This window comes from Pangasianodon hypophthalmus, chromosome 29 (genome assembly GCF_027358585.1).
Source record: "Pangasianodon hypophthalmus isolate fPanHyp1 chromosome 29, fPanHyp1.pri, whole genome shotgun sequence".
NCBI classification, from domain to species: domain Eukaryota; kingdom Metazoa; phylum Chordata; class Actinopteri; order Siluriformes; family Pangasiidae; genus Pangasianodon; species Pangasianodon hypophthalmus.
Genome location: NC_069738.1, coordinates 9,994,029 through 10,066,117, shown reverse-complemented (window position 1 = coordinate 10,066,117; position 72,089 = coordinate 9,994,029). Strand labels below are relative to the sequence as shown.

General features: G+C 38.4%; 2 protein-coding genes across 3 annotated transcripts; both read right to left on the bottom strand.

Annotated features, from left to right (window-relative positions):
* Nucleotides 1-22,374: 22,374 nt before the first annotated feature.
* On the bottom strand, nucleotides 22,375-29,918 carry trib1 (tribbles pseudokinase 1). Of its 2 annotated transcripts, none has more exons than XM_026942214.3 (3): nucleotides 28,873-29,918; nucleotides 27,506-27,798; nucleotides 22,375-24,408 (listed from the first exon to the last, which is right to left on the bottom strand). In XM_026942214.3, the coding sequence occupies exons 1-3, from the start codon at nucleotides 29,167-29,169 to the stop codon at nucleotides 23,946-23,948; spliced, it is 1,053 nt and encodes a 350-aa protein (XP_026798015.3). In that variant the 5' UTR covers nucleotides 29,170-29,918; the 3' UTR covers nucleotides 22,375-23,945. The 2 variants fall into 2 exon arrangements, with proteins under 2 accessions (XP_026798015.3, XP_053087474.1); XM_053231499.1 differs by lacking the exon at nucleotides 28,873-29,918 and adding an exon at nucleotides 28,466-28,848.
* A 19,552-nt stretch (nucleotides 29,919-49,470) lies between these two features.
* cibar1 (CBY1 interacting BAR domain containing 1) lies at nucleotides 49,471-64,233 on the bottom strand. The gene is made up of 9 exons (XM_026942215.3): nucleotides 64,015-64,233; nucleotides 63,129-63,363; nucleotides 62,198-62,266; nucleotides 57,790-57,891; nucleotides 56,668-56,673; nucleotides 56,379-56,483; nucleotides 54,420-54,533; nucleotides 51,346-51,465; nucleotides 49,471-49,942 (listed from the first exon to the last, which is right to left on the bottom strand). Exons 1-9 carry the CDS (start codon nucleotides 64,041-64,043, stop codon nucleotides 49,811-49,813), a joined length of 912 nt encoding a protein of 303 aa, XP_026798016.3. The 5' UTR covers nucleotides 64,044-64,233; the 3' UTR covers nucleotides 49,471-49,810.
* Nucleotides 64,234-72,089: the final 7,856 nt, after the last annotated feature.

The window sequence follows — 72,089 nt, the reverse complement described above, 5'->3', positions numbered from 1 at the left end:
TATCAGATATTACGTACCCCTGAAAGTAATATCAGTTTCGCCACTAGTTTTTCTTTTTTACAGTGTAATATTTTTGTAAGGGCGGCATGGTGGTATAGCAAGTAGCGTTGCTGGCTCACAGCTCAAGGGCTCCTGAGCTTAGGTTACTGTCTGTGTGGAGTTTCGCATCTTCTCCCTGTGTCTGTGGGTTTTCTCCTGGGTTCTCCAGTTTCCTCCCACTTCCCAAAAACATGCTGGTAGTGCATGAACGCTAACCCAGTGAGCAAAAGCTGACCTAGTGAATGAAAGCTAAACTAGCAATTGAAAGCTAACCTAGTGAGTGAAAGCTAAACTAGCATGTGAAAGCTAACCTAGTGAGTGAAAGCTAACCTAGTGAGTGAAAGCTAAACTAGTGAGTGAAAGCTAACCTAGTGAGTGAAATATAACCTAGTAAGTGAAGGCTAACCTAGTGAGTGAAAGCTAAATTAGTGAGTGAAAGCTAACCTAGTGAGTGAAGGCTAACCTACTAAGTGAAAATGGATGTAGAGAAAGCTAACATAGTGAGAGGAAACTGACCTAAAAAATAACTTAGTGATAGAAAGCCAACCTAGCGAGTGAGAGCTGACATAGTAGAAAAAAAGTAACCTAGCGATTAAACCAGACCTAGCAAATGAAATTTAACCTAGCGAGCGAAAGCTAACTTAGCACAAGAAAACTAAACTAGCAAGTGAAAATTGACCTAGCAAGAGAAAACTAACCTAGCATGTAAAAGCTAACCTAGCAAGTAAAAGGTAACCTAGCGAGAGAAAGCTATCTTACTGAGAGAAAACTAATCTAGAAAGTGAAGACTAATCCCATGAGCAATTACCTAACCCTGTGGATGGAAGCTGACCTAACAAGGGAAAGCTAAGCAAACCTGAACAGGACAGAACGCTCGCTGAAGATGAATGAATGAATGAACAAATTAATATAATGTTACTGTAGCAGACTAGCATATAATTTAATACTTGCACTATTCATTTATTTAATGTTGTCTCTAATTTTACCATTCTTAATTTTTGCTAATCTGAATGTGTTAATGTGAACATCATTGTTAGCTTAATAAAATCAATTTTGATTATTTATAACAGTTTGCTATAGTATCCAAGGGCTATTTTAAGCCCAGTATCCAACACTCTCTTTTGTAGAGCAAAGGCTATAGATAAAGCTGTCATTGAAGTGCTAACTAGTTTGTCAACATCGAACATCATGAACTAGCCTTGATAGATGAAAAAAGCTATCATCCATAACACCTATAGGATTACTGTCAGTCTTAAAATGCACCTGATACACAATATGAACTACAAGCAATCAAATAGTGGAAGGGATGAGAGTTTTATTTACAAGTGTTTTTTTTTTTTTTTATGTGTATGCTAGCGTCTCCAAGCAGCACAGCAATGCCATCCTGCAGAGTGCAGACATATAAAAGAGCAGAGGAGGGCTTGAGCACAACGATAATCATGCGAGCAAAGAAGTGTGCACTCTGCATGACAATATTGTGAGATATCATATTCATTGAGATACATTATATATATATATATATATATATATATATATATATATATATATATATATATATATATATATATAAAGTAGACTAGATAAGCAGTGATAGTGAACAAACAAGATAATGTTTTGTGAAACATTGCATTTACGTGTGTACTCCAGCTCACTTATACATGGTCCTGAGCCTTGTTTACTGTTTGTGTGGAGTTTCACGTTATCACCGTGTCAGCATGGGTTTTCTTTGGCTTTCATCTCACCTCTCAAAAACATGCCAGTAGGTGGATTGGCTACTCTAAATTGCCCCTAGGTATGTGTGTGTCTCTGTGTGTGTGTGTGTGTGAGAGAGAGAGATAAGGAGAGAGAGAGAGATGGATGCCCTGTGATGGGGTGCTTTACTGCTTTATATGCAGTGGTCCTAGAATACGCTTCAGATTAACCACAAACCTGACCAGAATAAAGTGCTTACAGAAGAGGAATGAATGATGAAAAATCAAACTCTTTACGCCACAGCGCTATTCAGTGCTTGTGGCTCTGACAATAGTTCCATCTCCATATATTAACACACTCATTCTAATTTGTTATTGGAATATACCAAATAGCTGTTATAGCTGTTATAACAGTTTATAAGTGACAACTTGTCTTGTGGCCGTTCCATAACATTAAATGTAACTACAAACTGAGAAAATGTACACTGGCAAATTGCTCTAGTACAAGAGGAATAAAACACTCCGGGACAGGCCGTTATTGGAAAATAATCACAACACGCTGGCATTGATTATTTTCCTATAACAGCACACCCCATTGTGTTTTATTCCTCACTTAATTGTTTTACAATATTACCAGATTAATTCAATCCATCAATCTCAAATTCAAGAGTAGATAGTTTGAAGTAAAAGACTAATGGCAAGTATTAATAGGCAACATTGGAAAATGAATGTATTTATTTTAAGTCAAATTGCACATTAGTTTTAGATTTAGATGACATGAATTTAACGTAATTAAATCAGTAATTCCTGCTACCCCTGCATATTACCTTGGCACTGGAACAGACAGGTCTTTCCTAGTTTTTCCATTCTATCTTCATATTATTCAGGCAGTCATGTTAGAATTCAGTGTGAAGTATTTTGGACCTCCTGCAGTCCAGTTCCCCCCTGAGACCCAGAGCTCGTCTCAAACGCAAGAGCAGCGCTGTCGAATACCAAGCACTGAATCATACTGGTTCCAATTATACCAAACAAAAATCACTGCCTCCCTGCAGAAACCTGGCCCATTATGCTCACTACAGGCACCGCAAGGAAGACTTTGCACGTCACTCCAGCCCTGGATGAGATGAATGATTCATTTGTGATGTTTCGACGCTGCCCGGCAGTGATTGCCTCAGCTGAATTTTGAGTCATGAGTACTTGAAGATTCAATCCCAAGGTCAGAATATTCCTAGTTGTGCTCAGTGCTATCAGTGGCTGTCCATGGTGGGAAAGCTAGGTACCTCAATGTTCAATAACAGTCAACTGTATGATGGTCCTTGACTAATAAACATGTTCTTAACAGTCTCACATGATTGCATTATGTATTATGGTTACTAGGCTGTAGTTGTAAGTCCAAAAAGAGACAATTAAAAAAATTAAACATAAAAAGACTAACTATATGAATGAGAAGATGGCAAGCATTGAAATAAACATCTAATAGGAGTCTTGTATATTGCCCATAGGTTGCTGTATTGTCTTAGCTGTATTGTCTTAGCTGTAATTATCACATTAATCACTGCAAAATTACATTTTTAAGGTTTAATTTAACAATATGGCTTCCACCTTCATTTTTCCACAGCTTATAAAATAGCACTTGATTCAGCACATTATATTATTTTGCATTTTATTATTATTTTTTTTTATAATCATGCTCTGACAGATACTTGTGTGCACATAAGGAAGCAACTAGATAAGTCAAGGTCATGAAAGTATGCCTGGAATGTAGGCTATCATGCTTTTAATTTGCTGTTTTGAGTAGTCGAATTAATAAAATGATGCCAATGTTTTTATTAATTCAATATGCTCTTCTGCATAGAAAACATGCTTATGGTTTGAAGGATAAGCTGACTGAGCACTCATCTGCTGCACTTACAACTCACTCATAATTGTATTAAAAAAAATAAAAATCAGTCCTTCACATAATCAAGGTCTCGGATGAAAATGATGTCTCCTCCAATGTCCTCTGTGTGAAAAAATAAATAAGTAAAATTTTGTGGGGTACAGTGCTAATGATTAATTACTAGTGTTATATTTATATGTTTAAAATTCACAGCCTAAAACATAAATTTCAGCGTGACATATTGTAGTCACATCAAACTGTCAAACAGTAGTGCTGGACTTAGTACTGTTTCTAGCACAAGCTAGAATGATATTGCACAAAACAATCAGTTTAAATTAAAGAACATTATCACGTGGAACTAAGACACACCACTGCTTTCAGCAAACTCCAGCCTGCGTGTGTAACTCCTTATGTAACATCTGAATAGTGCTTACGTCTGGGGTTACGTCTGAGGGCTGAATACCGATGTGCTCAATTCCTGTATTAAATCATCAATCAAATCTTTACTCCATCTCTATTTCTGTGATTAAATTGAGTAGTAAAAGCTATTTTAGCTTGACATGCATGCTGTGGTCTCTACTAGCAATGCACCATTCCATACATTATTCTACAGAATGTTATTTGAACTAGATGAAAAAAAAATTCTCTTGTTTTTGTGCATCATAGGGCCTTTTATATTTATGGCTTCTGAAAGCCAGAGAAATGCGGCGGATCTACTCAAAGCTGTGTAGTTGTTTGAAATCCTGCGGTCAGCCAGGGGGGAAATGACCTTCATCCTGAACAGGTGAAGGGCACTGTGGGAGGCTGGTGTTGGTCAGACATAAGTGAACACCTGCTGTTTGCTTCAGCTGAAAGTCAGTGTGTGTTCTGCACAAAAACTAGAAAAAAATGCTTTGATATTCGTTCAGCAGTAAGGAAGAATATTTTGTAGTTACTATACATGTTTTCACTGGTGAAATAATATATAACACTTAAAAATAATGCCACTGTTGACCCATGTTTTGGCAGACAAAACATTTTTTTCATATCTGGATTTTTCATGAAATTTTCATTAACATTGAAGTTTGTCACTGTGGGCATGTACTGACTACTACTATTGTTGCATGTCCAGTGTTTTTATAGCTATATGTGGCTTCTAAAGCTAACTAGTTAACCCTTTCTTGATTGGTCAGGATACTGTTGGGTTTCTGTGTGTAGAGTATTGTGACTCTATGTATAGCTGCTGGTGAGCAGGGTGATGGGAAAGGAGAGGGGTGTAAACCCTGTGCTGGGCAAACAATCCACGTCTCCACAATAACATTGACACAGAGAAAAAACGGACAGCACAACTAAAGCTTTTTGACAGTAAAACACTGTATACAACTGCCACAATAAATGTATAACATTTAAACCTAGTGGGCTAGGTAAAAAAAGAAATACTTATGAAAAACTGCATATTCTTAAAGCCCTGACTGTCTACTTTCATGTGAGCCATTAACTACTACTCTGGAGTGTGACATTACAAACAAATTCATGCTGAACACAGCAGCCCCCAAAGCAGGTGGAAATTCCATTTTTTGGCCTCAGGTTGAAAGGGTTAATCACAAATTAAATCACTTAATGGTTGTTTGATTTACATGTTACATGCTAGGCTTCAAACTAGTTTGCTGGCAGATTAGTAAAGCAAGCTAACTGTACTAGCTACGTACATTCTCCAACGATCTCTACTACTTCCTTCCAAGCTTTATTTTCCTCCTTAAGTGTCTCTATACACACTTAATGAGAGGTTGTTTATGACAAGATAAGATGAAACCACAGTTACACACTGCCCGGCCAAAAAAAAGGTCGCTGTTTGGGTTTAAATAAGCAAATACTTAAGAGCCTATGATTGGATCATTACTGCAGTGATGAATATGTTTCAGATGGCAACAGTTCTTTTAACCTTAACTGATGCAGTGTGTAGCTTCTCATTTCTTAAACAGCCATGGCAGATTACGTATCCCGTGGTCGTGGAAAAGATGTTACTGAAGGGGAAAATTGTTGGCCTGCATCAAACAAAGAAAACAACTAAGGAGATTGCTGAAATCACTGGAACTGGGTTATGAAATGTCCAGTGCATTATTAAAGCCTGGAAGGATATTGGTGAACCTTCAACTTTACAGCAGAAATGTATTCGGAAAAAAATCTTGAATGACCGTGATCGGAGAGCTTTAAAACGCTTGGTGATGTCACATCATAAAAAAATCGACAGGAGAACTCACGGCTATGTTTAATAGTGAAAGTAAGAGCATTTCCACATGCACAATGTGATGAGAACTTACAGGATTTGGACTAAACAGCTGTGTGGCCACAAGAAAGCCATTTGTTAGTGAGGCTAATCGGAAAAAATGACTTCAATTTGCTAGGGAGCATAAAGGCTGGACTGTGGAGCAACGGAAAAAGGTCATGTGGTCTGATAAAATCAGATTTACCCTATTCCAAAGCAATGGGCGTGTCAGGGTAAGAAGGGAAATGCATGAAGTGATTCACCCATCATGCATAGTGCCTACTGTACAAGCCTCTGGAGGCAGTGTTATGATCTGGGGTTGCATCAGCTGGTCAGGTCGAGGCTCTGCCTCATTGTGCGGCAATAAAATGAAGTCAGCTGAGGACCTGAATGTACTGAATGACCAGGTTATCCCGTCAATGGACTTTTTTTTCCCTGATGGCACAGGCATATTCCAGGATGAAAATGCTATGATTCATCAGGCTTAACTTGTGAAAGAGTCGTTCAGGGAGCCTGAGGAATCATTTTCACATATGAATTGGCCACCACAGAGTCCTGACCTCAACCCCATTGAAAGTCTTTGGGATGTGCTGGAGAAGACTTTATGGAGTGGTTAGACTCTCCTGTCCTCAATGCAAGATCTCAGCCAAAACTTAATGCAACTCTGGATGGAAATAAATGTTGTGAAGTTGCATAAGGTTGTTGAAACAATGCCAGGACGAATGCGTGCTGTAATCAAAGCTAAATGCAGTGCAACAAAATATTAGATTGTGCGACTTTTTTTTTGGCCAGGCAGTGTATGTTTTTCTTCCACTTTTGTGTGTCAAATAGTAAATGGGAACTAATTCTAGGTAGGAACAACAGTTGTGAGTGAAGAACTGAAGAAACATCAGACCACATGCACCATAAAATTGGACCGAGGAATCATTTGTGCCAGTTGTTTGGATTTGTCATGTTACTGATCATACCTAATTTGCACAGAATTGAGAAAATCTCAATTCAAATGATGCTTGTGGTGCTGTCACTATGTTTTTATGATTGACTGAATGATTGAAAGTAAACAAATATCATATGCATGGTTATGGTTCATATTCTTTTGGACTATTTCATGGCAAGTTGTCCAGGGGCTCTTGGGAAGATGGCATTTTTGCCCAAAACCTATTGCCTCTGCCAGGAGGTTAAGCCTTGTCCCCCAAAAATACACCCAAGTAGATGTAGAAATGTCAGCAGGAACACTCAATCAGTGTTTTCCAATGAGGGTCTCAGGCTCTGGATTTGAACCTGCAGTCTGAATTGAAGAATGCTGTCCATATGCACAAACTTAAGAATATGAAGGGACTTGAAATTTCCAAGAATCCTCTACAATCATGTTAGATGGAACAGGAAGAGGCTCAGTGCTGTTACTCTCTCCGTGGAAAGCTTCCATATAAAAGAACAAATGCAACACGTCACGTCTTTTTGTCTCGCAATGACATAAAACCAATACAATGATACCATTCCTAATAAAGGTACTGGATGTGGCTGATTTTTCATAACCATGCTCAAGGAATGCAGAAACATTTATGTTATCAAAGATCACATACAATTTTCATAAAGGAACCGCATTCAGACTTTAAATTTCAGTAATGACACGCTTTTTAACAACATTCGTGGAAAGTACAGACGTACTCAGCCCAAAGCCACTAAAAGTTAAATTGCCCTCTTAAATGAATATAATTACAATGCAACAGCAGAAGTCTAATAATCAGCCAGTGATGATCAGAGCCATGGGCTTGGCATCTCAAAAAGTGCAGTGATGAAATGCAATTAAATCTGTCCCACTTTGACTGAAGGTCCGCATACACTTCTCTCTCTTTATCTGACCTGTCCACAATCAAGCCACATTCATCCTCTCTGTGTGGCCATTTCACTTCCTGCCTAGTTCATTTCCACCACTCTTTCACATTTCAAACACAATCTAACTTTTTATACAGTACCACCACATTTATGAAGTGACTTCTAGTAATGGGATGATGGAGGAGTGAGCTAAGTACAGAATGAGCAAAGCACTCACCATGCAGCTAGCTTTTACTTGTTAAAACCCACGAGGCATGAGGCAATCAGCAGTTCTATGCAGTCATCTACAAAGTAGTGTGGTTTAAGGCTTTGCAATTGAGTAGTGGTGAACTAACACGAACTGAGGATTTCAGATATTCAATGCGATCAATGAGACGACTCTTGCAAAAAGTTGCGAGTGGTTACATTTAGAGTGAAATGTTAACTTACACAGTTTTTCTTATGAGTTAATTCCTATGAAATCACAAAGCATCAATCTCCTAGGAATTGAATGAGACAGGAACATTATACAGGTTTCCTAAACAAAAACAACAAATGGAGCTTTACAGGCAAACTATGAACAAAAAGGCTTTACATGGGGAATGTTACTTGTATTACACAACTGCTTAAGTCTATTTTCGTAGCTCTCCATTCAGATTATGCAAATCACCTGCATGCAGTTCATGACTCAATACAATTTAAAATAAAAGCAAAAAAAGACATTTAAAAAATAAACAAATAAAAAGAAAGACTAATACAATGATATATGAAGGAGAAGATGGCAAGCATTGAAATAAATAGGAGTCTTGTATTGCCAAAATACTGTATTTGTCATGTCCAATTCCCTGCCAGACCACCAGAAGGCACCCTTTCATGTATTTTTGAATTTCTTCTTCGGCTGTTCCACTGGTTTCCTGTGTTTGTGCACACCTGTCCTGTGTTCCCCCTGATTAGTTCCCATTTATAAGTTCTGTGTTAGCTGCTTAGCTAGCTGCTAGCTGCTTAGCATTTGTTATTGGGCATAGACTGTGTTACCGTTGAGGGCTTCTCGTATTCAAGTCTTATGATTGTTGTCCTACCTTTGTTGGTTTTGTTCGTGTTTTGTTTAATGAAGATTGCCTGCATTTGTGTTCACCCCCTGGTCCATTACAATATTGATGAATAGATGAATAGTTGCCTTAGTTGTCATTATTAATTAGTTCTAAGAACATTAAACATTGCAAGTCTGGTTTAATTTAACAATATAACTTACGCTCTCATTCTTCTGCAGATTATAAAATAGCACTTGATCCAGCACGTCCTATTATATTGCATTTTATTTTACCACATTTTTGTTTTTTTTACTGTGCACTGGGAGTTATTTGTGCTTAATCGAGGTCACGAAATTGTAAAATGTGCACAGGATGTAGGCACATTTTTAAGTCTCTACTTTGAATTATCAAATTAATAAAATGATGCCATTGTTTTGGTTAATTCATAGCACTCTTGTGTAAGGAAAATGTGGCCATAGTTTGAAGGTCACCAAGTGCTCATCTGTTACAGCTTACTGTTGGTCATAATTTTAACAGTAGAAGGTCCTCAAGATAAGCAATGTCTCTGATTAAGATGTCCTCCATATAAAAAAAAAAACTTTTCATGCACTTTAAGGGGACCATACTGTAACTGTTAATTAATTCACAATGCCTATTTATGCATTTAATATTGGTCTAAAATGGCATTCCATAGTTTTTAGGGTGTATTTACAGCCTCAAATATACATTTCAGCGTGGCATATTGTTGTTACATCGAACTGACATCTGAAAACCAAATTGCACAATTTCAGTATTGACTCCTATGTGAACTCTGAATATTTTCCCATATGTAACCTGCTTTAGAGAATTTTCATAGAAAAGACGACATAGAAAACAGTAAAGTACAATGCTGAATGATCATGAGAAGATGATGTTAATGAACACTTCAATAACAATGACCCACAGGGGATGTGGAGAGGTATTCAACATGTCACTGACTACAGGCAGAAAAACCAACTCGAATGACGAATGACATCTCTCTATCAGACACGCTGAATGAATTCTATGCACGATTAGATGCAACTAACTCCAGGAAGGTGGTCAAGTCTACCCCTCCACCAAGTGACCAAGAGCTGTCTGTTTCTACGAGCAATGTTATTAGGACCCTCCTCAGGATGAACCCCCACAAAGCCGGCGGACCAGATGGTATCCCAAGCCTCATACTCAAGGAATGTGCCCACCAACTAGCAAATGTTTTTACTGACATCTTCAGGATTTTCCTTGAGCACGTGGTCATCCCTGTGTGCTCCAAATCCACCTCCATCACCCCGGTGCCTAAGAAATCTACAGTGTCATGCCTCAATGACTACAGCCCTTTCGCACTCACCCCTGTGATCATGAAGTGTTTTGAAAGACTCATGACTCACCTCAAAGCACTCATCCCACCCACACTGGACACTCAACAATATGCATACAGATATAACCGCTCCACAGATGATGCTGTCACATTCACAATCCATCTGGCCCTCTCACACTTGGAAAACAAAGATTCATATGTTAGAATGCTGTTCATTGACTTCAGCTCAGCATTCAATACAATCATCCCACAAACGCTAATTGAAAAACTGTCAGCACTTGGACTAAGCACACCAATGTGCAGTTGGATACCTGACTTCCTGAGCAACAGACCACATGTTATCAGAGTCAACACACAGACCTCCCAACCCAGCACTGGTGCACCACAGAGCTGTGTACTGAGTCCACTGTTACACATCCTGCTGACTCATGATTGCATTGCAAAACACCAATGAAGTAGCATCATAAAGTTTGCAGATGACACCACTGTTGTGGGGCTTATCAGCAACGATGATGAGACAGCATACAGGGACAAGGTGAACCAACTCATAGCCTGGTGTGATTCCAACAATCTCTCCCTGAATGTCAACAACACAAAGGAGATGATTGTTGACTTCAGATGCACCAAAGCTCCTCATCAGCCACTATTCATCAACAGCACAGAAGTTGAAACAATGTAGAACTTCAAATTCTTGGGCCTGCACATTTCCAATGACCTAAAATGGTCACTGAACACCTCCTCCTTAGTAAACAAGGCCCAATAGCACCTGTATTTTTCAGCTGGTATGGCCCCTCCATCCTCACTGGTTTCTACAGATGTGTCATTGAGAGTGTACTCACCAGCTGTATCACTGTCTGGTATGGAAACTGCTCAGCATCTGACAGGAAAGCCCTGCAGTGGGTAGCGAAGACGGCACAGCGCATCACTGGTACCAATCTTCCTGGCATTAAGGACATTTACACCACAAGTAGTAAGTGGGAGGCAACCTCCATCAGAAGGACCCCTCTCACCCATCCTACAACTGGTTTAAGCCCCTCCCATCTGGGAAGAGGCTAAGAAGTAGCAGTTAGACTTCTGAACAGCCATGTCTAACTGTGAACACCCCCTCCACTTGTTTAATTTTGTGTGATTCTGTGTACCTTATGGTAGTATTGTCTGTATTTGTTGTCTGTATTTATTGCTGTCTTTTAGTCCTCGTCAATGTCTATTACATGTTGTACGGTAGTTTGCTGAAGGAACTGTGTTTTGTTTTTATCCATTGCCATGCGATGTGCTAAAAATGCCAATAAAGCTGACTTGAAGCTCCTGAGAAATTTTGAAGGTGTTGGGGAGACTAAGTGAGAAATACACAATTTATGCAACAACTTTAATATTCCATTACACCCTCTTTAAATTCATATTTAAATTACTCTTGGCCATCTGCTAGGCATGTATCTATTATATTTGGAATAGCAACAGCAATGTATATTTGAACTGATGACTTGCAGGTGTTATTGGTGTTCTCCATGAGTAATTACTCTATCAACACTAGTTTGAAGGAGATTGAAGGTTGCAATATTTAGTGATGTAATAAAACACTAAGTGATTTAGTATGTTCTGTGATCATCCTGCCTAATCACAGATGCCTTAAAGCAGGACATTTACAAGAACTGAGAAATGGATATAATTTCATCATAAATGGCACACATCAGTCTTTATCCATGTCACATCATGGATTCATTGGTGTGTTTGAAGAGATCGCAAGGCACTGTCATCGCATTATGTAGCAGCATATTCACATGTAAATATTATGCATGCCGTGCCGCACTTATCCATGGTTCAGATGCTCATAAAGTGAAATGGTCTGAAAAATATCACTCTTGGTGAAAATAAATTTGGAGCCAACTGAAAGTGGTTAAGCTATACATCTGTACAAAACAAGTATCAAACAACCGATCAGATGGTCTTTCAGCAATTTGTCATTGTGGTTGCATGTTGACTTGTTCATGCTTAGACATGGACACTATTGATTCATAACATGTCTCGTTCTTAACATATGTCTAAAAATTGGTGACTCATAGCATAAAAAATAAAACAGTCTAGACTCAGTGGAAGGTACTGGTAAAAGCTCTTTGCGCCTTGATTATAATTACAATTCAACAGCGCACAAAGGTCTAATTATGTCACTGATGATTAGGACTTTGGCCCATGACTTAAAAGCAGGCCTACTAATACTGTGCCCATGAATTCACTTGAGAGCTATGATTAGTTTTGGATGTTGACAGATTTCCTTTAGAAACAAGAAGTCAACGTGTCAAAGGGCTTGAATTCCACATCAGCCAATGGTGTTCGAGATATGCAACACTTCTCGGCGAATCTAAAGAAACATGGCTAGCAAACTGGCTAAATAATGTGTGTGAGTTCTGTGTAGGATTTCTCACTGTCAATTTGCCCATTGCTATTTTGTCGTGTTCTGTATCCTCAGAAGAGTCTCGGATTGGTATTTCTCTTTTATTCCTTTTATAGCCCAGCAGTTTGACAACAAATTTTGATTACAAATTTTAATTGCTTAAAGAATGATGTCATATGTTTTAATCATTTATAGTTTAATGCAGTTTAAAGTACACAAAACCATTAAAATGCTGTCATCACTTACGTTATAGACGCTATAAACATAATGGATTATGGTCATTCCATCACCAGCACATGTTTTTTCTCTCTTAAACTTAATATGACAAACAAATACACCTTGTCATGTTACTGAGAAACCACAAAAGCCCTGTGTCCTGAAGATTTGAGTTGGAAAACTTAAAGTTACAGCTTTACCTAACACTGGAGACTCCGTCTGTAAACGTTAAATAGTAATAGAAATAGTAATTCCTGGTACTGAAACAACAATTACACACATTGTTTAATCTGTTTATGTTGAGCGTCCACCACACAAGTCCCTGTGAGTTAGCTATTACTATAGAAATGACATTAATAGAAACCTGTGATTTGCTTCTGACCATTCAGATTAGAGAATTCAACATCAGTTAATGGATCATTACAGTATCAATTTTAACTCATTTTATATAATGTATTCATATCAAGTTAAACATGTTTTATTATAAAGTTTAATGTAATTAATAGTATTCCTCATTTAATAATTTTTTTTTTTACAGTCTTAATATCCTGAATAGCCCATCATGTGCTGGATCAGGTGTGTTAATGTAAAAAACCTGAAACCTGTCAGGTCAACCCAGATCCACACAGACTTCCTCGTTCAGTCACCGGACTTCTAACAACATCCACCTGTTCCCAATGCACACACAATCACAGCCAGACTATGTATGAGACACTCTCTCATTTGCTCTTCACAAAGTCTATGCTTAGCTTGCTTAGTGTTCTGACATTACCAAGTCTTGTAGTCACGGTTGTTGTTATTCTTGGTTTGATCCTGTTTCTGTCAATTGTTCCTGTGTTTATTGCCTGACCTAGTTTGTCCTGTTTGCTGATCACCTGACCATTGCCTGTTTTTGTCCAGTGTTTTTTGATTGTTTGACTGTGTTTCATTAAACTGCTCAACCTGCATTTGCGTCTGTCTCAGGCTCCATTTCGTGACACTTTGCAAGGCACTAGATTCCCAAGACAGGAACTGAAATTCCCTGTTGACCTTTCAAATTTTTTTTCTTTTAAATTGCTTAATTAATATTTATTAATATATTGTAGACTTGAGTCAGTGATGATTCATGCTCTGAGACAGAGAAAATGGTTACCTTTAATAATGCTTTTTTTTTTTTTTTTTAATTAGGCAACTTGCTCTTACAGCCTGTGAGAGAAGCAAGGCAAGTACCAACAACACTATCAACAGATGCACACACACACACAGGGGAAGTCAGACAGGTGGAGAAACAACACACAGAGGCTCAAGGGAATAATATGTAATTAGCTGGCACTGGTAGCTCAGAATATTAGCAAAGATTTAGAAGCAAACGTTAATGAGTAAATTACATATTACCTACAAGCTTGTAGTTCAAAGGATTGGGCTTTCTGTTGATTTGGGGTTTATTAAAGCAGGTCCACTTGATCCTATCATAGGTATTGTTATGGACACAATAGGTCACAAAAATACATAAGCACAAAAGGTGCTTATTTATTAAGAAACAAATCTGGGAGCTCAGGCCTGCACTTTAGCACCAGCCTTATTACATGATTAATCTGTTAAATACCTTATCTTCCCTTGTGTGAACTGCCTTTGTGTTGATCATTAATCTCCATATTTCTTTAAATACATAATGCTCTGTAATAAATGTTAGAAGTCCTTGCTAAGTTCTACCTTTGGTGGCTAGACATCATTTTTGGGCACCATTTGGGATAAAGTGTAAGATAAAGTGTATTCCGGTTAAAACAGCATGAACACAGCTGTTTTCTTTCTTAATTTAACATTGAGTGAATGAATCATACTCAGAAAACAGGTTATTATTTTTGACAGGTCCTTGAGAGTAAAAATATGAAAAATATGGCTGACAAAACATTTTAATAATATAGTAAATGAAAACCCAATCATAGTATAGAAAATGGTGATAAAGGTCTGGGCAATTGTCATTTTATGAAAATGTAATATTGCCAGACACGTAGTGGCCTCATGCTACTTATTAACAGGTATGCTTTAAGCAAAGAAAGTATTCACCCCCCTGGTGCTTATTTCTCTTCTTTGCTGTGTTGCAACATCAAATTAGAATGGAACTTTTTCTGCTCCTTTTGAAGTGACTTTCTACGGAAATAAAATTAAATAAGTTATTTAGATATTCTTGGAACTATTTAAAAAGTAAAATCCAAATACTGCTTAAATGATAAATATTCACCCCCTAGAGTCAATACTTAGTGCATTGTCCTTTTGCAGCAATTACAGATTTGAGAGGTTTGCACATTTTGATTTTGGCATTTTCTTACATTGTTCAGTGCAATTTTTCTCCAACTCTGCCAAATTAGATAGAGAATGTTGGTGGAAAGCAGTTTTCCAATTGGTTTTAAGTCTGGGCTTTGACTCAGCCATTCCATGTTGGGACATAAATTTTCAACCTAGACCAGGGGTCTTCAATCTTATCTGAACTGGTGTGGCTGCAGGCTTCCGTTCCAGCCAAATAGGATGGACACTTGATAGTTGATTGGGGACCAAAATGAGCTGATTTAAACAAGTGGAATCAGGTGTGGGTCCTGTTTGTTTGGAATGAAAGTCTGCAGTCACACCAGCGCTTTGTGCATAAGACTGAAGAACCCTGCCCTAGACCCAGATGTCTGTTTGACTGGAACAGGTTATACTCAACAATTTGCTTGTGTTTGGCTCCATCCATGTTGCCCTTTCCAGTTCCTCCTGCTGAAAACCAACTCCAGAGCATGATGCTACGACCACCATGCTTGATCAAATGAATGGTGTTACCTGGTTGTTTGGGCTGTATTTGGTCTGCGCCAAACATTTCAGAGGTGGGTTAATACTTATCAATTAAGCAGTTTTTAGATTTTTTAAAATGTTTATTTTTAAATAATTCTGATGACATCAAAATAATTTATTTAACTTCAATTTCTGCAGAGTCACTTAAACTGAGCAGAAAAAAATCCCAATCTAATTGCAATTTATATAAAATTAATTGTAACTTATACAAAATTTGATATTGCAACACAGCAAAGAGGGAAATAATCATTGGAGTGGGGGGTGAATACTTTCTGGAGGCATGGTTTGTGTGGAAAACCCTTCACTTTTATTATAAGTAACAATGAATAATGAAATAATGACATGATAGCCCCAAAAGTGAAATAGTGAAAAGTGAAAAATTACTCATTGATTGTCTAAAAACAACTGTTATTTATTTAATTTACATTTAATTTAACAATTAAAAGGGTGGCACAGTGTGGCAGTGGATTGCGTTGTTGTCTCACAGCTCTGGTTCGAACCTGACCTTGGGCTAATGCCTTTGTGGAATGTCTTGCTGTGTCCATGTGGGTTTCCTCTGGGTTCTCTGGTTTCCTCCCACAGTCCAAAAACATGTAGGTGGATTGGCTATGCTAAATTGCCCCTAGTTGTGAATGGTGCCCTGCACTCACATATAAAAACATTAAATATGACCAAAAAAAGTATATCTATCTCTATACTAGACTTTTTTCATAGCTGACAGCTGTTTTTTTTTTTTAAACTGGCTTCTTATCTGTCTAACATGACATTTGGACTAAGCCAAGGCAAGGTTAGAAAGTTAATAAAACATTTCTACATTAATTTGGGGAACTATAGTTATGTTTTCTTAAAGTTGAGATGTCAGAATGTATTATATGCAGAAAAACCCAATTTTGGCCCAAACCCCATTGTCATTTTTGGCTGTTTGCCAGAATTCAACTGCAGTGACGTTTAATAGCTTTTTCCAGACTACCTTACTTGAGCTCTAGGATATTTTCCTGGTCTATTTAGGAGATTGGATTCTATGAGTGAATATATACACTCACCATCCACTTTATTAGGAACACCTGTACATCTACTCATTCATGTGATTATCCAGTCAGCCAATCATGTGGGAGCAGCGCAGTGCACAAAATCATACAGATACAGTTCAAGAGCTTCCTGTCAGCTCGAAACAGTAGGGCCATTCCCCTCTGACTTCTCTCAACAAAGCGTTTCTGCCTGAAGAACTTCCACTTACTGGATTGCATGTTTTTCACACCATTCTGTGTAAACTCTAGACACAGTTGTGTGTGAAAATCCCCAGAGATCAGCAGTTTCTGGAATACTCAAACCAGACCATGCCATGGTCAAAATCACTGAGATCACATTCTGATGTTTGATGTGAACATTAACTGAAGCTCTGGACCACTGTCTGTATGGTTGTATGCATTGTTCTGCTGTTATGTGATTGGCTGATTTGATAATCTCACTGAATGAGCAGGGGTACAGCTGTTCCTATTAAAGTGGCTGGTGAGTGTATATGTATACCATATACCTCCGAGCTGAGTGTTATTCAGGTGACAAGAAGTACCTAGCACATTCCGAAGCATTAACATTAATTTGAGTTTAGCAAATGTCACAATCGTATTAAAAGATTAGTGTTCCTAAGATTTACTGTCGCATTCACATTATTATTGTTCACTAACCAGGCACAAAGAGGCTTTTGTTTTATTTGTGGCTCAGTAGCTACAACTACAGCCCACATTTGTATGTAGAATCAGAAAAGCAGAAAAACTGTTCAGGAACAGTGATGAGAACATGTCAATTTGAATGATCAAGATGGATGAATGAGCAAAGTTACCATGACAGGCTGATAAAGTATGACAAAAGACTCTTTGCTATATACAAACAGTTGCACTATTTCTTGATGGTCCCTTGATATGGTCAATTAACCCACCAACACACACACTTGAAAAACAGGCTCAAACTTAATTTCTGTCCTGCTCAACTTTCCTGTTCAATCTGAATCTGTCTTTTAGTTCTGACACTGTAGATGCCCCCGGTTTGACCCTGACCTCAGGTTACTGTCTGTGTGAAGTTTTACATCTCCTCGTGTCTGTGTGAGTTTCCTCCTGCTTCTCTGGTTTCCCTTCTACCTCCCCAAAACTTGGCAGTAGGGAGATTGTCTAGTCTAGGCCCCCTATGTGTGACTGTGTGTCTGCTTAGTGCCCTGTGATGGACTGGTGTCCCACTGAGGTTGTGTCACTTCCTCATGACCAGTGCTCACAGGATAGGCTCCGGATCCACCACCTGACCAGGTTTAAAGTGGGTACTGAAGCTGAATGAGTTACAATAGTTATTAGTACGACAGTGTTAGGATGGGAGTACACGGTTTGTTTTTGGCCGTGTAAACAGTGTGTCTTTCATCTCCAGGGAGTTAGGAGCTAGCAAAAAAGTAGGTAAAAAGTTGGAAAGGAGGTCAGATTATTTGCCTGTAAACTCCACTGAAAATCCTTTCAAACAACCCACAGCACAGAGAGTTGCTATTTTGGGATTTTCTTGGAAACCTTTCTGGAGCTGTAGACAGCTCATGCTGTAGGGCATCGTGCTCAATTTTCATAAGCTGTTATTTATCAGCCTTGAAGTTTTTCTTTTAATGCATTGCTAAGAAATTTACGTAATGAATACTGAGTCCTAGTAATAAGATGTTAGTTGAGGACATCAGCTGTCCACACTGTAGCAATATATTTCATTATCCTGACTGTTCTGTCCCAGATGTTGATTTTCAATGTAATTTAATATAACGGCAAAATCCAAAAGGTAAAGAATGAATATCTGTGATTTCTGTTCTGATTTCTAGCTCCGTAGGAAATATGAGCAGGATGGAAAGTAAATCAAGAGAGGACCACTGCTTTTTTTTTTTTTAATGAAGGGTGCCAATATTTCTGAAGTTGACTGTACGCAAAAATTACATATGTACATATAAATATAAATAGTCTGACTGTAAATACAATTGCTAACTGAAGTAGACAGAGTAATGTGTAATGGCATTATATCTTAAAATGCTTTTTTTTTTTTTAAAAAAAACAAATATCATGAAACTATTTTAACTTTACCACAAAAAAAAAAAACTTTGCACACACCTTTTTAATCCGAATACTTGGTTATAGTTATATTTTCTTAAGAATATTACATTTCTAACTTTGATTTATAAAGCTGATGTATTACTTTAAACAGGAATTTATTACTTCCTAGTAGTAGGTTCCTGTTGCAGATAATAAAACAGGAACTTCGGCTAGCGACTTAAACAGGGACTGTTTTTGGCTGACTCATGAGCTTTGTACTGTCATTAATTGTGTAAAGTTAATCTTGGTAAGCATTGTGATGGCCTACAATGAATTCCTGCCTCATGGCCAGCATTCCCAGGAGAGGTTCTGGATCCACCACAACTCTGATGAGGGTAAAGCAGTTCCTAAAAATGAACAAATGAATAATGATAAAAATAAAATAGACAGTGATTGCAGTTCCTTGAATGTCCACATGGCTGTGACATGACCCTCCAAATCACATATTAACTTTAATTCATAGCAAACATTCAACCTATTTCTATTTATATATATATATATATATATATATATATATATATATATATATATATATATATATATATTTGTTTTTTATTTTGTCCTCTACCTGTGACACAGTGAAATCTGACATCAGTAATTTGTATTTTGCTTCTTTAGCCACCTCTACACAAGAAACTATGGAAAGAAATTATGTATGAATGTATGTATGAATCACTTTACTCTTTACTTGGTGAGATATGAATTGCACTGTTGTTGTCCATCATGATCCAGAAAGAACCAGTAGCATTTTATTCCAACACCTGAGTTGACTAGGAATTTCAGCAGGAAGTTCTGGGCCTTGTTGTATAGTCTTTGTGGCCCTCTTACCATCTCTTTACCTAAGTACCCTTGGCAGTCAGAGCTGTTTTTCTCCCTGAAGTGATCCCTTTGATAATGTCTGCACTGATTGAATTCATAGAAATGCTCGATGGAACACAAGTCTGTATCAAAAAAGAGCTTTTGTAAGCTACATTGAAGCAAAAAGCACTTTGCTTTGTATGCTATAAAGTAACTGTTTGGGAGCATGAGGATTTTTTATTTATTTATTTTTTTGGATAACAAATGACTCTATAGAAATAATTACCTAGCAAGCTCAGCTTTTCAAAATTTCCCGTCAAATCTCTCCAGCTTTGAAAAGACACACCATTGTTTACCCCTTCTCAATCGTATTCCTTTCTGGCCTCTTTTTTTTTTTTATTATTCTGTTTTGTAGTGCAAGCCATTGTTGGTTTAACTTTTGGTTGAACATAGGCCTTCTCTGCTATTGCTATATTAAGTCTGAACTTAACTTAATCATGTTAGCCTCCTAATCCATTAAGCTAGCATAGCGTTCTGTTAATTTATAGGCAACAATTCATTCATTCATCTTCAGTAACTGCTTTATACTTCTTAGGATTGTGATGAATCCAGAGCACATGGTGAATCCCAGAACATTGGGCATGAGGTGGGAATACACCCAGGATGGGACGCTGGGAGAAAACTCACCACGCACACACACAGGGGCAATTTAGGGTAGCTATTTTCACCATCTGCATATAGCATGTTTGGAAGGTGGGAGGAAACCACAAGAACCCAGAGGAAACCCACAAAGACATGGGAGATGATGTGAAACTCCTCGTACACAGTAACCCGAGCTCAGGATCCTGAAGCTGTGATGTGGTTACACTACCCGTTGCACCACTGTGCCACCCCTAGGCTACAATTATATAGGCAAAATAATCTTTGGCAGAAAAGACTACCTCCGTGCTGAGAAGTTTCCTGACAGCTGGATTGTCTTTTCATCATTTTTGTTAAAGAGCCTGATCTTTAAAAAGACATTTTTTTTCCCCCCAGAATATTAGTTTTGGCAATTTCTGTAAAGATGGTTTAGCTGAAAAAGAAACTGATAAGATCACTATGACATATGACTTGCATATTCTCAGAAATCCAAAAATATTGTAGCATCAAGAAATAAATTCACTTTTGCCCCTGAGAGTTATTATCACTTGAATGATATTATCACACTTCGCGACAGTGTCAAAGTCGATGTGTTAGCGTCCAACAACACCTGCCAATAAGTCCTGATCTATTGCCCATAATTTATTGCCTGAAGACTGCGCGCACACACACACACACACACACACACACACACACACACACACACAATGTGTGAAGAAACAGTTTTCCTTTGTGGTGACCAGCAAATGTTCCCACAAAAGCAAAAAATATCAGATCCTTGTGGGGACAGTTGGTCCTCAACAAGATATAAAAACATGACACACACACACACACACACAGTGAAGCATCATCTAAAGCTGGTCGTGACATGTTAGAGAGTCGCATCTGTGGCGTGAGACGCTGCCTGGCAGCCTCCCAGAAACCATGACGCTACGCTATAATCTTGATAGCTAATCCAGACCTAATCAGCAGCTTACGCAAGGTGCTCTGAAGCCACAACAGATTTCTGCAGATACCTGACTCCCTATATCATAAACCAAGCCAAGCATTCTCTGTCAGTCCCCCAGCACTTAGCACAGGAAGAGACTTTCACCTGCCTTTCATTAAAGTACAGTATTGACACTTGATCCAGGTGAAGCCTGCAGGGACTGCTGGCATTTTCACTGTGATCACATAAGTTTAAGAAGTATTCACTCCCCTTGAAGCTTTCCACATTTTTTAGTGTTACAATCTGGAACTGAAATGGACACTGTATGTGATGAGTCTATACAAGATAGTGGACTCATTTCTAGAATATGGTGATAAATCTGTCCCTTAACTTATAGATCATGACAGTTCATTTTCAAGAAACCCCACATAACAGGCTTTAAACATAACTTTAAAGCTGGATAGAGTGTTGTGTGTTGCCTTGCCAACACACAGACTGATTGACAACCCGTAGTAGTAAAGGATTCCATGTAACAAACTATTACTAGAATTTTATGGAGTGAACATAGACAAGTGGAGTGATACAAACAGTGAAATGCACCAGTGCTGTTATACTAAACATCAGCACACTTGAAACCGCTTGACCAATCATATTAGTGGACTGGAACTTAGTGTGGTATAATATTGGTTATTATTTTAAAAAATTTATTTATGCTTGTCAGAAAGCCAACATATTTTGAGAATAACTCACTCAGTAATACATTTACATTTGCTCGTTTGGCTGACATTTTTATCCAAAGTGACTTACAGTTGAGACAAGATACAACTAAGTAGGTGTGCGTCTTGATCAAGTGGCAGATTGGCAGTGCTGGGATTTTAAAACAACTTTCTAATCAGTAGCCCAATGCCTTAACCACTGAGCCACCACTTCCCCATAATAATGGAGGGGGGGTTTCAACATAGGTTGCAAAATTACAAACTTGCAAAGTCCCAGACTTATTTTGGTACCTTACAAACTCTCAGTTCTTCCAGAAACAGGAGTATTTATATTGACATCTCAGTTACACACGGATTCACACCTGAACATGTGACTTCTGATAGTAAATGGTTGTGCCAGAAGTAATTTCGAGTGTTCAGAGCGATGGGGGCGATTACTTATGCAGTCACAACATTTATGTTTTTATTTGTAAATAATTTTGTAAAGTATATTGAATTGTCTCCTCCACTTCAATATTATGGGCTATTTTGTGTAGATTCATTATATACATACACATATAGTACCAATTAATTCATTCATTTCCAGATTCTCTTAAAAAAAAAAAAAAAAAAAAAAAAAAAAAAAGCTCTACACAATGTGGGAAAGTTCAGGGAAGGTGGGGGGTGGTTGTGTGGAGTGGGGGTGAATACTTATGCAAGGCTCTGTAAGGCTTCTTACAGAAAACGCTTAAAAAATCAAATATGGAAAAAGGTCATCTTTATTCAATCTGTTCACACACTTACAATGTACATATTTACACATTGTCCTTTTACAATTAATATTTTCCGTTAGGGCCTCATGGTTTAACCTTGAGGTCGTGTCACAAAATACAGAATTCACAGTGCAATATGAACTTTGCGCACCCGTGTCAACACTCTCAATGCATGGACAGGTCATTTTGCAACCTCCACATTGTTATGAGCCGGCACTTTGCCTCAGAGGTAACATACAGTACAACTTCCCGCAACAGAGGGGGAGGAAACATTAGAGCCTCCAAAAATAGGTTCTATCCTTTCAGCTGAGCTATTATGGGTTTATTAGTCACCTTGGATTACAGTAGATCAAAAGTTTAAAAAAAAAACAAACAAAAAAAAAAACCATGTCATACAGAATAATTTCAGCTTAATCCACTTCTCTGTCAAGACTACACATGAACTTTCTGCTGTGCTAAAAGCACCATGTTTCACTAATTCAAGTAAGGAAATGTTGCATTTGCTATGGATATGGTACTTATGTCCTTCAGTGTCCTTCAATATCCATTTAAATAGTCTTACACTACTGCAGTATAAATTTGCTTACTGGCTACAGTTTAACATAACATTACATAATATTTTAACACATTTTAACACATATTTTTTAGTATGTGGTTCAAAGATCATACAGGAAATGATGACAGTGAGAGCTGGGATATGCTTTAGACAAGGTTTAATCCAATACTAGTAGTTGCAATGGTCAGCTACTGCCCACAAAAGCATTGTCAGGCCCAGAGGTCAGAGACTGGCCTTTTCATTTCACTCCTTTCACACCTTTTGGAGAGTTATGATGTCACACATTCACCTCAATTTTGATATATATTTGAGTCCATGCTCTTTTTTGGTGCTGTTGTATTCAACTAGTGAGTTAGTGAATTCCTCTGTATTGGACAGTGTGAGTAGAGCTACAGTTCAGGCTCATGTTCCTTCCCCCTCTTTAGTTAATACGTTTAGAGTCCTCAGGACTCAGCTGAGGTTTGTCATCTTGATGACAGCCTTGTATTTTCCATGCCTCAGTGCTCACTTCATACAGCATGATAAAGGAGGTCATTAGCACCAAAATCACTTCATTGTAGGCCAACCAATGTGCATCAAGCCTCTTAGCCTAACATAGACAATATGGCACTTTGAGCGCATACACAAGTGCATACACATTAAAGAACCCATAAATTAACATTAACAAGTGTTCCCAAGTCTAAAATTTAAGGATCCATAAGGGTGGGTCAAAGAGTTTTTGGTCCAAATCCAAACCATTGAGGACTAACATTTGAGAGCCTGTAAATTATGGCTGTGCCGAAGTCTAAAATTTAAGAACCCGTAAGAGCACATCTGAGTTTTTGTCTCAAAGCCAAACCCCTGGCGAGATCTCATCAGCAGAATAGCTGCTTATCCTGCTCTAAATTAAAGAACCATTCAGTTTTTAATTTGAACCATGGTGTAGTTTCATCAGGAAAAGAGCTGCTCCAATTACAGAAACCTTCAAATTTTGGTCCAAATCAGAGCCATTGAGAAGTTTTTGTCAGCAGAAGAGATGCTCGTTCAACTCCACGTGCACCTGAGGCACTCTCTGCTCAGTCGAGCTGACTTCTTGTTCGTCGATTTCGTGTTCGGAGCCACCGCGGAACCATGGGTGGAGGAGCACGTCGGTGGCGCTCAGCCTCTCACTGGGCTCCCTGCGCAGGAGGCTTCGCACGAGGCAGCGTGCCCGTGCTGAGAGGCCCTCGGGCAGGCCGTAGGCACCACGCCGTATCTTGGAGAAGAGCGTGGCTGGGTCTGAGTCATGGAACGGGTAGCGGCCTGCCAGCATTGTGTAGAGCATGACGCCTAGGCTCCAGGCATCCGCTCGCTTCCCTGAGTAGCTGCCTCCACCACTCAGAATTTCTGGACTGACGTAAGCTGGGCAGCCGTGTGTGTCCGAAACTGAATCGTCCTCACTGGACAGGATCCGACAGTCCTCCAGGCCTCCTAGCTTTAAATGGGTCCTAAAACAAACCAATAAAGGTTACTATCAATGTAGTACTGCATAGTAAACATTTAAGTACAATTAAATGACATACTACCAACATAGCAGGGGTGCAACGCAATGCCACTGCCTATTTCAGTTTAATGCTCCAAATACAGTGTCTGTATCTGTATTCATAGTTTAACCAGAAGTGGGTGTGGCCTGTGCCCGATTTTTTTCGCCCTGGAAACACGAGAAAACACTTAAAAATCACTGTCAGCATGGTGTGAGAATTCTGGCTCAGCAGTTCCTCAGCCTAAACTACATCACTCAAGTTCATAAATGGGCCCAACTAGTGATATGCAAAGGACTGTGTTGTTTTTTTTTAAACCCTGCTCACGCAGTGACTTTGTTTGTAGCTTCCAGTGACATTTTCTTATGCATTTAGTTGGTTTAATTTCCCAAAATATGAGCAAACTAGTAGCCCAATTTAAACCACTGTGAACACGACTAGGCAATTATTAAGGATGAATGAATGAATGAGTGCTGTTAATGCATCCCAACCTTTCTGGCAAGATTTAGCAATTTTATTTAAAAGTGTGCCTCCTATGTATTCAGATTCGGTTACATCCCTAAAACATAGGTTCCCTGTTTGATTCCTGCCTGACTTATCCCTGTACACAACTTTGTGCCTACCCGTTATCCCTTATGTTTTGTTTTTCACTACTTTGTGTGGGTCAGTGGATATTCATTAGAGATGCATTGGGTGAAATGGTGGCCCAGTAGCTAAGGCTATAGTCTACTGTTCAGGAGGTTGTGAGTTCAGATCCCAGCACCATGAAACAACCACGGCTGGGTCCTTGAGCAAAACTCGTAACTCTCAACTGCTCAGCTGTATCCTGTCTCAAATGCAAGCTGCTTTGGATAAAAGCATCAGGCAAAAGTAATGTAAGTGCAACTGAAAATTGCTACTGTTCTGCAAATCTGTTTCAATCTGTCAAGTTTCCTGAGTTTTTGCATTTCTTAGCTCACACATCACAGTCACCTGAACATACTGTAGATATGTTAAAGATTTTGTGTTAAATGGACCATGCTAAAAATTTCACATTAAATGCTTAATTATTAGTGGTAGTATTTAGTGTTTCGACCAGAACACAATGTTCAGATTTGTGTATTGAACTAAACTCGCGCACCACATTTCAAATAGCGGAGTGTTTAAATCATGACACCGTGGAACACACAGTTCTTCCAGCAGCCAGAGAAACAGAACAAGTGCAAAGCAAATCATTGTGTAATTATGGCCTTGTTTTAAACAAAGACGTGCACAACAGTTTCCAAAGCACCCATTTACACACGCAGTGTAAACATTCCCCTCTCTCTCGCACTCTCTCTCACTCTCATCAATGCTTAACTATGCTCTGCCCTATTTCCAGAAGCAGTGGCTGGGTTTGATGATTTGTGTCTGTGTGTAAATGTGTGTGTTCAGTCTCCCCCTCAGTGAAAGCCGAGCCGCTGCTCAGTGAATTATGTTTCATCACTGACTGTCAGACGTGCAGTCTGAGGGGTTTGCAGATGACACAACAGCATAGCGCCAGAGAGGTGGAGAGAGTGACTCATAGCTCTCTGTGTGTGTATGTGTGTGTGTGTGTGTGTGTGTGTGTGTGTAAGGGAGAGAACTCACTGTACAGAACTAACACTGCTGTGTCCTCAGTGCTTGCTGCAGCTGGGGCTGTGCTCTCAGCATACATCTGCCCATGTTTAATTACCTGAAAATATCTGCTGCCAGATCAGTGACGCAGGAACAGCTGGTGTCTCGCTAACATGCATTCCAAGATGGTGTGTGCGTGTGTATGTATGTGTGAGGGGTCATTTCTGTCATCACCTATTTCAACCTTTCTTGCCTGTTTCTTATCATGTCTATTTGCTGAGCTATTTGAGGTATGTGCATCAGGCACACACAAACTGCACACAACAAACTTCCATGTTGCCAAGAAACACAATAATCTGTTATCAGCAGAATAATCATTTTTGCATGGTTTTTTTTTTTGGTTTTTTTTTTGTAACAAAATGCTGCCAACAGGAAAAAATGACACCCAAATGTCAGTGTGCCCTGCCTGGGTTAATAAGCAAAGCCGGAAGCGAAATGTTGCAATGTTGGGTCTAATCTGGCTGCTGTGCACCTTCAGCAAAAGAACCATGATCCTGAGCAGCAGGTTCTCCCCCTCCCCCTCCCCCTCCCCACAATGCTATGACCTATGAATCATCTATCCAAACTGGGTGACTGTGGCATGCATGTACATTTCTGATTTTTGTCCAAAAGGTCATACTCGAAAATGTTGTGCCCCAGAAATGACAAATGTACAAGGGAAGCTGAACTAGTCCTAGCTGCAGGCTTAGTGGAGATAGATGCTCTATTTATACAAGATAGATACTCTATTTATACAAGACTGCACATTAGATTCGAGTACATTACTATTAATGCTTTGGCTACTGGAAAAAAAAAATCTTCATTGGGATGGAATTCCCAGAATGCTTTGAGCAGCACCTTCCAGTTATTGTTCTGTTTCACTGGGGGGGTTTTCTTCAATGTAATAGTTAGTGTGTTATAATGCCACCCCCCCCAATGTGTTGTGCGTGTTCTGCATACCAGTTCACCTTTTGTGGTTGCAGTTTGTTGAGTGCACGTTAGTCTGTCTGACGAATTGTTTGAATAGCATTTGAGCATTATGCCTTGCTCCCCAGACAAATTTCAAAGCAGAGTGATTTGGTTGGATTTCAAGCAATTAATCTTGCCTATGTTTCAGGCAAGTCATGTGAATTTACATGTGAAATGGGAGCCTTTGTTTGGTATTTTGCATGCTGACTGGCTATTCGGAGTAATCACATTCCCCGACTGATTTACAGTTCTGATTTTTTATGTGCTTCCTCTTCTGTAGAAATATGAGTAAGCGAGTGATATGAACTACATCTGCTGTGAGACACCTGCGGCGTGTGACAGAGGCAAAAGGAAGTGAGAGCTGAGTGAAAACAGAACTGACACCTCTCTGAATAACAGATCCCACCTGTCCTTGCACCTCTCCTCAACACACACACACACATACACACAGAGAGAGAGAGAGAGCTCTAAGACTGCTCACCTCTTCTCATCTGCAAACACAAACTTGCGGAGTTTCAGGTCTCCCAGCACTATGCCGTTCTGGTGGCAATGGGCCACTGCGGAGGCTATCTGAAAAAAAAGCTTCGAGGCTTGCTCTTCAGGCAGACGCTTGCAGCTCTTTACAAAAGTGTGCATGTCGCCATAGTCCTTCTCTTGGAACACATAGGCCTTGCGTTCCCCGAGGATAATGTCTTTGATCTGAGCGATATTCCTGTGTCTTGCCAGCACGCTGTAAGCTCTGATCTTCTCTTGGTACTGGCCCATGTCAAACACCTGCAGGATACAGAATACTTTCTAAATTGGGTGTTGTTCGGCTGGACGTCACAATAACAAGCAATAAAATGAATTAGGCTGATTAAAGGGACTTGGCAAAAATGAATGTAAATATTATGCTATTGAATTTCTTTTTCGTATAAATAGCTAATGCCATATATGCATAAGTGCATCGTCAGTCATATATGCAGTATTATTATTGCAGTTCTATCCTCTATTGATACAGCAGCCTCCTACAGTATCAGTAGTATGACCAAATTCAGTAGTACTAAGAAAGGAAACTACTACACTACTGACAGAGCTACTACACTATTACGGTGGGAGAGTCAGAAATAATAAGAGTAATGTTAAAATGAATTCTGATCATCACACTACATTTCATTTAACAAAATGTAGGACAACTGATGCCTCTAAGAATATTGGCTGGATCGTGTATGCTCAGATACTGGAAGAGAAATGCTGTCATTGAACAGCCTACAGATCACACATTCATTCAGTCTGCCCATCTGACTCACTGACTCAATGCTCTGAAGAGCTATAGGCTCTTATTCAGCTTCATACTTATTCATCCACTTGGAGAGCTGCAGTCATTATTGCGATATTATCCTGGATTGATGATACTGATCCTGCAGAAGGCTGCTGTATGCAGATGAGCATGAATACATGCCTCAGTAGTTTACTGTGCACTCTGACCGTCTTGCTCAATATCAGACGCTCCAGATGAATGTTTCTGCGGCTGCTTTGATGACTCATTATTCCCATGACATGAAAAACGAAAATACAGCAATGTCTCTGTATATTTACCTATCCTTCACAATGTTTACGTTAAATATTATTTTTCCTTGGTGCAGCCTCTTTGGATGATGAAATTAAAAATGGTTTTAATTGAATCCTCCGCATCATTTGCATATCAACATATGCCTATTCTTCTAATTATGCTAATGATTAATAAGCTATATGAAATGAATTCATTGTTTACATTAGTATAAGCTACATTGAGTTATCCTGCTATAATTTATTTGCAGCAACAGCTGACTCGGGGGTAAAAACCGGACCGGCGCTGAGGTCGCATACCTTGCACACGAGCTCCTCGCCGGTGTCCATGTCCCACGCGCTGTGTGTGGCGGACGGGTCCACCGAGGGCAGGAGCAGGAACTGGCCGATGCGGGACGGCCCCGCGGCCGCGCACGCCGACACTGCGCTCCCGCTGCGAGGAGCCACTGGAGAGGCGGCCAGGAAAAGAGCCGTGTCTCCCCCCACACACTCGCTCAGTCTCGGGCTTTTGGCTGCGGTCTCCTCGCTGTCCACGCGCTTGTGTCCGCGCCTTGGAGCGCGAGCGCACACCACCGGGCCGCTACGGCGCACCAGCATTGCGAGGACGACACACAAAAGTAACAAACAAAAACAAACAAACAAAAAAAAGCGCACGAGGGTTTTTACACCAACAGTCCGTGTTGAATGAGTCTATGGCATGTGTATTCTTCTGCTCATCCTCTTCCCAGGTCGTTTTCCTGCACGGCACCGAAAAATGTTTGGAAATTCAGTATCCGCCGTTTAACGCATCCATTATTATTCTTTTTTTTTTTTTTTGTCAGTCTGGTTGTAAATAGTCGCGTGTTGATGGTCCGTGGGAGTCGCGTACGCACTGGCCGGCTCGTGAGCGCACTGGCACTGGAACTGCTGCCTGGCGGAAAAGTCCCGCGGCTTTTTCTCCGAGCTTGCGCTTTGAAGCACGCGACGCGCCGGGAACTCCGCCCGCCCGGTGACAGAGCGCGCGCCCGACGCCTACCGAGCAATCAGCGCGCGCCACACATAGACTCCGCTTTTCTCCAGGGCGTCAAAAGCGCACGTTCACTTTGACAACTTCACAACATCGACACCAGCAGATTTGTAATACTACATATTACAGAAAAAAAAAAAAATCAGCCCTGATGCACGTGCCCGGTTTAGCCTCCAAAATCGCTCAAATTGTGCAATCCGGGGAACTTCTAATAAAAACTGCATTCGTGCATATTTTTATATTCCTCTTCGTGAAAGCGCGTGTCACCGACAGACAATGATTAACTCGCTTTATTTCGAAATGTCTGTTTTCCCTTTATTTACCAGCACCGGCGCGAGAGCTCGCTCAGTCATCGGTGTGTTTGGAGATACAACATTGCGCTCATGTTTGTGAGGCGTGTTCCAAGTCTTTTCAAACTACACCAGACATGCACGTTGTACTGATTTAATGATGAAATGCTGCAGAAGTATGTAGAAGAATGCTGGACTAATCTCCATAAAAGGGAAAGGCTGGGATGTAGTGAGGAAAATGGACGAAATGGTTTACTTTAGAAGATCCAGTGGATTAAATAAGAGAGGAGCTGCTGAAGATGCTTTGTGTGAAACATCAGATAACGCTCCTACGAATATTTTCTGCAGCTGAGCTGACCAAATATAGGCTACAGTATATTCTTACCTGAATGACATGAAGCACACAGCAAGCAGATGTACACTCTTAGAAGTGTAGGTACATTTCCCTGGTGCTGGGGTGGTACCTTTAGGACATTGTGTGTTTTATTTTGTCCCTGCAAAAAATTAGCTTCTAGAGTATAGCTTTAATGGGACATCAGTGGTCCTTAATGTCCAGTTATGCCCCTTAAACAATTTTTAAAGGTGATAAATACATACTACAGGCACAGAACTACATGCACTCTTGATGGTACCACTCCAGCAAAGGAAAAGTGCAGTGTGTGGAACCTTTATTTCTGAGTGTCTGTGGTGTCTTTAAATGAATGCATACACTTTCCAGTGCAGTCTTTCCCCATCCTGATCCTGGAGTCTTCCTGAACCGAGCACACTTTGTGTTTTTCCTGCTCAGCAGTACATATCGTCATAGTTCTCTGCAACACACCTGACTCAAGTTATTAACAAATAGGTGTGTTAAAGCAATATAAACAATAAAACTGAAGCACATGATAAAGAGCAGGATTAGGAAATAATATTAGCCATCATGCATAAACCAGTGTCCTTGTTTTGTTACTAATATAGGAATGATTATCTGAACAAGCACCTGTTTGGGTGGACAGAAAAGATTCTTGCTTTCAGGCCCAACCTCTGGGGAATGCTGTGTGTTGTGCAGGCTCATTATAGCATAAAATCCATGAGAACCTAATTTGTTTGAGTTGATGTAGGTTTGTTTTATTGCCTGAAATCACTCCACCCGATTCCACAGAAACACTACAGTTCTCACAGGTGGAACCGATAGCAGTGTGAGTGCGAAGAAAGCATTAAAAACAGCTGTGAGCTATTTCTCCATAATTCATCAGGAACACTGACCTTTGTGAGTTCTGTTATGCGCTAAGAAATGGAAGGGAGGAAGGTTCTAAAATTGGAGCATACAACTGTCACCGCCAGGCTTCCACGAACACTTAACAGCAATCTGAAACAGCTGGTATGGAAATGAGGCGACAAGTTCAGGCATGGTGGGAATATTGGCATGGAAGACTAGTGTATTTTTAGCAAGTATGCTTTCTTTTTCTTATAGATGACTCAGAATTTGATATATATGTTAGTCATGCCGTAATGCAGCCACAGGTTTTCCCCCCTACCTTCCTCCTTCTGTGTAAATTTCGTAGGCAGTGTCAACTTCCTCTTTGTTGTGACATAAAGAGGTTTTAGGAAAAACTGTTTGGTGGACTAGTTATTGTAGTTTGTGTGTGTGTGCGTTTCAGCAAACCTGGCTATTTGAGATAATTTCCATTTGTTCAAGGCTCTATTCCCACTGTAATTAGTTGACTCACTCAATGCCTCCAGTAATGAGGGCGCACTGATCATGCTTTCCACTGAACAGCCAAGGCCTCGGCCATTGGAGCAGGTGTAAGTTATTCTCTGCAGGCAATTGCATGCTGAATGCCAGCTATGACTAATGCTGTAAGAAGCACACTAGCAGATCCGGCCTTGACGAGAATGATGCATCATAATGATAGTGTTGCATTTTATCACGGGCATTGCTTTCAGAGACAATGAAGAAATGGGGAAGTAATGGAAATGTTGAACATTCCACATTGCATCTTGTGTAATGATAAACACGGCTTTATTTCTGTGAGAATGTCATGTGCTTGCCCTAAAACTGTCATGCAGAAGTGTTTTGATGACCCTAATTTTTTTGCCACAACTGTTATAGTAGTATAAGTATGGAACAAAGCACTTTGGGTCGTATTTGTACTTGTACTTGGGGAATTTGTACTTGGACTTGTCTCAGCCTTGGGCAATGGTCTTGCTAAATATGGTCTTGGTCTCTCTCTGTAAAAATAATATTTGTGTTAGCTTTTCTTTCTGCATGCAAGTTTGACAAGAAGTAATTCCTTCTTCTAGAAAACATAACCTAATCATTGGCGCAATGCACAAATGAAGCCAACTAGCTGAAGTAAAGGCATGGCCTCAAAAAAGATGGTTTTAGATATCTTGACTATGCCTAGCTTTCATTTAGACATGATCTTGTTTTGGCCTCAACCCCATTAAGACTTGATCTTTACATGAACTTACAATAAAGACTTGGTCTTTACATGATGCCAGTCCTAGTCCTGGACTTCTTAATGGCAGTTTTGACTACTCTAGTCATAAAGATAACTTATTGACCATTACAAAGAACTGACACTGGAGACTCCTTCCAGATATGTTAAATAAACATCTCCTTACAGAAAGCATTACCATATCAATGATTACATCTTTGTTAAATAAAAGAATTCCAACTAAATGTATTAGTTACTTAGATCATGTGAAGCACCCACCATTCACAAGTCCCTGTGAATCAGTTGTTACTATAGAAACAATAATATATTAGAATGAGCGCATTAATATAAACATGTGATTTGAATTCCAGCTGGCACTATTGTCAGAGCTGCTGTTATAGAAAATTAATTAACACCTTCTAACCAATACAGATTTGAGAATTAAACAATGAGTGGTAAAATATAATATAATTAGATGCATACTGGAATTTAAAATAAGTCTTGAAGGAACATAAGCTTGTAGCCCCCCAGTATGGTGTCCGAGCCACAACTGCCACATTGCTAATCATTGCAACTATATCAAACCAGGAGCACACTGAAAATAAAAATGTTAAATAGACTACAGTAGACATATTCAGCTGGAGTTGTATGCAGTGTTAGTCTTTTGTTCACATAGAATTTTCTATACGAGACTTTGAAATCTCTTATAGGATATACAGTGGCCATGTCCTTCACTCAGTAATGTCAAAGCTGATCAACCAGTCTTGCTGAATTTCAAGCAAGTGAAGTGAAGCAGTGATAATGACTATGGACAGCTTCGCTATAGAGAACAGCATCTCCCTCTTTTCTTTTGCCTCTTGTTTCTCTACACTCAGTTAACTCAGACCAGACAGAACAGTTTGTTTTCCTGAGAAAGGCCCGATATCATCATCAGGAGTCAACTGATCCACGACTGATAGCTTGTTCTGTCGACGAAGGAAATGGTGGCATATGTGGCAGCTTCGTGAGTCAATAAACCTACAGTTATTCAGCAAACTTGGCCTCTGTTACTCACCAGCTCCACCATGTGACACCATTGGAGGAGTTGGAATGTGGGGCCACTCTCAGAGTGTCAACTTTTGCTTTAGTGAGGTCAAAGAGTGAGCAAAGACCATGTAGATTCCTTCTAGTAAGTGGCAAAGATAAGCACCTTCTTTGCACAGGCCTGAACAATGGGAAGACAGACAGACAGATAGATAGATAGATGAACATGCATGCATCCATCCATCTATACATACATACATAACATACAGCACATGTTATGGATGGATGGATGGATGGATGGATGGATGAATGAATAGACATTTGGCCAGATGATAGATAGATAGATAGATAGATAGATAGATAGATAGATAGATAGATAGATAGATAAATAGATAGATAGATAGATAGAGGGATCTTTCTAAATGGACAAGCAGCATGAGTGACAGGCAGTTAGAGGCAGCTCTATTTGGATGTTGGTGGCCAACATCATATTTTTTTCTCTAGTTAACAGAGTCTGGGGAGCCACACGCATCACAGTTTTTTCTGAGTGTATTATTAACAGTTGCTAGAATGTGAGAACAATCTGTGGTTGTGACACAGAAAATCACTGACCTTACCTTTAATTTGCACAAGAGTAAAAAAAAAAGTATCATTGGGAGATATCGTGAGTTTGAATTCTAACGTATTCTGATGAATCACAGCAACACTAGCCTATCCTGGGTGTCTGTGAGCCCATGTATGTGGAAGAGGGCAGTTAATGCTTTCCTCCAAGCGTGTTCAGCTGTTCTGTGATGTAGCATGAACAGCAGTTTGAAAAGATGTGATGTCTGGCTTTACGTGTCTCGGAGGAGGCACATGCTAGCCTTCACCCTCCTGGTTGGTAAGTCATGTGATGGGGAAGAGCTGGCTAGTCAGTGGGAATTTGCAATTGACAAATCTTTTTCTGCTCCTCTAAAACAAAACTAAATTAGAGTTTCCCACACTGCTGAGCTTCAAACTGAAACATGTGACGGTCACTCCGTGGCATTTGTTGCACATAAACATGCTGGTTTGAATTTAAGGAACAACTGCTGAGGTGAGCTCTGAACGGAAGCTGCTGTGCTAGTGTGTAGGCGGCAGTAATTAACAGAGGAGGAAACATACATTATTAATGGTAATGGATTATAATAATGGGTTGCTGCGTGATCTGTCATGCCCACCACCCAAAGCCCTTGGCATACTGATGTACCCACTGTTGAGCAATCAAGACCACTCAGCTGAGCTCTGCTCAACGAAGTCGTGATGCTGGCAAACAAGACCCCATGTTGTACTTAAAGAACACAGGCTAACATTGACCTTGTGTTTTTTATACCTCAAAGGTCATGTTGACCATAAACACAAAAGCACTGAGATAGCATTTAGGCTGGTTTTGCTGACACCCAAAACAAACCTGTTATGTAAATACCCTTTGTGATTGCAACATGCTTGAATAGCCAGTCATTTTTCCCCACAGTGGGAAGAAAATGTGAAACTGAGAATGTGAACTAGTAGCTAGACTTTCTGTGATTGGATCACGCATGCTACTCAGTGGTCAGATATGAAACTTACAGGACAAAGACTAAATTCCCTGACATGCTTTAACAGTGTTTATTTAATCACCCTTGGTAACTGCCTGGTCAGGGATGTGGTGGCTGAAATGACTTTTTTTCATTTTGGGAAATAGAATCAACTCAATTTGCTAGAAAATATGATGGACATGCACAAACAAAAAAGTCAAATAGTCCCACATTCATCTCTAGATGAGACCAGTTATGAACTGGAGTGATGTAGTTGAGGTTGAGGAACTGTCAGAGCAAGAATTCCCACACCATGCTGACAGTGCTTTGTTTTTTCCCCCCCAGTGTTTCCAGTATTTCCATGGGCATAGTGGTAGTGTTCATATTTAATAATAAAAAAACTCCAGTTTAGACCACAAGCACTTTGGGTTTAAATCCTAAATACAGAAACACATCCAGATATTTGGAGCACTAAACAGATTCCGATAGTAGCATTATGTTACACCCCTAATGGACACTGAAGTTCTATAGATGTCACAAGAGCGGAAAAGCAGAACAGATCTAATGTCTGCTGACGTACAGTCCAGCTGGCAGCTTCGCAAGTCTATTGTCAGTCTCAGACAGCAGCGGTAGACAAGCTCTTTAACACCTTGCATGAACTCAAAAGACCCACTATTATTATACACATGTTCAGTTTCCTTGCACACAGCAGGACTGTAACTAAAACAGACAAGCAGCTTGTGTGCTGTTTGATGGGTTGCTCTGGATTTCGGAGCTGATTTAGGAGACATTCCTCCGGCCTTCTCTTCTCACTAATACTATTCCCACCTCACACAAGAGCTCTTAACACAAGCCAGATGACTCCACTGGAATAGAGTCAAGGAAGGAAAATTATCCTCTCGGTTTTCAGGAGTAAATATTTTCTGTGGTTGGAAGGTAACTGGAAACAGCCAGAGCTGGATGAGGAGAAGAGACAAATCTCCTGCTGTTTTCTCACACTTTCTTGGTGAGAGAAAAGTAGACACAAAACCAGCTTCTGCAATACTCATGATGAAAGAATGAAGGAAAAATAAAGGACCACCCTGCTTGTCTTGGGATCTGCCTCAATAAGAACACACCTTTGGATCATAGATAGCTGGTATAAAGAGAAGGTTTATAGGATTTAGTGTTAGCCTGTTGCATTGAGAGTTGTGTTGTAGAGATTTCATAGTGCTGTACTGAAGTTGGGGCCAAAAGAGCAGGATGTCTCTATCGTCCATTATCATCAGTGTGATGGCTCATGGTCTATCCCTGACTTAAAAAAAATCAGTTTCCTGTTTCTACTCATGCTCACACAAAGGGTCTTAAGAGATTCAGGAGGCCTGCAGCAAACCAGACTGATTCCCTCCAGATGTTCCTTTACATCCTGATTCACCCAAACAAACACTCAGATTATGGACAGGAGGACACAGAGCAGAGCTGCATGCTCTCCATCAGGCTCCTCAACACTCCTCTCATCTCCTTTAGTGCTGGTGCCACCAGATGTCCAGAGACATCCTCTCCTGCCCAAACATGCACTTAGAAGCAATTCCTTCCTTCCGTAAATCTGGAAGCGCACTACCTGTTACTCATCTACATCACTGTTTCCAACATTTGGTGGCTTTTACTTGAGAAGCCTCCAGAGGTTTGGCTGAAGTTTAATGACAGAGTTGTATCCAAATGGTAGTGATGTAACAATAACAGTTGGATTTTTGTGTTTTTATGAAGCTTGCAGTAAAGTTCTACATGGCGTCTGGTTGAGACTGGTTGAGAGGTGAGCACTGGGATTGGGATCTTGCAGGAGTCAACAAAAAAGTCGTGCAAGTGGGTGGGAACGTTTTACTTTCATGTGTGAGTGAGTGAGCGATCAGATCTAAAGCTTGCGGGACAAATAAACACCACACTCGTTAACATGAACATGCTAGTAACAGGCTAAGTGCCTTAGTAACGTCCTGGCCAGGCTTGTGGCAGTTAAAAATTAGGCTACTAGTTTATTTATATTTTGGGAATTAGAACCAACTAAATTCGGCAGAAAATATCGCAAATGGGTCTGCACAAAAATAATAACTGCATGAAATGGGATTAAAAAAAATCTCTAGTTAAGACTGATTATGAATTCGAGGGATGAAGCTGAGGTTGAGGAACTGTCCGAGCCAGAATTTAGACAGTTTAGGCCATGCCACTTCAGACTTCAATCTGAATACAGCTACAAATATTGCGTCGTGCCCCTGCCACAAGGAGAGCTCAATCAAGAGAATCCTCAAAGTCTTAAACAAACAAACTACGCTGTTAATTGTATATTACATATGGTTGAATGAAGGGATTTTATTTAATTAGGGATATGATCAAACCTTCTCCAAACACTAATTTTTATGCAGCCAGCAAAGCATGATTAAAAAAAAAAAACCCAAAACACTGAAACCTCATAATCATGGCTTTTACTATATTTTGTCCATGATGTGAAGTTCTTCATATTCCGTAAATCACAGCAATGTGTAAAATTCTCAGGGGGAAATTGGTTTTAGATGGGTTTTCCTGCATGTACGTATATCAAATTTAGATATCCTGATAATTACCTAACCTTTATGACGGTCTACCACGATATTGCTTTTCTTAGAAAATACACTTAAATTAAACTTCAACTGAAACTCTGGATGGTTCCCAATTTCCTCTTTCTCATGATGTAATATTGGCTTAATGATTTTGCAATGTTTTCCATGTAGTTACCATGTAATTAGCTTAGCAGTTTACATAACCTAGCTATATTTAACCATGGTAAATAAATAAACATAAATATAAGATAAGTAGTTAGTAAACATATTACTCAATCCAGCAAAATGGAACACATAGGTATTTATACTGTAACAACTTTGTGCATTTTAAAATCACAATTTATCCTATAACAATGAATGAGCACATTTGCTTTCTATATAGTAAAGAATAAATACATAAGTCAATTAAAAAGCGTAAAGCACATCTTGCTTGTCTATATCTCAATTTAGCATAAATGGTGTTATAGATTAAAATACAGGGGAAAAAAAAAAAACATTTTATTTTTAATGAGCTTCATAAGCATGCACACTACATAAGCCTTAGTACCAAAACAATGGGCATTTCAGTAAAACTAGGACGTCTGTTAGGAAGACGGTGGAGGCGTGGCCTTTCACCAAAATTTAGCTATTGCATTACTGCATCAAAATAATAACAAACACAAAAAGCAGCAGTTCATGGTAGTGTGATTCGAGACAAAGTTAATAAAAGCTCATACTGTATTGGCCTGTATTGGTACTCATCTTTGGATGCAACACTTGGTTGGTTGCTATGTAATTTCAGTGGGAACTCCAGTGCTCTCTTTAATCACTGTTATTCACCCACACGCAACTCTCACACACACACACAAAAAAACTTCCCAAACAATTACTCACTGCCGTGAAAATGAAAAGTTAATTGGGCATACGAGGAAACCCGTTTCGTCATAAATCATTAAAACTGAAAGCTTTACTACCTGCCGACAGCTTTATTTCCACTGAAGATGTGCTTGTGATGTCATTAAACGTACACATGAATGAAATACAGCTTCTTTCCGACTCACACACTCATTAAAAGTGTGCATTCTTGTTCACCCACAGACTACAGGCACTGAAAGAACATTTATACATTTTAAATTTGCAGCATTTGAAAGGCTGCTCTGTTTGATGGGAACTTTTAGCTGTGTGTTGGTTACAAAACAAAGACAGAATGGCAGCGTGACTCAGAAAGAAAATCTGTTTACTGGAATTTCCTTCCTAAATGAATAGATCTCTTCATTTTTCCTCAACAATAAGCCAGAACATTATTTCATTTTCTTGCAGACAAGACATTAATAAGCTTGCGGATTGTGTATGAATAAAAGATCTTAAAGTATAAATATAAATCAACATTGCTAAGAGCCTAAAGGGTTGAAAGTCAGATTAAACTTATGAAATGTCCATATTGGGTAATACGGTATAGGTGTCATCCCTCTTTCATGCATAGACCTTTTTTTGGGGACTTTAGGAGAACAAAAGTAATTGCCTGGCTCTGTTGATTCCTTATTTTTGATGTTATTTTTTTATTATTTAATAATAATGACACAAAATGATAGTGATAAAAAATATAAAAGGTAAAACAAACAGTAAAAAAACTTTTCTCTGTCATTGCATAGTTCAATATTTGATAGTAAAGATGAAAATGAATTGGAGAGCAAAAGCAAGAAGTGCCATTGTAGGAAAAAGACAGAAATTCAAATAAAAATACCAAAAGGTACATGTAATTAAATACAAATACATGGTAGCTTATTAGTAAATTTACAGTGCAGATTGTAAGAAGGTGAATACTTAGAGTTTTCAGCTTAATATTTCAGCAAATTAACAATCTGAAGTTAAACAGTAAGTAAGTGCATTTTATTTATGAAGCATATTTAAACAACGTCAGCTGTCCAAAGTGCTATACAAAGTGCCATACACTCACCATCTGCTTTATTAGCAACCTGTACACCTGCACATTCATGCAATCAGCCAATCCACTAACAAAATCACAATGCATAAAATCATGCAGATGCAGGCCAAGAACTTCAGTACTCTGCTCACAGCAAAATTCAGAATGAGGGAAAAATGTGATCTCAGTCACTTTGACTGTGGCATGATTGTTGGTGTCAAGATGCATGGTGTGAAAAACAATAACCATCCAGTGACTGCAGTTCTACACCTTCTTGATGAGAGAGAAGTCAGTGGAGAATGGCCAAACTGGTTTGAGCTGACAGGAAAGCTGCGGTAACTTAAAGAAGTACTCCTTATGACCGTGTCAAGTCAAGTCAAGTGGAGTTTATTGTCCTTTCAACCATATACAGCCAGTTAGTACATAGTGAAACGAAACAACATTTCTCCAGGACCAAGGTGCTACATAAGACAAACACAGAACAACACAGAACTACAAGGGACTACATAAATTTATACATAAAGTGCACAAGTGCAAACATGTGCAGACAGAACAAGACAGTACAATGACTACTGGGACAGACAATGGGCACAGTAAGTCCCAGTGCAGCGCCGACCAGTACACAGTTCTATTTGAAAGTGAATCTAGTAAGAATAGTGCAAAAAGTACAAGAGTACAGTATAAGTAGCTAGAATAGTGTAAACATAAGAGTAGCAGCCTATGTACAGTATAATAAATATTGTAGCAGCATAATGTAATGTAATGTGGTGAACAGAAAGGCATCTCAGAATGCAAAACCTGAGACTGGAAAAAAATAGTCTGGTCTTGGCACAGCTTGTGAAAAACCTTTCTTAAAAGATCGTAGCTAGGTCTAGCAATATGCAGTGGCTTGCATAAGTAAGCCGCTAACTGGTCCACATTTTGTAGTGTGACAACCTGGAATTGACTTAACATGGATTATATGTCATGATGATATATTAAAGCACCCTATAATGTACAGTATATCTTTATATTTCCACCTTCCTTCATTTGTGATAACATTCAGCATGTGCCAGATAACTTATCAATGCTCCCATTCTGAGTCTATTTACTGGTTTGCGTATCAGGTGACTGCTGCTCATGGAACTGCTGGACAGTCAGTAAACACGGGATTCCCAGTACTTTCACAATCGGATGCTCTCCCTTATCATAAGCAAGCGAGTCACATCCCCCAGGCCTCTGATAACAGTGTGTGGCAGCCATCTATGTGTGTGTGTGTGCTTGCCCTCAGACATATTGACAAGGATGCAGCACTGGCCGCTTTAGCACTAAAGCCTAATGTTTGTTCTCAGTAATGACTGTCCTGTGAAAAGGGGTTGCATTTGCATTTGCCTCCCACAGCTGTTTCCTTTGTCCTTCTGGTCAAAGACAGGAGGATAGTCTGGAGCACAGGTGATTATGCCTTGCAGTTATACTCTACCTATAGCGTTATACACACATAGCGTCTGAGTTTTATTAAATGATTTATGAAACATTAATGAAATGAAGCCAGATGATATTATTCTTCACTAAATAAGTGAAAAAATGTTCTTGTTTATTGAAACAGTAACTATGACATTAGATGATGAATAGATAACTAGAAACTGAGATATGTAAGGAATAAAACATGATGGAGTGTGCTATTATAGGAAAGTAATCAATAATGGCATGGTGTAATGTGGCCGCACATGAAGTGGAGTCACTGTTACCACCCCAAAGTTGATTAGTTTCCTATAACATCACATATTGTAGTGTTGTTATATTCCTCTTACAGTATACCACATATAAGAGGAATAACAGTGGCAATGAAAAATGATGCATTATACTTTTTATCCATTTATAGTTACATTTAATGTTGAGGAATGTCCACGTAGCATGGTAGTATTTAGTATTTAGTTAGTTAGTAATTACAGCAGCTATAAACAGTCCTTCACTCACCAGCCTCTCTTCTCTCCCGCTTAAAGTTACTAAGACTAAAAATGCAAGTCGTCATGTTATTGAGAAAACAGAAAGCGTGAAGTCCTCTGTCCTGAGAGACATTTCTGTGGTGGAAAACTTACTGACCGTTACAAAGCGGTGACACTGGAGACTCCTTCCATAAATGTTAAATAAATGTCTTCGTACAGAAAGGTTATAAAAGTTCCTGTGATAATGAGTTGTTACTATTGAAATGATAATATAGAATGAGTTAGAATGGTACAATGGCAGCAACAGTTACCACTATGTTAAGAACCTCCATGTGTTAATATTGGAACAAATTCCACGGCATCACAACAATGTTAAAAATTAAGAAAATACTGCATGAACGGGATAATCAGCTACATTTGAATGTTATATAAGAAATTTCACAAGAGCTAATACGTTAATTCTGAGTTGTGACAAATTTTGTATTCATTTCTCAACACCGATGGAATAAAAACAGTTCTTGGTAATGAACTCTTTGACCTTCCATCAAGCTGCCATGTACCGTAATACACCAAATACTACGAAAATCAAAGATGTTTCTTTTTAATACTGACTTACAACAAAACTAATTTTGTCTTTTGTCTCCTTCAATCATTTCATATTGTGTGCTGCCCTACAGTTGTACTTTGGCTGTACAGGTGTTCTAGCAACACAGGTATGTGTAAATAAATATTGCAGGTCTACACAGGTCAAAAGCTAGCTGCTCAGCACGATCAGTCGTCTTATATTATATGCAAACTCGGCTACAATTGTAGTGACCTTTACGCTATGACTTTACGGTATATGATTGCTCTGAAGGAAGGAGCCTGATCATAAACGGAGCTAAATATTGGTCTTTAGTAACCTCTACGTTGCACAACCAGGCTTTCAAATGAAAGTAAATTGTGCAAGTGAAGGAGATTAAAACCTGTGACATCAGTGGAAAAAAGCGGTGGTTGTATGCATCTACATGCTCCCTCACCCCCTTCTCAGAAGGCTGCTATTTGCTCTGGGCAAATGGGCCAATTGCACAACTGTTCAAACGGCTTCTCACAACAACCTGCAGTAAACAGAGGCACGAATGAAAGCAGTACTGATTTACACATGACTTCCTTACAACAAATCCTTTTAACTATGCTTTTTTTTTTTTTTTGCTATAGCACCAAGTCTTTAACTCTGCTCTTTGCAGTACAGTACAGATAAAGTCCATCAAAACGTCACTTGTATGTGAGGAGTTTGTTTAAGAAATTTTAAGTTCAGTGCAACGTTTCTGTGCAAGTGGTTGTATTGCATCACACAAATCCTTAACTTGTATTTTCTGTTCTTATCGGTATACTGCACTTGAAGCAACAATCCTCTCTCTTTCTCTCATTCTCGGTCTCTCTTGTGCACGAGTAAGGGTTATGTAGAACACCCACTCAATCTCTGTGTCCTCAGCATGGCCGCTTGTGAAATTCCTGAAAGTATAAATAGGTGGCCTGTGCATTTCAAATGAGGATCTCAGTCTGAATTTTTCCCAAGCAGACAGTTATTATTACACATGCAGCAAGGGTGGCGTGTGGGATCGCCGTCTTTGGCCTCTTCCATGTGAAAATCTCGAATGCTATTAGACCACAAAAGGCTCTTTATCACACATCCTGTGTTGACCAGGCGAACCGTCTATAGACGGGAATCACAGAATGCATAAACATAAATAGCGTCGTGTTCTGGCTGATGAGGCCACCACATAGCCGGCGGCAGGGGGCGGGGGCAACAGTGTTGTGCAATCAATGGGCTTGGCTAATTACCATGGGATTAAATAAAGGCTCCATGGCAACCTCTCTACATTTTCCAAAACAAGACTCCCTTCCCTCCATCCGCCGCTGTGACACGGCCACTTCTCCTCCGCTGCCAACATGATTAGGCCGCTCTATTTATTCCTGACGGCCCATGTTTGGAGCCAACAAGCCTGAATGTTGCTTTGCATGCTCCAAGACGTCCCAGTAGAAACAAACCTCTTGACACTACTAATTTCAGGCATGTACTGAATGCACAGGACAACGTTCTCGAGTGTCTGTCCATCAAGGATTAATGGAGTGGAAATGTTTTCTTGGTGTTTGAAGGAAACCGCAGAAAGCGAATTTGGCTGCATGTGTGGTCGGAAGAAGTTGGAACGTGTTTCATGCTGTTGAACAAATCCTGTGGGATTTTCCCAATTAGTGCCCTGTTCTTAGCTAGGAGGGAAACCATAGGGCTGTCATAATAAAGGCAATGGATTAATGGATCCATTTCCCATTGCAAGGCACAGTTAGTCTTTGTTTATAGTCAGATTTACCTCTTGTTGTTGTATCTATTTGGGTTCAGATCCCTAAGGACAGATCTGTGAGAACACATACTCATACACATTTGAATGAAAACTCTTTAGCACCTTAAACACTCTTAACATCTCATGTTTATGAAAGCTCTAGATCATTGAAATGTCTAGTAGTAAGTCAATGTTACTGATATTAGATATTATACCACAAGAACTGGTAAATTCTTATTGGTCAGAATTAATTTTCTATGGCTGTAGTGCTGGCTGTAATTCATATCATAGTTTTATGTTAAAGCACTTTTTCTATCTAATATGTTATATGAAATTGAAATATGAAGTTTTCTGTAAGGAGATGGTTATTTAATGCTTATGGAAGGAGTCTCCAGTGTCAGTGCTTTGTAAAGGTAAGGATGTTTTTCCCCATTGGGAAAGTCTTCAGGATAGAGCACTCTGCGCTTTCCGTTTCCTGGATATTTCATAACATTAAATGTAACTATAAACTGTTAAACTGTTGTTTAACAACAACTATAAACTGTTGAAAAGTGATGGGTCATTCTTTACTAAAATATAAACTGTAATTGTTGGAAAATTGCAGTAGTATAAGAGGAATAAAGCTCTTCAGATGTACTGTTATTTGAAAATAATTCTTTTGGGTGGTAACCTCAACTCCGCTTCATGTTAGGCCGTATCACACCACCCCGTGATGGATTATTTTCCTATAACAGCATGCGCCCTCATGTTTTATTCCGTACTCAATCATTAAACGACAGCAACAGTTAACACTATGCTAAAAGCATACATTAATGTTGGAACAAAACCCATGGCATTGCAACAATGGTAAAAAAAAAAAAAAATTAAGCAAATTGTGTAAGGACAGGAAAGTCAGCTACATTTTATTATAATTATAGAAATTACATATAATTTATAATATAATATATATTACAGTTTCTCAAACTGCTAAATTAATTCATTTGGCCAAATTTTGTATTCTCGAAACTGATGGAAAAAACATTTCTTGGTTATGGACTCTTGAATGGGGTTTGTACCACAGTGCATCCAATATTATAATAATGAATTATGCATCGTTTACATATTGATATAAAAAAACTGTTCTTTTCTCCCCGTCACTTTTCCATATTGTATGCTGCCCTACAATTGCACTTTCGCTGTACAGATGTTCTAGCAACACAGGTATGCATAAATGAATACTGCAGGTCTACACAAGCCAGGTGTAGCTCAGCACAACCAATTTACTTAAATTATATCTAAACTCGGCCACAAACCCGCTGACTTTATGCTATGACACACAGTGGTCGTCTACACGACTGTTCTGAATGAGGGAGATGGATCATAACTGTGAAGTTTTTTGCAAAATCAATCTTTAGTAACCTTCATGTTCATGAAAATCCTTGTGCTTGCAGTAAGACCAGGTCAGGATTGGTGTGAGACTGTAAGTAGCTGTAAAACCCTCGGAAAGCAGGAATTACTGCTACAGCCTTTTTATAGCTACGCATAAATGGGTCACCTTGTTTTTACTGCGATATTAAAGCAGGAGCAGAGCAGAAAACAAACAGTGACAAGCGAAGCTACTGTACTTGTGTAAAAGGAGAGACGAAGACTCCGTTCATTATCAGCGAAATCTGTGCATCAGCACACAATACTGTTAAAATAAACATGCACACCAATCGTTTGAGTCTAAATGAATTAAAGAGTGCTTTTCCATAACTCCACACGCTGAAAAACACATTCTCCTGCGAGTTCTGAGCCTTCGAGATGAGCAGTCGGTCAGTTGACAGTTTAGATTCTCTTGAGCTGAGGTAATCCTTTCACAGGTCGTTGTCACCTTTTTTTATTCTCTCGCAATTTTCCAAACCTTATTTATTCTTTAACCTAGATATAGTTTCTCATTTCATGTTTGGTCTCGAATTTCACATCAGATTTCTTCCTTGTAAAACAGTCTTTTGCTTCCTTGGTAGGGAATTTCTGAGATATGCTGAATGACTTGCATGTCATAATTTGTCCAGAGACTCAGTGAGATTAAGACAAGCATGAGGAATCTGTGTGTTAAACAAACATTGACACCTATGTTAAAGAAAGTTCCTCACTCTTTTTCAATCTCTCTCACACAGACACACACACACACACACACACACACACACTTCTAAGCTCCTGGTTTGGAGCATATGAGGTCACAGCCGACACAGACAGGTGCCTAGTTTGTCTTTTACACTGCCAGTGAGCTTATGACCTAGAGGCCTCTCTGACAGATCCTATTAGATAAGCCCTTACGCAACACTCTTTGCTGTAGCCACGATGCCTTTTGGAGGTTGATGTCGAAATCATTAGCGAAAACAGCCTTCGCGTGACAACAGAAGCATGAGAATAACCCTGGGTTACATGCTGAGCGTCTCCATGATCGTTAATTGTTTTCACTGGGAAACCCAAAATTAAACTCAAAGTGAAGTTAAACTTATTTAAGTCTTCTCTAGGAGGTGTGAAATTCGGAAATCACTAAACACTGGCAAATGAAGAAAGAGGAAGTAAACTTTGCCCTCAAAACCAAGTTTTTTGTGACAACAACTCCATTCAGAAATATGATACAAATTGTGGTCATTATGATTGAACAATAATAATGATGATAAAAAAAAAAACCCCAACCTCTCTCTCCCCTTTTCTGTATATCCGTCTCCACTATTAGCACTGTTAGTGACTCATACGGACACACCCTGACGATGCCTCCACTGTTCTCTGAAACCACAAAACTGTTTCCCATTAAGGCTTCTGTAAAGATGAGTCAGAGGGTGAGGAAGGAATCCCGGCCTTGGACTTTATTGACCTAACTGAAAGCCACTGAATGGATGGGAGTCATTCACGCAGGTGCATCTGTCACAAAAGCCTTATATAAGACCTTTAAAGTCCTTTTAAAGAAAAACATGGAACCTGTATGTGTCTATACAGACGTTCACTCATCCACTTCACTTTGAATGTCTAGTACAACAAGTACAGTTGGCTTATTACTACTAGACAATAGAAGGAAAAAAAAAAACTTAAGATACATTCACTCAACCTATGGAGTGATAAAGAAGCATATGATTGGGAATCGTTTTCAAGTATATAACACATTATTATCTCCCATTCATTCTTAACCCTGCTAGAACCTAATAGTACGGAGGTCATGACATTGCATTGGTTCTTAAAAAATCACAACCCAATGTTAATAAAGTTAATATATTTATTATTGAGTTCTCCTGGTTATCAGCCTGTTTGACACTTTGAGTGGGTTTAATCCAACTCAAAAGCGAGCAGCCTATAAATAATGTCTGTTTGAATCTAATGTGTTCTGTCAGTGAAAAGGTCAGGAATAAAAAGCTCCATGGCTCCAGAAAAATCCTGAATATTACTGAACACATTTGAAAATGAACCTAATATTTAAATAGTTGGATTTGTAAAGAGGAGGGTGTCTGTGGAATTTATTTTACAGATAAAAGGGTCTCTGGCTGATAAAGCGTAATAGTTTGGTCTTCTTCTTGTGATTATGATTCAGTATTGGTTGAAATATTGACATTTGTCATACATTTTTAGAATCATATTCCAATGATGATTTGTAATTCACATGTGAACCCAAAAAATGTTGGTGTTTACCCCCTAATGCCCCCTAATGGTAATGATGGGTACACAAATTCATCAATGTAGGCAAAAATTAAACTTAAGGTAATCAAACAGCAAGAATGTACAAGAAAGAATGATTATGTCTCCAGGACCAAATCCAGAGCACAGTTACAGATATTAGGTGTGATGAAAATAATTCCGTTTTAGCCAGTAAAACTTCCAATTATTCATTCTCGAATCTGATTGGTCAGAAGGTGTTGATTCATTTTCTAACAGCAGCTCTGACAGAAGTGCTAGTTGTTTTTAATGTTTCTATAGTAACAGCTCATTTACAAGGACTTATATGGTGGACGCTCCACAGGCTAATTATAAAGGGATTTTTAAAAAATGTGTTATGTAACAAAGGACAATGTATAAACAATGATGATATGATGTTTTCTGTCCGGAGACGTTTATTTAACGTTTATGGAAGGAGTCTCCAGTGTAGCAGTCACTTTTCTGCCACAGGAATGGCTTTTCTGGGTTTCTCGATAACAGGACAAGCTGAGATTTTTGCCGTATTATCGTCAAGAGAAAGAGAAAAAAGAAAGGCTAGTGAGGGATGAATGTTTATAGCTGGTATAACAAATGATAACAGGACAGAACTTGTCTTTTATAGATTAAAGTATGAGATATTCATTCCTTAAAAAAAAATTGTTGACAAACTGCTGTGGACAAAACACTTCAGGACATGCTGTTATTGGAAATGAATCAACTTTGGGGTAGGAACTGTAACTCTGCTTCACATCAGCCTGCGTCACACCACCATGTCTTTGATTATTTTTCTGTAACAGCAAGTCTCCTTCACTGTGTGAAGGAGAAGTTGTCCTAAGTTGTCCTATCACACAGTAGCCACCATTGCATACACTATTATTCACTTTCACTACTGTGCATTTGTTTCTCTATCAAATAATGGCTTCTGTTTAAGCAAGTGAGTCACTATAGTTTCCACTCCAAATATAGGGAGTACCCAGTCCAGCACACGTTGGAGAAAAACAAGAAAACAATCTCAGTCCTGTGTGCTTTTGAACGATCGTCACATGAGACTCAGTGTTAATGAGCAGGAGATGATAATGATACTCGAAATATATTTATTGTAATAGGTATCTATGAATGTCTTGACCAGTTTGTCAGCTGACCACCTGTCTCTGATATATATATTGCATCCGGTACGGCCGGATTGGCTGGGCGAGTTACAGTGAGTCACTCAGTTGATCTCCATCTCTCTCTCTCTCTCACACACGGCGTCAATGACTCACATCATCAAAGACTGGCCTCTCTTTGTCTCCATTTCCTTCACTCAAATGAGGGTTTGGACATACATATTTTATTCAAGCTCCTGACTTGAAAAGAGCTTGCAGCAGGATGTTACATCTCTGTAAGCTGAATATCAAGGCACTGCATATTAATTGCACATGCAGCCTGCAATGGTGTGTGTTTTTGCGTGTGAGGAAAAAGGGAAGGGCAGAAGAGAGAGAGAGAGAGAGCTGATCCTCATTTCACTCTGCCTGACTCATGCATGACTGACACAAAAACCATAAAGAATGGTGACGCAGAGCTCCGGGTGGGTCAGGCTCCACTGTGATGATACTACATATACCTGCACTATGCACTCACTGGCTAGTTTATTAGGAACACCTGTAGATCTGCATATTCATGCAATTATCCAACCAGCCAATCATGCAGCAGCACAACACATTAAATCCTGACAGACAGACGGGTTTGAGTATGTAAGAAAACCAGTTGACATTTTTCCACTTTTCAGCTGTCCAGGTTTCGTTTATCCTGTGCTCACTGTAGCCTCAGATTCCTGTTCTTAGGAATCTGAGTGGAACCTGATGTAGTCTTCTGCTGTTGTTCAATGTTTTGCACGTTCTCAGATGCTTTTCTGCTCACCACAGTTGTAAAGAGTGGTTATTTGAGTTACTGAGGTCTTCCTGTCAGCTTGAACCAGTCTGGTCATTCTCTTCTGTCCTCAGGTGTTTCCACTTGCACAACTGCCACTCACTGGATATTTTTTTGTTTTTCACACCATTCTGTGTAAACTCTAGCGAATGCTGTGTGTGGAAAAATAATTCATTTTCATCATGAATTCTTCAATGCATCGATAAATACTGGTAGTACTGGTGTCCCTAATAAAGTGGCCAGTGAGTGTATATTATAGGACTCTTGAGGCATCACTTTGTTATTCATTTTCTGCTCCGCACGCTTATTGTGCAAGAATTGATTTTACACCATTAAGCAATCGTTTAGAAATAACACAACTGGGGTTTATTTGGTCACATATTAATTCACCATATCAATTTTAAACTTTAACACTGCACTCAGAAATAATCACTGTTGGCACTAGAGAATCAAAAACGTTTCATTTCAAATGATCTAAAGTAAAAAAAAAAAAAGTCCAATCTTACTGTACATGCTTTATATAAAACACTTAAAAACAGCAAATCTTTACAGGCACTAATAATAGAGCTAATAACTACTGCTGGTTGATTAAGTACACATTACACAGTTGTGCAATTGAGAAATTTAAGTTGCAACACTGTTTAAAAAAATACTATGGCACAAGAAGCAGTTAAGCAGGTTAATTATTTCTCATCATCTGTAATGTCCTCCAAATCATCATCGTCATCGTCGTCATCATCATCATCATCATCATCACCGTCCTCCTCCTCCTCTTCTTCTTCAACCCCTTTCTTCTGTCCTTTTGTAGTCCTTGACTGTTTCAGAAACAAGCTATTTAGCTTTGTTGTTTTAGCGTAACGAGACTGACACTGGCATTCGTCACATGCAACAAATTTCCCCTTTGAGGAAACTCCCAAGTTTCAATGAGCTCCAGGTTCAATTAGACAACGTTGAGCTCAAATCTTACTCATATTACACCTCATTAAATTGGCTACCTGTTTATTTTGGACTGCATTCAAGTCTCATTTTCTTTTTTTGTTGTTGTTGCTTTAAAGTGTCATACTACTTTAACAATTTCAGAACTCATGCTACTACAGTAGATTTAAAATGCACCATCAAGCACAAATCTTTACTTTCTTTTTCTAACTATATTCATACCTTTACACTGACAACTACAGAACTAAAAACATCTTATCTACCTGGACTACCCTCAGATGATATGTAATAAATGAGTTCGGTATGAGAGCTTTAGTTCTGTGTCTCTCCTAACCACCAGGGGCAGTGTCAAACACCTGCATATTGTGTGTGTGTGCACCTTAAAACAAAGTCACACAAACACAATACCCACTTGACCACAGCCAATGCAACATGTATCCTTTTTACAGTTTACATTTATCTCATTTAGGCTGATGCTTTCATCCAAAGCAACTTACGGCTGGGACAGGAAACAACTGAGCAGTTGCAGACTAAGGGCCTAGCTCAAGGGTCCAACAGTGATAGCTTGATGGTACTGGGATTTAATCTTAAGATCAGTAGCGGGGATTGCCTCCTGTCATTGCTTTCTGCCTCAGTGAGTGTGCTTTCTTCTATACTACAAACATTCTTACAAGCATTATATAGTTAGGTTGGATTCTGACCAGGAGCTGCTAAACAGTGACCTTGCTGTGACCAGTACACTCCCTACGGTGTTATATGGACCAGGTGGCAGCCATCCAATTCTCAGATCAAGTGTTCATTTGCTATAGAGCTAAGACACAGGGGCTTCATCTTCTCAGCAGAAGCCGATCTGCTGAGTGGTATATAGTAGTTACGTTAGGTTAATAATTTTGTTCTATGCAATCACCTTATTTAATCAATGTCTCTGATCCTCCAGTATCAGAATTGACAATGTCCTATAACCTGGGCTGATCAGAACAATCAGTAAGACTAGAAGTAAGCATCGTTTTGGAGAGCATGAATACTTCACTTGTGGTTCTATCTCTGCCAATATTGTGCAAGTACAATTATAAATGTATATTTGTAGAAACAAAAATGCTAGACGCTCTAACTGTGCTGTAATTGCTGAGTGAAGGAGCAGGAAGCTTTCTAGCAAAAAAAATTTGGTTTATGAGAAGCAATCTTGTAATTAAGTAGGTGTAATCAACCATAAAGTAATAGAAACTGCTTTTAAAACACGGCTATCACATTTGATGGTGATATTTACTTGTATAACACTCACCTGCAAGGTCCCTGATTTACTCATAGATGTGCCGGTGTGATTTAAAGATGTTTTGGAATTAGCACGGACGATATCTATGCGTGACTGATAGTCAGGGGGATGTAGGGAGCTCCTGAAAACCTGCCAAAAGACAAATGGAGGTTGTTTAAAGAAAAGCTTCTGTGAAAAGTTATGAAACTCATCCCATACTCATATAGTTGTGTCAGAAAAAAATTGTATTCTATCTACATATCCTGCGCACGAACCATGGAGATATGTTTCAGGTTTTATTTGTCGAGATGCCATATGTTGTGGTTATAAGTGGTTACATTACAGTGTTTGATGTTGTCTCTTAGTTATTGCTTTCCATACACTGACTCACTTAATAGAGTATTATGGAAGAGAGATGGCATCTAGACTGAAAAATATAAATATAATAAAAATGACTTTGCAAAATGCTAGTATTAGCAGCAGGTAAATGAATCTCTCTTGCTGTAAGGATCGGTTATTAAGGGCCTTAAAAACTTAAAATGGGGAGAACAAAAATGGGATCGCAGTGACTTCGACTGTGGCATGGTTGTTGGTAACAGATGGGATGGTTTGGGTATTTCAGAAACTGCTGATCTGGGATTTTCATACACAACAGCCTCTAGAATTCACACATAATGGTGTGGAAAAAACAAAAACCATCCAGTGAGCACCGGTTCGGTGGGGAGGAATGCCTTGTTGATGAGACAGGTCAGAGGAGAATGGCCAGACTTGTTCAGGCTGACAGGAAGGCTATGGTAACTCAAATAACCACTCTTTACAACCGTGGTGAGCAGAAAAGCATCTCAGAACTCACACCATGTCAAACCTTGAGGCAGATGGGCTACAACAGCAGGCCACAGGAGCTTTTGGTGAGATGCATTGCCCTGCTACCACAATTGGATGCCACTGATTGGATATTTGCACAAAGATTGACATCTTACACATGTGCAGATGTACAAGTCTTCCTAATTCCCAAAGTGGACGGTGAGTGTATATGTGAATCTGCTACTCATCACAGGCACTTCACATAACATCTTGACACTTTGTTAACCTCTGTTAATTATTACTGAGAGTCAGATTATATGTAGTGTACATGTAACAGCCCTGCTACCTTTCACGTATTTCATAACACCTTGTCATACTTCAGTCTTGCCTACTTAACCCATTGTGACCTTAGTATTATAAGTTTTTTATCTGCCTTTCATTCTTCACCCAGATAGAACTTTATAATACTTAAGTTATGAAGTGTAAATGAAAGAAAAGCAAAAGCTGGATTGCTGTTTAGAACCTGGTGATTACACTATTATTCATTTACTTCGGGCACTTATGCTGTTCTCTTAAACTACTTTCAGGGTTTTATTAACATTTTTGTTGTTGCAGTATTTGCACGATGCCAATATTATCTTTTCCATTACACTACAGATCATGGCTGACATGCTAAGCAACCAGTCATCCTTTTGTGCATAAGCACTGAACAGACAGTTCACGGGGTGGATAGCGTGTAACCTTCAACATGCTGATTGTATCTCAGAAAGCCCTGCTTTTCAATAAAGAGATAACTGCAACTGTAAGATATGTTTGGTAAAGATAACCCTTTAACAATATAGGCCTATCGTAATCTTGAACTGAAGCACTGATTTAGTTTTCTACTGCCATTGCAACAGTGCTGACTGGTTTTGCCTCATGTTACAAAAATCCTCATACCAGAGCCATTATTCATTAGTTTAGTTTCAGTGCCAAAAACAGCAGGACAAACTAGATGCTGGCCAACTCGATATTATAAAGATAATAGAGAGGACATATGGTTTATTGTAGATGAGTTACATGGACGTATTTGTGAAAACAGAGCAGGTTATACATAATCTCCTGATTCATAGTCTATTTAAAGGAAGCGTCCTGGGTGATACGGCTTAGCTTCAGCTTAGCGCCCTACATAGAACAATACAGAAGTAAAGTGTAAACCCTGGAAGGTCAGAGGAAGCTAGCAGCAGAGCAAATCCTAAATGACATCCTATTAACCATACATGGGGTGTGGAGGCAATTATGTTATACCCTGCACATACATGTATGTCAAGAGCAAGAAGTCATTTGGGATTTTGCCCTCTGGTCTGACAAACACTGCAACCGTAGAAACAGCCATAAGGAAGTTTGGTGTCATTAAGCCTTTGCACTCCTTGTTATAAAGATATGTGCATAAGACAAATTAAACCTTTTTGTTATTTGAACCAAGGACACAAATAATTTATTTCATTATTGTCAGAGCTTAATGATTTTAAACAAGTTTTTGAAAAAAAAAAAAAAATCTGCTTCTAAGAGCCAGGAAATTACTTCCTGGGGACGCTGCCAAAATGGCCACCATGTAGACAGCCTTGATTACGTTCTATTCAACTCAATTCACTTCCAAATTCAATTCAGTGTAGTTAAGCTGCCAGTTTCTTTTGAGTCTAACAAACAAAGCATCTTGAGAATTGTAGCATTTGGCAGTCCAGATCAAGAATACATAAACATGACCATTTACCAATTTAAAAAAAAATTCACTCCCAACAGCCAAGCCAAGCATGTTTATCAAAATGTCTGTCAAACTGTTACATAGCAGAGACTCTATAAAATGGACTCTGTTCCAGGAAGCAGGACACTAACTGTCATTTAGAGAGTTATACAGCAGAACTGGACAGTTGGAGGTGACCTGAGGTAGTCAGGCATGCTGACACATGCCTGGAGACCCTGTATAACAGCGCTGAAACCTTTTCTATTTAAGATCTTAATCTTTTCTCTTGGTTTTGAAAAATCTTTGTAACTGGCAGCAGTGTGTAGTGTGGTGGAAGACAACAGTGTTCCCTATCACTCAATTAAAATTGACAGGCTTTGTTGGTATACCTTTATCAAATACAATATTAAGGCAACTTTAAAGTTGATTAAAGTCAATTCATTTTGTCTCTTTTTTTCTTAGAAAGGTGTGCAGCTGTGATGCAGGTTTACCGGGAAAAAAAAAATCTCAGAATCATTATTAAATCTTTATCTTAAGAATTTAAAAATTATTCTACAAAATGACTTAAGAGTAATACCTCTAGATCTGCTTCTTCATCCACATTTTGGATGTGCTGATAGGCAGTAGTGTACACCTCCAACGCTTTGGCATGAAATGCCATCTCCACAGTTACAAACTCCCCGAAGATTTTCTGCAAAACAAAAATGGCAGCTGTGTTATCTTTCTATCTGCAGAACAATTCTAATCAGAAATGTAGCACTGTGTTTTCATTCAAATCTAATTAAATCAACAATACAGTATACCTGAGGAAAAGTGCACTGTATATGGGATTCAAATGCACTGCAAGACTACAATAATGTATTAAACACTACAGTATCCAAAGGTCTGAGCTCACTACCAAGAACTGTTTTATAAATTAACATGTAAAATTAGCATTATTTTTATATATTATGTTATTTTATACATAATGCTATCAAATAATAGCTACAGTTGTATGCATCCCTCACCAAATTACATATTTTGTTGATTTCTGAAGTGAAAAGAAGTAATCTCTGCAGCAATCTATTATAAAAAAAATCTGCAATTGTTAATGCACACTTACTTTATATTTGATGAACTTAAAAATAATAGAAAAAAAACATTGTGGTAAATAAGTCAGTAACACGCCTTTTCGGTTTCAGCTTGCGTTTCTTGAAGTAGCCCATGGTGGATTTTGAGGTATGTTTTGGATTATCGTCCTGTTGTAAGGGCCAATCCCTTTACACCGTCAGTTGCTTGACTGTGTCACGTTTGCTGATATTTACTGGAATCCATTCTTCTGTCTACCTGTGCAATGTTTCCTGTGCCACTGGCTGCCACACAACCCCAAAGCATAACAGATCCACCCTCATGCTTAACAGCTGCCAAATTTTTCTTTACATCAAATGCTACACCTTTTTTCTCCAAACATAGCTTTGGTGATTGTTGATTTTTACTTCATCAGTCCATAGCACTTGCTTCCAAAATGCCTCTGGCTTGCCTAGTTTATGTTTTGTATGCTTTAGACGTTGACTTTTGTGACGAGGTCACAGGTAAGGTTTATTTCTGATGACTCTTCCATGCAGATCATGTTTGTGCAAGCGATGCTGCAGAACGGTGTACCACCACTCCTGTGTCAGCTAAACCTTTCTGCAGGTCCAGGATACAGGCAGTTCTATCTGAGTTTTCTTGGTCTTCCAGATCTTGCTTTGACTTCCATAATTCCCCTTATCTGCCATTTCAGACAGTGGAAATTGAGATCAAAAGGTGCTTTGATATCTTATAGGCTTCCCCAGCTTTGTAGGCATGAATTAAATTCATTTTCAATAATTGGTCAGCTGCTATTTTATACATTAAATTCTTATCAGTATTCCTAACAAAGCTTTGGTATTGTCTCAACCAGCTTCATGTGGGAATCTGGAGGAGGTGTTTTTTTATTTTTATTATTATTATAATTTTTATTATTATTATTATTATTTTTATTATTTTTTTTTTTTTTTATAAAGTTCACAGATTTGGCAGAGTACTTGTTATCTGCTGCTCCGAAGAACGAAAGGCAAACTACTAGTTTGGGGAATTCAATATAAGTAACAACTACTTGTTCTTGTAACTACAAGTAACTACATTTAAGTAACTACTTACTTTAAGTATATTCTTCTGTCTTAGAAACAAATTTCAACTATAAGATGCTGAAAAATATATATTCGATATCTAGTGTGCCCAAATTTTTCACTGGTAGAGTATAGTGTCACATCAGGTTTAAAGCCTGTCTAAATATATTTAGATATATCCCCAATTCATCCGAGGATTTCTCAAGCAGCTAAATTAAAAAAAATAATAAGATTAATAATTCTCAATTTTAAATAATTTATTTCTGCACAGTATGTGTCAGTTTTATATTAGTTTTTGATCACAAGTAAAATAAACCCAGTTCTTGACTTTTGGCTCCCGCTGTACAACTAATAATGATGCAATACTTTTTCACCCGACAGACAGAAAATTGTGCAATCTCAGTAACCTTGATATCTCGAATCTTCTGCCTTTCAAACAGGTCTATTGTCTCCTCGAGTTGGCGAGTCGTGCGCGTGGCGTCCATCGTGGCTCGCTGCAGCTCGCTCTCAGCCTGTCACGACACAACTGACAGTCACGATGCAGAACTAACTGTTCACACATTCAGTCTGTTCATGTACTGTGGAGCTCATGTCAGGAAATCAGTCCAGTTCTCAGCTCACTACCAAGTGCACTGTAATTTGCAATAATGCAAATTGCACAACTGGTATATATTCATCTCAAATGTGAAGGCCCACCTGTGACTGTGAAAATCTGTTAAGGAAATCTCTTTACAGGAATAAGGCTACTGTTATTATTCATAGAAATAAGTATAATAAGCCTTTTCCCTCAAATATGTTAGTAAAACCTAACATTATGTAATAATGCTACTCTGACCTAACATGTTCAATGCTTTTGAGCAGGGCTACAACAATTATTCGACAAAATCGACTACTAAAGAACTAAATAACCCATTACAGGCCGCTGCAGCGTTGCTTGGTTGGTTGTTTGCACTTTGCAGCACTTTTCATTCAGGTCAAATATCACAAACATAAACAAATAAGACATTTAAACACTCAGTATGTCATTAATCACTATTTAAACAGGTCAGGAGAGAGGTCAGGAGAGAAAGTGGAGAAAAGCAGTCAGTTTTGTTTTGTACCAAACTCATCAGGTGAATGAAATTACTGAAAATCAATTACTTAAAATGAATGAATGCAATTACTACATAGAAGACACATGGACTATGTGATTTTTCCCTTCGCACTGGTCTTGGTGCAACACAGGCTACAAGTTTCAACAACAGCAGCAACGAGAGAGAAGTAAAATTTTGAAACTGAGAGTTTCGATTGATGATGCACGAACATTTGAAAATGAAAGCATTCAGGGTACACCGTGTCTTCAGCTCCTTCATGGAAAGTGAAATTATCTTAAGTTAACTTTTCTTATATTCCACATTGTTTTATGGAAGTCTTTGTAGGGTCAAAGCAGTATAACCTGTTTAGTGTTGGCTTGTTCAGATTAATGATAATACTGTTCCTATTTGTATGATTTAGTCTAGAGAAGAGATTCATCTGAATCTTCAAATTTGTTGTATCATTATTTAAATTTGTCTTATTCCTTATTTGTGATTTATATCAGTTACTGTCATTCGAACATGGAATAATCATTAGGTGCAATGTAGGATCTAATGGGTTGCATGAGAAGAATGTTCTAAACTATAGACTCAGGCTGCCTGTTTTCTTCTAATAAACCAATCCACCTTTGAGTTTTTTGGCATATCTGACTCATGGCTTGGTGCAGTACAAGCCTGAACCTGCACTATTTGTTCATGCGTAGTAAGACAGATTAAAGAAGAAAAGAGCAGGAAGGAAGGATACAATGATCTGTCTGTCAGAGGGGTTCCTCTGTCTCGTTCTCTCCAGCTGCTGCATCTGCTTTGCCTCTCGGTTCCTGGCGCTCTGAGTAAGTTTCAGGTCCTCCTGTGGGTTCAAAGAAAGTGTGAGGAACAAACTGTGAGTTGCCTGCCTAAAAATACAACAACAAAAACAAATCTATAAATAATTTATCTAAATCAGTTTTAACTATTTACCTACCTTACACTTATGTAGCTATTAAACTAATTAAAATAAGCCACAAAACCTTTACAAGTTAACAATGGCATGGTCCCAAATAGATAACACAAACACTATACAAAGGCAATCAAGAACAATTAACCATCTACAAATCAGTAGATATGAGCAATAAACATCTTAAGAAGCTGTAATAGTTTTAAAGATGCTTTAAGCAAAGCATTCTGTGTTCCACTGACTGAGCACCACTAAGACAGTTGTGAAGATGGATCTCATTTTTGCATTTTTCACTTGTATTCCGTGTCTGAAGCAATGAAATGATACTAAAGCATATAGACACTTACAGCAGAGTGAGCTCCATCACAGACACAGTAAAGAGATGAGGCTATTTACTAGCAAATAATAGCAGAAAATGACTAGACATGGGGAAACATGAATATCCACTAGAATGCAGACACTGATACAAAAAAAAAAAAAAAGAAAAAAAAAATCGATTTCAGTTTAATGACAGGACAAATAAAAAGAAAAATGACAGGAAAGCTAAAATGCGAAGAAAGGAAAGATGTGCTGAAAAGCTAAAGCACACGCTGGCATGACACTTTTAAGATGATATAAGCTAACTGCCCTAAATGAGATATGTATACAAAAGCATTTAGACTGCTTGTGGATCTACAGGATGAAGACACAAAACACACTATTAAGACAGCGCAGGACTTTAAAAGGATAAAATCCGTCAGTATCCAAATGAATGTTCACTTTTAGGCGTTTATGTCACTTGAAGAGTGCAGACACCCTTTTAAATTAAACCAACAAAAGCAAAAAAGATGCAGCAAAGACGCTGTCACTAAATTCCTTAACATGCTTGTCTTGTGCAAGACATGTGACCTTTTTTTTTTTCTACTTTAGCATCATATGGTCTCTCAAAAGTGCTAGGCGTTCCAGATACTGCTGTGTTAAACTGCTATAAAGATTAATGCAATTAACACAAAACTGTAGAAATTAGAAGCAAAACATGAGCTACGTATGCAACTGTGATCTGTGGTGAGAACCAACTGGGTGATGCAGTATTTGCAATAAATACTGATATCGTATAATCATATTCCTTTCCCAGGAAGCTTCTCACCAAATTCTTTCAGGTTTGGAGTCGTGAACCTTGGCGGTTATTCGGGGTTCATAACCGAGTTGCATACAGTGGAAGATGAGAATCACCTAAATAACAGTGCCAAAAGATCTGAGGTCTGAGGTTCAGATGGCTGGGTATCAGGCTCAGCAAGAAACACTCTACAGGTTTGTGTTAATGGAACGCTTCAGAAAAGGTCAATCAATTGATTTACAAAATTTATTGACATGACCTTGGGTCAGGAATTCAAGATTCAACCACAAGATCGTAGAGCATTTAATCTGTTGGGGTTTGGTATCTACAAACCCTGAAACTCCAAAAGGTCGGGGGTCACCAAGAGAACTGAAGCTGGTATCCATGCAACATCAGGGCCCACTGATCTGATGTAGCCAATGCCAGATGGGCGATGTTTTTGGCAGTAAGGTATCACGCCCTTCAGGAATGTGCTCAATGTAACTCTTTAGTAGTGGGTTTATGGCTTGCCCCATGAGACAGATGGGAGACTCCGACATCTGCTAGAGACCTGAGGGAGAGACTCTCCCTGCCTAAGTGTTGAGCAAGGCAGCGTTTTCCTTGAAACATGGAACCGCATTGCCACGGCCTAAAAGTGACGCACTGACGGTCTGTTTGGACATGCTGGTTTTTGTGATGCTGAAACCTGCACTATCCAGGGATTCCTTGGCTACTGGCCCAAAGAGATTACGCAGCATTCACATGTACAGCATAGAAGATTGCGTTAACCGCACCTGGTGCCATGCATAAACCAGGTTGGCGGAGAGTTGCCACATATCCTGGCCTAGGTCCTGGTCCACTGTGAGGAGTGAGGTGTTAATCAGCTCTCACACTGGGATTCAACTCTGTAGATTGGAGTGACTGCTCCAACGCTAACAGTAAGATACACAGTGCAAGAGTTCTCACTAGAACACCAACAATGCATCTCCACTGAGACCACCTGCACATGCGATTACCTAGAACAAGCAGCACACTGGGTACTATGGTACTGGTACCATAAAATCCTGTGAAAGAGCACACTGGGTTCTATGTTTTGTCTAGGATTACCCAATCCAACTCAGGCTGCCACCATTTTTAGTGGTTAATTTAGAGCCTGTCTGCAGCGCTGTTGCATTGGCAGCGAGTGACCCAGACCCTTTTTCAGACACTGCTGCGGTCGGGGTTTAACAGTTCAACCGTTAAGTGACTGTCAGCTTGAAAGAAACTCCTGGACGTGGCACTAGAGGGTGACTAGGAGAAGTGCGTAGAGAAGGATGACTAGTTATTGCACTACAAGGACTCAGCAGTGAACAGTGCATGGTAGGGTGAGGGAAGAAACACTCAAATATGTTAGCGACATAAGCTCAGTAGTTGGCTAGATGGCAGACGTGGAATACTCAGAGAGACAATGCTGAGAGAGAAGCCGACCGGTGAGAAAAATGAGAGGTAAAAGCCACATACCGAGCGAGGAGGGAAAATTACAAGTTTAAAATCTGAAGTCTTTTTTGAATAAAACTTCAAAATTCACACCTGTGCTACTAGTTTAGTTTATCTCTATTTGACAATCTGACTAAAATTCATGGCAACATGAGGGAACAGATATTTAATCTCTGGTTTGTTTACATGATGTATGCTGGAAAGGATAGCATCAAAACCCTCATTTGAGAAGATACCCATAGCAGTGCTGTGGGCCCCCGAGGAACGAAGAACAATCATCTATCGTTGTGAAGGTTTTAGTTATCTAGGTCAGATGTCCTGAAGTTGTAAGTTACTTTTATGCTTTAGATATACAGTATGTATGTATGTTCAGTACTGTGCAAAAGTCTTACGCACCCTATTTTAGTACAAACTTTGTTATAGATTTTTATTTGATGACTTCTACATTATTGATTCAGTACAAAAACTTTTTAGATTTCCAAACATTAGTTTTCCAGCACAAAATTAAATGTTACAAAAAATGTTTGTATGTCAGTAAAGAAAGCAGCAGATTACATAAGAGACACTTTTCAGACAAAAAGACATAATGAAGGCTGCTGGGTTTCGCTGCAAAAATAAGAAGCAAGTGTGACAGTCAAAGTCTCCAGAAGAACTGTGGCTGCTTCTGCAAGATGATCAGTAACACTTACACTCATTTCCTTATAAAACTGCACACACTGCCCCTGAGAATACTGTTTTTCTTTTTAAAGCGAAGGATCGACACACCAAATGTTGACTTTGTTTCATTTATTACTGTTTACTGCTCTTTATAGTATTTTTTAAATGTAGAAACATTAATTTCATTAATTTTGAAGGCATCTTTGCTCTACAGCATTTCTTTGCATGTGCCTAAGACTTTTGCACAGCACTGTATTTATGTATAATTTTATGTATTAGAAATCTGCAAGCTTATCAAGTCCAGCCAACTGTTACAAGACACTATCGTATATCCCAAATATCATACATAAGGCCTGTTAAGCTTTCTGAGTAACAGCTAATTACTAATATCATAGCAAGCAAATGCAGAACATATGTAGGTAATTACTTTCTATTTGAATCATCTAGTACTTTTCACTCCCAGGTGGAGAAATAAGTGGAAATAATATGTTTTTCTTGTTCAATCATAACCATCCACTTTATTGTGTTTTCAGTGTACCTTTTTGTGACTGTTGATTTTGTTCCCGCTAGCTTGAGTGAAAGTTCAATACATCTCTCTATAAGGCGAAAAGATGGAAAATCAATCCAGCAGGAATAAACTGATAAATCAGCAAAACCTGTGTTTACTAAGTGTGTGTATTGTGCAATAAGAGCATGGTTTGACACGTACTGTTTCGACATGTTTTTCAAGACAAAAATATAAAACGGTTTAAAAACATACATTACATAATAATACATCAATAATGTGATTATCTGTTAGAAATGATCTAAAGCAGCCTTTCTTTAATGGAGTGTTCTAGCCGGGTCCGCATTACCTCACACGACTGAACAGCCCCGTCCCATGTGTTTCATGATTATAAAAATAACGTAATGCTGCCCTCATGTGATCATTTTGAGTAAGAGGTGAGGTGCTGAATGTGTGAATTCGCTATAAATACACACTTCCAGATGTTTAGATAGAACCAAACTTACCCTTTTCAGTTTCACAATAGTACCATACGCTTTCAGTGGCTCGACCACTTTGGCATCAAGTCTCTCCACCTGCGAGCAATGATTATACAAAAAAAAAAATAATAATAAAAAAATAATAATTCTACAGGGGAATTGAAGACTTATTTTCTAAAGATCTTTAGCACTATACAACTGAAAACATAATGATTGGCATCCTTCATAAAAATGACCAAAAATGTAATGTAATTATATAATAAGTAACATGTAATAAGTGATAATTTAGGATTAAACAAACAAGGGGGTTTATTTAACGCAATTTTTTCTTAAATAATGCAAATCTTTTCTGTGAACCTAAAAAAAAAAAAAAAGATGTACACCAATGCAACTATAATGTTTAGTACGATTACCCCTGGAAATAATAACGCTGAAAGCTGAAAGTACTTGTAACTGTATCTTGAATACGCCTCAAATCAGAACACTTCAACATGCTTAGTTTACATTCTTAGTTTAGATCATCTGTCGGATCCTGATCAATTCTCAGAAGGATTTCTTTCAGGAAATGCTTTCTAAAGGCGTCGGTCTAATAGTTTACTCTTAAACGACACACTGACGAATGAACAATTCTGTTCAAGTTTGAAACTACGATCTTTGAGGTCTCTTTTGCCTCCCTCACTGTACCTTTATTTATTTTTATATCCATTACTTCACTTGTGCGGGTCAACTCGTTTTTTTTTGCATCAATTTTTTTTATGACAATTTGTTTGTGTTTCTTTATATGTGACTGTGTTTGTCTAATACTACTTATGTTTGGCAGGAGAATGGTAAGCAGTTTCTCCAATCATAATGGGAATGTCCATGATTTCATCCACTCTTTTGAAGGATGGAAACAATTCTGGCCTTGACTCTATACAAATAGATAATATAATATAACAGTTATGAAATATGAAAACACCTGGGCTTGTCTGTAGTCCTGAATTTTGGCAAACTGATCTGCAAAATTCTTCAGGCCATTTTTCAGATTGGGTGTCTCCGTGTCTGCGTAGAAGCCAATCTCTCGGACCAGCAGGTCAGCCTTGTCTCTCAGTCGTGCTGTTTTACGCACGTACGCTGCAAAAAGCTGGCACAGCTCCCCAAAATGTTTCTCCACATGGGTGATGCCCTCCTGGATCTGCCTGGTCTGCGTGTCTCTTTAACAAGCATCAGTGAATCAACAACATGAGGGAGAAAGACAGCACTGTGTTCATTGCTGCACAACGCTTCAAGTCATGCATTAGAAATCTTAAGCTATTAGGATTCACTGTGAATACTACTAACATGCATGCAGAGTTAGATGATGCACTTTTACAGTAACACTGACATCTAGTAGGACTGAATTAAATAGAAAAATGAATAGATTTATCATTATATATTTGAATAGACCATTATGTATTTTTCTCAGTTTGTGCAACTAGATAGTTACTTGTTAATTAGCTATCAACTAAACTAACTACAATAATATTTCAAAATTGTAAAAAAAAAAAAAAAAGGCATAAACATCACGAAAGCAGCTGGTATAGAACTAATAAATAAAAGTTTTTTTCTTATTTAGAAAATTTCTGCTTTCTTGGCTTATTATCTAAAAAGCTAGCTAGCTGAGGCGCTAATGATAGCTAACCCCAAAACAACATGCTGCCAAATTTAAGTAGTGTCTCTTAATTTTACCATTTAAAACTAACCCCAATACTTATATTTCTCTTATTCGTAGCTAATTAATGCTAGACCTTACATTCACCAGCTAGCTAGTTTACTAGCTAACGAGCTAACAGTCATTAGCCACTTAGCAAAACAGCGGTATTTACCTTGCTCTTGCATCCGGGGTGCGACTCATTATCCTGCAAAAAACAGCGACTCGCTAATTTACTAATAACTTATAATACTTTACAGGATTTTCTGCTGTCTTTCTATATGTTTTCGAGGTAGCTAGCATTAGCTAAATGGCTAGGTAGCTAAATATTCGAGAAAGGCGTGCGCCGTTACCATGGAGTTGCGCGGCCACTTCCGGCGGAAGTGACGACGACAGTCCGAAGTCCAACATCATGATAACAAAATGTATTAGATATTAGCTTACAACACATTTTTAATTATGAACAAATAATAATTAATAAATAAAAAAAGGTTTCCATAAATGGTTCTTTCACAAACATCCTAAAATGGGCTTGTACTTTTAGAAATAGTGTGATAAGTGAGGAATAAAACACAGTAATAGATTAGATTAGATTCAACTTTATTGTCATAGTATAAGTGTTTTATTCCTCTTATACTACAGAAATTTGTAGGAAATTACAATTTTTATTCATCAAACAAAGACACAACCTACTTTTTTATTCATTTCTAGTTGCATTTAATGTTGTAGAGCATCCACAAACTAGCTCCTGATATCAGTTGCGTATTAGCCCTGCTAAAAAACAAAACAAAACAAAACAATAGAAACCCTCACAGAATTTGTAATGGTTTTAATGGTTATAACAGGAATTGTATTGGAAAGTGTAATGGTCCCTGTGGCTCTCTACTGGTAATTTGTTGCCTTCTGTTGGTGGCATGTTATATCTAGTGGATAACATTAAGGACCAGTAATGGTAATGGTTTTAATGGTTAGCTGATGGTTTGTAATGATATTTGTAGTGGAAACCATTAAAATTTCAGTGATGGTTCCTTCATTCCCTCACCAGCCTCTCTTTGTATTTAAGTGTATCTTGTGTGTTACTGACAAACCGTGAAACACAAAGTCCGCTGTTCAACCTGAAAACTGTCCTGTGGCTGAAAACTTACCGTTACAAAGCAGTGACACTTTAGACTCCTCGCTTAAACGCTGAATAAACATGTCCTTACAAAATCAACAACATACAAATGATAACATAATTCATCAAGTGCATTAATATATACCTTTGATTTGAATTACAGCCAGAACAACTGTCAGAGCTGCTGTTATAGAAAATTAATCACCACCTTCTGACCAATCAGGATTGAGAATTCAACAGCACTGTGGGATAAATAACGAGTACTGTCATTGTTGCCGAATTGCTGTGGTATAAAAGGAATAAAACACTTCAGGACATGCTGCTACAGGAAAATAGTCAATTCCGGGGTGGTAACAATAACAGTCGATGTTGTGCTGTGTCACACCACTGTCATTTATTATTTTCCATAATTATCGTGTTTAATTTCAAACATAGCTACGTGAATTGAAAGTTTATAGTCGAAGATTTTCATGGCAATGCTTTGTGATGAATGTGGGGTCAGGTTGATTTAGGATTTGGTCATAAATAACATCCCTCTTTCTGTTTATTTATTAGTGCCATCTACATTTCACACATTTCAGTGAATAATTTCTGGCCTAATTTATATTAGCCTGCTAATGTACCCTGTCTGATCAGCTGCCAAAACATAGAGCAATCTGGTCAAGCTGGTGGACCATCTTTGCCATCTGGTAAGTTATTTTCCAGTTTGCTTATTACTTTTCTAAACTGACCTATAAATATTTGAGATTTTCTACTTCCCTTACAGTTGTGTTATTGTTTTTTAGACAGCTTGCCTGCCCTGTAGCATTCTACGTCTACCAGCATTTACCACGCCTACATACACACCACAAACATTAAAAAAATACACAATATCTACGTATGCTGAGTCTGTTTTGTGGCTTGAATATGAATTTTCACAACTCATCCTCCGATGCTGCTCCTCAGCCACTTTTACAGGCTTTGTAACATTGCCAAAACACGTTGACATTAATGGGAATTCACTGTGACGCGCTGTTTCAAATGCATGAATGTCACCAGCTGCTCTGTCTGTCTCTGTGGAGGATGTCCAAAAACCTTAATTATCCTGCTTAATCATCCATGGAATTGAAACAGGGGAGATTCCTCTGCAGCAGATTGTATAAAACACAGCTATTCCACTTTCTGGAATCCTATCTATGGCAAATTTGCACACTTGATAAATACAGATTTATTTTCATAGCTATTAGTAATAATGTTTGTAGCATGTTTACTAAAATTACAAAGTGATCAGGGGAATAATGGTAATAATGTAATGTGCAAACTCCAGATCCATTTGTGTTATGAAGGATGAATATGGTAAGAAGTTCATGTTGGATTACACAAATTGCTTGACATTTTCATGCAGCATAAAAAAAATTTACAGTGTGTTGTGGAATGAAATGCCACTGGGTGGCAATCTGCCTCTTTCTTTTAAATCTGCAGCTTTACATTCTTCACTGACGTTACACTCGAAACCTTGTTTTTTTGTATTATTTGTTTTAAGCATATTAATCAGAAATTACAATGAATATAATTATTATTCAAAAATTACAGAAAGACCTATAGAAAAAGTGCACAGTTATGAGAGTTAGCAATGTGATCCTGGACATTTTTTGGATTAAAGATTAAATATATTAAATAATATTTTTCAAAAATTTAATGGTACTGTAAATTTTCTGTCCTGTCGTCCATGCAAATTTCATCACAGTTTATATATTCTATAAATCTACATACAAATATTGACAAACATATCAATATAGGTATAGTGCACAAATTAAACAGTGATAATATGTTCCTTTTATTTTTCCTTCATCCTAGTGCTGAGGACTGATGCATTGTTTGTCTGGTGCAGAAATTTATTCTGTAAGAGTGTGTCTTCCTGGAGTCTGACTTTCTTAAAGAACAGATGGTGTTATTACAAAAACACCAATTAGCAGGAAGTGTGTTGCATCCGTGCGGCTCTTCCGAGCTTTGTGCTGGTGGCCGTCTGCGCCTTGCTGACAGATTTTGTCTCTTGCAGAACAGATCGGGAGTGACATATGTCAGCAGGTCCAGTGAGAGCTACCAAGGCCTGTGAGCATCTCTCCCCTCGCCTGCAGGTGAAAAACCTCATCAGTGTCGCAGCCCATGAGGGCCCTCAGGCCATCTCCAGCTCGGCAGTGGCAGCTCAGCGATCAAGGTTCTGCGCTTATGACTGAAAGGTTGTGAGTTTAAATCCCAAATCTGTCAGCCACTGAAGGGGCCTTTAGCAAGGCCCTAGACCCTAAAAGGTTCAGTTATTGTTTTCTGCCTCACTTGCTTAGGCTAGAAGTGTCTGCCAAATTAGATCTTATGATTTACACACAGGAGAAGTGGTGAAAAGGGTCTTGTTTTGATAGTTCAAATGTCTGGAACTCTGCTTCTTCTTCTTCTTCTTAATATTATTATAAACATTATTATATCTCATACACTGGGCCGCATTCAGAGTCAACCTAAGTTCAAAAGTCACTGCTTATGTAAAGAATCTTCTCTGTATTCAGACTCAGCTTATGCAAGTTCTTAACTTGACTTTCTGAGCAGCCAGTTCAGATGATTAAAATAACCTGTGTGCAGTTAATGCCTCTATGTTTGTCATATTAGTTCTAGTGCAGAGCTCTCAGGACAGGAGTTTATTTTAGTTGGATCTTGACCACGCTTTTAAATCAGGCACTTGTCTTTAAGCCCAAGAAAAAAATAGGGGAAAAGAAAATGCAGACTGAAAAAATGCAGACTTTCCTTGTCCTGTTAAAACAAGAATAAATTAAAAAAAAAAAATACAAGTACAGTTTAGACTAATATATTATATGATGTATAACTATTATGTATATGTATAATATATTAAGGCTGATTGTCATAAATAGGACATGGAAAGGCAAAGTTATGACTATCAAACAATCACTGAAAATGTCTCAGTTTAACATTATGGGATAAACTGAGATTTACTGGCTGCTAGACTACGTATAAAATATTGCTTAATACAGCTCATCCTAAATATAATGGAAGTGATCTAGGCTAATATTTTTACAGTCAGCAAAAATGTTTGAAGCAGGAATAAAAACACAGAAGTGACTGAAATGGTCAGAAAAAAAAGTTTTTTTTTAGAAAAATAATTTTTAACTCACATGCACAGCATTAATGTGACAATTATGGAGCTAAAATCAAAATATGTACCCACGATGTAGTTTTCATGTTTTCATTTTGCTTATTTTGAGTTAAAATGAAGGAATTGTGCTTATTTTGCTTATTTTGAGTTAAAATGAAGGAAGATGTTGCCACGGTTTAATGGATACCAAGCAGTTCCCTACTTTGGTTACTGCTCACATGCCATGTCCAATAGTATATGCACTCCTTGTGATAATTATTGTCTCCAGGTAAAATGCCATATTCTCTGATCTGTTACATGATAAAACCGAGACCCCTACAGGAACAATTCATACAATGAATTAATTCATAATGTCAAATTTATGTATTTAATATGGAATAACAAAGAATAATGAATATATTAATCAATAAATAAATGACAAAATAAGAAACTCCGTACTGTTTATTTGTATCGTCTACCTTAAAAACCTCAAACTCCTTCAATAATTCATCATTATTTTATTATTTATTATTAATTGCAATAACTACACTTCAGCATTCTCTTTGTCATATTAGTGTATTTAGCCTTAATGCATCTCAGAGTGGGAAATGTTGCCAGACAGCTATTACCCAGACACAGATACATCTGAGTACATCTTTAATGCACATTAACCTCACAACATCTATTGCTTCCCCAGAGAGGCTGTTCTGGACCTCATCCAGCATTACACATCACACCGCAGACTGCAGATGACTTCAGACTACTCAAACACCCGCTTTATTGCACTTTATTCTTTTCTCTCAGATTTGGATCCATGACCTGTTTGAAATATTTTAGTAGAAGTGGAGCGTGATAAATACACTACAGAGACTGTATTTCAGTTTGTGAGAGACAATATAAAAGAATAAGTGTTGAAAGTGACTTGTCTTTGTAAGCATGAAACACAAAGGAGATTTTAAGGTCTGTTACGTTCCCTACATGGCTTTATTTGCATTCACACCTGTACACACACACCTGCCATTGCATGACTTGGCAAGCATTGCTTTATGCTTTTTTTTCTATTTTCACAAGTGCTGGTTAAATAACATTCATTTCCTTACACCAGAGCGTAGTTGAATTCTTGAAGCTGATTGGTCAGAAGGTATTGATTATTGACTATTACAGCACAGCTTTGAGAATAGTGCCAGCTGCAAGGCAAATCCGAGGATTGTACTAATGTGCTTGTTCTAATATGCTATGGTTTCTATGGTAACAGCTAATTCACAACGACTCGTATGGCTTTACATTCAACCCAATCTATGGCTAATAATAAACAAAATTTAAAAATGTTACATAACAAATAAAAATATCTGAATGCTGATATGGTGACATTTTCTGTAAAATAAACTGTAGGTTTATTTAACATTTATGGAAGGAGTCTCCAGTGTCAGCTCTTTGTAATAATCAGTACGTTTTCTCTGTAACGTTTTTGTTGTTTTATTAACTTTAAGAGAGAGAAAAAAGGAGGCTAGTGAGGGAATGACTGGTTAGAGCTGTAACTCACTTGTCTTGTGGGATTTTCGAAAACATTAAATGCAACTATAAATGGATAAAACGTATGATGTATCGTGCATTAATTTAAAAAAAGGAATCGGTTGCTAATTGGTGTTGTATAAAATGTATGAAACACTTTGAGGTGTACTGCTTTGGGGAAAAATGTTTAGGGTAATCATTGTAACTCCACACAGCATTGTGGATTATTTTCCTATAACGTCACGCCCGTTGTGTTTTATTTCTTATATATTAAACTCCTTGAAAAGTTATAATTGCATTACTTTAAAAAACAGAAGGGATGGCTGAGTTGAAGGAACATCCACTGCTGTGTGTGTGTGTGTGTGTGTGTGTGTGTGTGTGTGGGAGTGGTGATGCTGGTGAAGCTATGTAAAAGTGCTGAAGGAACGTGTTTTCATGAGTCAAATTTCAGGGCATAATTTCTCCTACATTTCACCATAGCCTTGCAAGAACTGTCCTTATGTCATCAATATGCAAATAAGCAAAATGGTTAAGAGCGCAGCCGCGGATCCCCAAAGTGCATTCATTAGAAACTGTTAGCATAATTGATTCCCAGGCCTGCCATAAAACTGTTCACTTTGTGAGTCGCACAAATCCTATGAGAATGCACAGAGAGGTCACTAATAAAACAGAATAAATCACTGAGTAGCTCCATTGGCTAGTGGATGGTGTTTTTCCCCTGAGACACACACACACACACACACACACACACACAGCAATATTCTGATGTGTGTGTCGTAATGCGACAGAAAGAACTGCAACCTTGAATCTTTATGCTGCGTTTCATAAACCTGATTATGGCAATATTACTTTTCTCATTTTGCTTCCTATATTTCCATATTACATACGTTCACAGCAGTCAATTTAAATGTATTGAGTTATTATTTGCAATACATACTGCCTTGTTTGCATGATATTGCAGACAGGCAGGCTTGTTGAGTGGTATCATAAATATATAAAAGTAATATATAATGACAGACCAATATAACGTTTTCAGTATATCACAATATCTGTTTACAGCATCATGGTTTTCAAAGACGATGCCAATAAATGACAAATACATCTTCACTGGCTGTTCAAGTTTTCCATTTTTTTTTAAGGGAAACTGTTATAATATCTTTTAAACTAGTCTTTTTCTAAACTAGTCTTAGAGTTTTCAGTTGGCATGTTAGGGGAATATATATATATATATATATATATATATATATATATATATATATATATATATATATATATATATATATATATATATATTTTTTTTTTTTTTTTTTTTCACATTATTATCTGAGTGGTACTGTTTCATTGTTTTTTTTTTTAAGTTAATTTGTATTGATTACCATCTACTTTCACGTAGTAGTTTTATACACATTAGTCACTTGTTTATCCAAAATGATTGATCATCAGTGGTGGAGAGAGTACAAAACACACGGACTTGAGTAAAAATACTGCTACTGTACTAACAATTCACTTGAAAATGACTCAATTAAGAGTAAATCTGGTGTCATCTGGTGAAGAACTACTTATAAATAATATAATTATTACTTATAAATAATAATTATTTACAAATGACTTTTTTTTTTATATCTCTACAATTGCCACAACTTATCTGACAATGCACTATATCTGAGGATTGCATTTTTGAACAGTTATTCTAACTAACCAGGTGAGCTATGCTGAAGTGAACATCACCTCCATTTATCAACGTTATATAAAGAAATTTAACTTTAACTGGATAATTTGATTTAGCCAAATACTGTTGTGGATTCAGTAGCTTGCTATGTCCATTAGATAGCTAGCTCATGTTAATTCCCTCATGTTCCTAGCTACCTATTTAGCTATCTCGCAAATATCCCGAAAGTTACCAATACGTTGTAGCAGAACTTAGAGATATTTAACACAACAGGAAATCACTACCAAACATAGAAGTGACAAGTTTAATGCAGAGCTTTCATACTGTAAAGTGTCTAAAGACCTGGCTAGCTCCCAGAGCCTAGTTAGTCTAGTTCTCACAGCTGGCTGATGGCTTACATGTATGTGTTAGATAATTTATCACACTGTTTGCTTTGAAAATAGCTGAAAAATTGGGCCAGGGATGCTTGTCTCTCTCCACTGTCTCAGACATTGCAGCTAAGCATTTGGCGCCTGAAGTGCAGACTTTCTACAGGAAACTGCTTTAATTTGGATGGAAATTGAATTATTTAAAATTCTCGAATACTGTCTTTTAATTGGCATACAGTCTTCTGGGGTTAAATGCATTATTATTTATTTTTTGTAATGGTGATCAAAAATAAATATAGTGAAGCTACACTACATGTAGGAGTACATGTAGTCTGTTATTCTCCACCCCGTTCACCATCAAGGTCTAGAAAATCGACCCATATTTTCCATTAAGGCCTGTGACGTCGACATAACACTGTATTTATTGTGTGAAATTAATAAATTAATAAAGCTTTGGGCTGCTGTAGAG

Coding starts and splice junctions, on each gene's coding strand:
- cibar1 (XM_026942215.3), bottom strand. CDS start 64,043: ATGAGTCGCACCCCGGATGCAAGAGCAAG. Junction 63,364..64,014: donor ACCCCGGATGCAAGAGCAAG/GTAAATACCGCT, acceptor TGCTTGTTAAAG/AGACACGCAGACCAGGCAGA. Junction 54,534..56,378: donor AGAAGATTCGAGATATCAAG/GTTACTGAGATT, acceptor TTTGTTTTGCAG/AAAATCTTCGGGGAGTTTGT.
- trib1 (XM_026942214.3), bottom strand. CDS start 29,169: ATGCTGGTGCGCCGTAGCGGCCCGGTGGTGTGCGCTCGCGCTCCAAGG. Junction 27,799..28,872: donor GCGAGGAGCTCGTGTGCAAG/GTATGCGACCTC, acceptor TGTATCCTGCAG/GTGTTTGACATGGGCCAGTA. Junction 24,409..27,505: donor GTGTTTGCAGATGAGAAGAG/GTGAGCAGTCTT, acceptor GGTTTGTTTTAG/GACCCATTTAAAGCTAGGAG.